Source organism: Macaca mulatta, chromosome 9 (assembly GCF_049350105.2).
Source record: "Macaca mulatta isolate MMU2019108-1 chromosome 9, T2T-MMU8v2.0, whole genome shotgun sequence".
Taxonomy (NCBI): Eukaryota; Metazoa; Chordata; class Mammalia; order Primates; family Cercopithecidae; genus Macaca; species Macaca mulatta.
The window spans coordinates 131049399-131120791 of record NC_133414.1 but is presented as its reverse complement, the minus strand read 5'-3'; the positions used below and the strand labels follow the sequence as shown (position 1 = coordinate 131120791).

The 71393-nt window shown below is 47.0% G+C and overlaps 1 long non-coding RNA gene across 1 annotated transcript; it reads left to right on the top strand.

The window, feature by feature from the left end:
* Nucleotides 1-21253: 21253 nt before the first annotated feature.
* Nucleotides 21254-52085, top strand: LOC144331356 (uncharacterized). The gene is made up of 3 exons (XR_013398427.1): nt 21254-24202; nt 29211-29323; nt 51987-52085. It is a non-coding gene; the product is annotated as an uncharacterized LOC144331356 (long non-coding RNA).
* The last annotated feature ends 19308 nt before the right edge of the window (nt 52086-71393 follow it).

The window sequence follows — 71393 nt, the reverse complement described above, 5'->3', positions numbered from 1 at the left end:
GACCTCAGCCGATGGGTGGCCGATACCCGGTGACTTAGGTCGGGGTTGGGACTGGGCCGGAAAACCTCATGGCTGGAGAGCCTAGGACAGTGACTGGGATGTGTGTGTGTGTGTACCTCCTCGACCCAGAGGCCTGAGTCAAAATGTGGGTTATATGTGCAGTTTGAAAAACAACGTGTGTTCAATGTTATATTTTGTCTTCCTTCCTCCCTTCCTCCCTCCCTCCCTTTCTTCCTTCTTTCCTTCCTTCCTTCCCTCTTTCCCTCCTTCCTTTTCTTTTTTTTTTCTTTCCTCATCCCGGGTTCAAGCAATTCTTTTGCCTCAGCCTCCCGAGTAGCTGGGAATACAGATGCCCGCCACCACGCCCGGCTAATTTTTTTATTTTAGTAGAGACGGGGTTTCACTAGTTGGCCAGGCTTGTCTTGAACTCCTGACCTCGTGATCCGCCCACCTTGGCCTCCCAAAGTGCTGGGATTACAGGCGTGAGCCACCGCATCCGGCCTCTTTCTTTATTTCTCTCTCTTTTATCTTCTTGCTTTTTTTTCTTTTAATTTTTTATTTTCTTGAGACAGGGTCTCACTATGTTGCCTAGACTGGTCTTGAACACCTGGCCTCAAGCGATCTTCCTGCCTTGGCCTCCCAAAGTGCTGGGGTTACAGACATGAGCCACCACACCTGCCTCGACGTTATAATTAAATACTTTGAAATGAATAAAACATGTTGTGGAAAAGCCACGGAGAATAAGAGCCAGAAGATGAGTTTTGATTAGGAAGATGGCAGGTGGTCTTACCCTTTCCAACTTTTTAAAAAATTGAAAGTAGGAAAAGCTTTAGATACTGAGGGCTCTTCTAGGACGAAACCTAGAACTGGGATCAGGAAAATGCCTCCCCTGGCAGGTGGGCCCTGGCAGCGTGGGCTTCATGGGGCAGGTGGGGCTTTCCTTCCCCACTCTGGACCATGCAGTGGCTGTGGAAACAATGAGCCCTCACTAGGCCTGAAGACACACTCACAGGTCTTGGCTGTGCCCAGCAGGTTTAGAATGGCTCAGCAGGAGATGCCCAGAACCTAGTGCTGGCATTGGTTAATATTAGAATGAATGAGTGAGGGAATCAGAATGTCAGCATGGGGAGGGATCTTTGGGATCATTCTATTTGATCTTTTCTTGCTTTTTTTTTTTTTTTTTTCTTTTTTAATAGACGGGGTCTCGCTATGTTGCCCAGGCTGGTCTTGAACTCCTGGCCTCAAGTGATCCTCCTGTCTTGGCCTCACAAAGTGCTGGGATTACAAATGTGAGCCACCACACCCAGTTCTATCCAGTCCTTACAGATGAAGAAAATGAGACCTAGAGAAGAGTAGGATTTCTTTTTTTTTTTGAGACAGAGTCTCACTCTGTCACTCAGACTGGAGTGCAATGGCACGATTGGGTTCAAGCTATTCTCCTGCCTCAGCCTCCTGAGTAGCTGGGATTACAGGCATGTGCCACCATGCCCAGCTAATTTTTGTATTTTTAGTAGAGATGGGGTTTCACCATATTGGCTGGTCCCAAACTCCTGACCTCAGGTGATTTGCCCACCTTGGCCTTCCAAAGTGCTGGGATTACAGGCGTGAGCCACTGCACCCAGTCAAGTAGGACTTCTTTAAGGCCACAGTGACTATGTGACAAAACTAAGACTCTGGTCCTGTTACTCCTGGCTGGGTGGCCTTCTCACTACACCCTGGACCCGCAAGGGACTCAGACAATGAGTCTGTGCATGCATCAGCAGAACTCTAAGGCAGAACACAGGGGAAGCTGGAAAGAAGTGAAGTGAGGTGGGGTGATATGGCCTTGGCTGGGGCCCCTGCCCTCAAAGAGCAATCCAGGGCTCTGGCTGGCAGGCACGGAAAAGGACTTGAAGCAGTGAAGTGAGGCCTGTTGTTCTGGCTGCCTCTCTGGGTTAGGGGTTAAAGATCCATGTTTCGGCCTCTTCCTCCTAGCCCCTGATGGTTGATGTAAGTCATGAAACCAGGCAGTAATATTCAGCGCTTGCCAACCCAGCTCCTTTTCCAAGTTTGTGTTGGCATGCAAGGTAGAAAGTCATTCCTTTATTTCCTCCCCCTCTCCACCAAAAATAAATAAAAGAACCTCCATGCCGCAGGGCTCCTGCAGAAGCCTGGCAGGTTTGCTGACCCTGAACTCGGAGCTTTTACCACGAGAACGCCAGCCCCCCAGAGTGGTATGAAGATGATTATTCTATGAATGGAAAATTCCACTTGGTTCACACAGCCCTGCAGCCTGCATCCTTTCAAGATATGCAGACTTTTCAAGCTCTGAAGATGGGGAGCCACAGTTCTGAGAATAACTTTGGCAGGAAAAGTTTAAAACTGCCAGCTGCTGTGTCTGATCCCCCTTGGTCAGGCCAGCGAGGCGACGGCACAGAAGCAGAGGCCTTCTTTCCTCCCCACATGGTTTTCAGCCCTTGTGGTTGTATGGGGAGAATAAAAACTTTTCAGAGATAACAATAGGAACAAACACCTTGGCTGGGACCTGCAGCCTGGGTGTGTGGGAAGTGGAGCTGGGATGGAGATGCCCCAGAAGGAGGTGGAGGAGTGAGTGTGTCTTGGGGTCCACCACATGCTGTTTCCCCAGGCTGCTCCCCTTGACTGCTATACGAGGTAAGTAGACATTTGACCCAGAAGGGAAGTCGGGAAGTGGAGGCCAAGTGCATGAAGGCTTTTGTCCTGGAGCACACGCTGGCCCTCGGTACCCTGGGAGCCTTTGCTTTCAGTGACCATAGAAAGGCTAGTGTGGGCACCTGGCCCAGCTCTGGGTTAAATAAACAGTGACTTTAGTCACCCAGCACAGGCCTCAGCCTGGCTGTGACTAGCTCTTTGAGGTGCTGGTACCGACTCCAGAGATGTTCTTAGCACCTCTGAAGAAGTCTCATTGCCTTTTGCTCACTTTCCAGGAGTCTGGAATGAAACAGATGGAAATAGCCAGTCTGTGAATGTTTCTTCAGGTCTCTGGCAGAGGCGAGAAGACAGGTGGACATGGGCCACACCTCAGAAGTTAGAGGGTGCTGCTTGGTTTCTTCTGGAGTGGGGTCTGCCTGGCACAGGCTGAGGGCTCTGGCAGGGCCGGGGTGGGTGGTGGGGAGGGTGCCTGGGTTCTGTACTCCCACCTCTCCTCATGGCCTCCAGCCTGGGCCATTTCCTTTGCTGGCAGCAGCACTGAACCCTGTGAGGCAGCTCACAGACCTCAGGCTCCTGAGGCTCTTCAGAAACATGAGGTCAGCCTTGGGGAATGAGGCAGCTTGGCCAGGGTCCAGGCGGCTACAGAGATGCTGTTTGTCAGGCTCTGGGTTCCCGCTGACCCCCTGCCAGGCCTTTGCCAGGGACAGGAGGTGCTTTGGCTCCTTCAGCTGTGGGCCTGGAGGTGGGTGAGGCGCATTTGGGCACAAGGGGCCCTCTCCTGGCAGACTTTGTCCACATCATGGCTCTGACAAGCTCAGAGAGTCCTCGGATGGGCGTCCTGCCCTTGGGGGGCTTGGGCTTAGGGTCTGCTGTTGTGGAGAAGCCATATGGTGAAGTGGGGAGAACTTACTGGGCCTTGGGGCTGGGTTTGCACCCTGGCCCTGGTACAAAGTCACGTGTAGTGGACCTCTCTGGGCCCGGGCTGCTGCTTTGGGTCAGTGAAGGGCTCTTGTCAAGTAAAATGGCAGCCACTCCCCTTCCTTGCTGACTTAACTTTGTTCTGATTCCCTCTCTCAGCCTCAGGCCATAACTGTGACAGGTTTAAGCCATGCAGAAATATCCCATTTCCCCTAGTCACCACTGGGTAAGGGGAGGGCTGGTCACCCATTCCGGCCCTGGAGATCTCAGCGGACGTCTGCTGTCTGCTGGGAGGATAGTGGGAAGGGTCTTGCTCCCTTACATAAAAAGGGGGAAGAAATCAAGAACCAGGGCCCTCACCTTCTTCAGCTCAGGCTGTAGAGCTGAGGTGATAAGGCTTAAGGACACAAAGCTGGCACAAGGTGATGGCTTACCGGAAAAGTTAAAACAACAAACCTTAGTGATACTTTTGTTGATGACTTGGTGACTTGTTACATGAGATAATTAAACATATTTATTGTTTCAGCCACTTCCAGTCAGGTATCCTTTTATTTATTTATTTATTTATTTGAAACAGTGTCTCGCTCTGTCACCCAGGCTGGAGTGCAGTGATCTTGGCTCACTGCAGCCTCCACCTCCCAAGTTCAAGCGATTCTGGTGCCTCAGCCTCCCGAGTGGCTGGGATTGCAGGCATGCACCACCACGCCCAGCTAATTTTTGTATTTTTAGTAGAGACAGAGTTTCATCATGTTAGCCAGGCTGGTCTTGAACTCCTAACCTCAGGTGATCCACCTGCCTTGGCCTCCCAAAGTGCTGGGATTATAGACGTGAGCCATCACACCCCGTCCAGGTATCCTTTTATACTTGCAGTTGACTTCATTCTTAAGCTTGTCCAACCTGTGGCCTGCTGGCCATATGTGGCCCAGGATAGCTTTAAATGCGGCCCAACACAAATTTGTAAACTTTCTTAAAACATTATGAGATTATGCACAGACCTTGTTTTATTAAGCCCTTCGGCTGTCATTAGTGTATTTTACGTGTGGTCCAAGACAGTTCTTCCAGTGTGGCCCACGGAAGTCAAAAGATTGGACACCCCTGTTCTAAATGAAACATGTAATACTGTGTCTGGAATTGGTGGGTTCTTGATTTCGCTGACTTCAAGAATGAAGCCGCAGACCCTCATGGTGAGTGTTACAGTTCTTAAAGATGGTGTGTCCAGCGTTTGTTCCTTCAGATGTTCAGATGTGTCCGCAGTTTCTTCCTTCTGGTGGGTTTGTGGTCTCACTGACTTCAGGAGTGAAGCTGCAGACCTTCAGGGTGAGTGTTACAGTTCTTAAAGGCTGCGCGTCTGGAGTTGTTGGTTCTTCCTGGTGGGTTGGTGGTCTCACTGGCTTCAGGAGTGAATCTGCAGACCTTCACAGTGAGTGTTACAGCTCATAAAGGTGGTGTGGACCCAAAGAGTGAGCAGCAGCAAAATTTATTATAAAGAGCAAAAGAGCAAAGCTTCCACAGTGTGGAAGGGGACCCAAGCGGGTTGCCACTGCTGCCTAGGGGAGCCTGCTTTTATTCCCGTATCTGACCCCACACACATCCTGCTGATTGGTCCATTTTACAGAGAGCTGATTGGTCCATTTTGACAGAGTGCTGATTGGTGCATTTACAATCCTTTAGCTAGACACAAAAGTTCTCCAAGTCCCCGCTCAACTAGGGAGCCCACCTAGTGGATCTCACCCCCAGGCCGCTAGCTGCCTGCTAGTCCTCCTGCTGCAGGCCAGCACTCCTCAGCCCTCGGGCGGTTGATGGGGCCTGGCCTTGCAGAGCAGGGGGCCCCGCCTGGGAGGCTCCAGCCCCGCAGGAGCCCACGGTGGTGATGGGGCTCAGGCATGGCTGCAGGTCCTAAGCCCTGCCCCGCGGGGAGGCAGCTGAGGTCCCGTGAGAATTCAAGCGCAGTACGGTGGGGCCCGCAGTGCTTGGGGACCCGGCCCATCCTCCTTAACTGCTGGCCTGGGTGATAAGCTCCTCACTGCCAGGGGCGGCCGCGGCGCCAGGCCAGCCACTCCGAGTTTGGGGCAGGTGGAGCTGGCGCCCACCCAGAACTCCCCGCTGGCCTGCGAGGGTTGCCCAGCAGCCCCAGTTCCCGCCAGCGCTTCTCCCTCCCCACCTCCCCCCAAGCAGAGGGAGCCGGCTCCCGCCTCCGCCAGCCCAGAGAGGGGCTCCCACAGTGCAGTGGCGGGCTGAAGGGCTCCTCAAGTGTGACTAGAGTGGACGCGAAGGGTGAGGAGGCGCAGAGAGCGAGCAAGGGCTACTAGCACGTTGTCACCTCTCAATACTATGAAAAAAATACATTTGGTTATTCCGTCGAAAAGGTAGGCTACCATATTCTGGCCAGGTGGAGGTGACGACCATGTCATAATTCTGTGTGTGGACAGGGCTGGAAGGGGATGCGGAGAATGGGATATGGGTGCTGTGGTGTGGTCTCACACCCCCTACCTTGGGCTAAACTCTCCCAGCTGGTAATAATACCACCACCATCAGCACCAGGTGCTTGACATGCACCATCCCACGTGCCCCCCACCCCACACCCTGCCCTGCGAGGCAGGTGCTCTGGTGACCTTCTGTTGGAGATGGGGGCCAGGCTCAGCGTGGAGTCCAAGGCTGAGAAGCTCAGAAACAGCGGGGCTGAGGTTTGTACCCGTGTTTCTGTCACTCCCTGAAGTCGGGTTTGTGTCTCCTTGGATGCACCGGGTCATTCCTGGGGCTTCTGGGGTCCAGATGTGGGGGAGGCTGGCCAGCAACACACAGCGGCAGGGGCAGGAGAGGACACATTCCAGTCCATGTCAGCAATGTCCCCTGAACAAAACCAACCCCATTTAAAAGCAGTCTGGGTGTTTCTATTTATCCCGTAGTGGGTACTTTGGTAAAGTGAGTAATCCTTTCTCCCTCCAGCACTTGCCCTCCTCCCTGCCATGTGGATTTCTTTTAGAAATCTGGAGTGTCCCAATTTTGTTTAAAGCAGGAGCTGCCTGGAGGCTGACAGGCGGAAGGGCAGATGTCCCTGGGCTGATGATGCTGATAATAGCAGTAACAGTAGCTCACAGGTGCTGAGCCCTTACCGTGCACTAAGCATTCACTCATATCATTTCTGAAATCCTCCCAGCAGGCCTACAATGATAAGCATTTCACAAAAGGGAAAATGAGGTTTTGGGAGGCTAAAAGCATGCCCAGCAGCTCATAGCTAGCTGGTGGGTGGCATTTCTTCAAGGCCCACACTGTTAACCCTCACACCTCCTTGATCATCCCCCAGCCCGTAGATACTCATGCATTTGGAATTCACTACGTCCGGCCTCCCCACCTCCTCCTGTGCTTCCCTAAATGGGGCCATCAGCCTTCTCTCACCTGTTGTTAATCCCTGCTGTCTGCAGGGGGAGGGGAGTAGAAAGCTGACAGGAAGGAGTTATACATAAAATGGTAAACGAGATTGTTCTCCAACAGGTCAGAGGGCTCTAGGCAGAGGGAGGGGAAGCGGGGATATGAGGGCCATGGAAGGGATGGGACCAGACTGCCAAGCAGGGAATGCTACCTATGGTTCTGCAGGTTGTGTACTGCACAACCGCTTCCCATCTAAGGGGGCACCTTTACTTCATAGGCATAGTAACTCTGATCGTTTTCTGGCCAACCTCGAGTAAAGTATCTGCTAACGAAATCAGCATATTATGACACTTTAATGACAGATGGAAAACGATATCTTGTAGAAGAAGTGTCTTTTCCTAATTTGCTCAAAACCCATAGCTTTGGCTCTGGCCAAGGTGTGAAATGCTAAGCTTCTTGAAGGCGGGCCTCAAGTTTGACATTAGTGCCTGTTTTCCTTGTTTCCCCATTCTGGAGCTTCAGGTGGAGAGTCTCCTGAATTGAACTGATCAGGTGCTGGGCACAGTTCTGCCCTGGTTGTTACTGGTGGATCAGCTGCCCTGTGGGACTAACATTTAACTTTATTTTTGAGTTCTGTCTTACTGTGTCGCCCAGGCTGGAGTGCAGTGGCGCGAGCTTGGCTCACTGCAACCTCTGCCTCCTGGGTTCAAGCGATTCTTCTGTCTCAGCTTCCTGAGTAGCTGGGACTACAGGCATGCAACAGCACACCTGGCTAATTTTCATATTTTTAGTAGAGATGGGGTTTTGCTATGTGGCTCAGGTTGGTCTCGAACTCCTGGGCTCAAGCAGCCCGCCAGCCTCACCCTCCCAAAGTACTGGGATTACAGGCGTGAGCCACCTCGCCCAGCCGGGACTAACATTTTAAAGATTGCTCAAGTCGGCCGGGTGCGGTGGCTCACACCTGTAATCCCAGCACTTTAGGAGGCCGAGGCGGGCAGATTACGAGGTCAGGAGATCGAGACCATCCTGGCTAACACGGCTAACACAGTGAAACCCCGTCTCTACTAAAGAATACAAAAAATTAGCCAGGCGTGGTGGCGAGCGCCTGTAGTCCCAGGTACTCAGGAGGCTGAGGCAGGAGAATAGCGTGAACCCAGGAGGCGGAGGTTGCAGTGAGCCAAGATTGCGCCACTGCACTCTAGCCTGGGTGACAGAGCAAGACTCCATCTCAAACAACAAACAAAAAGATTGCTCAAGTCATTTTAGCCATCTTCTGGTCTTACCTGATTTGCACTGACCCTCTCCCAGCTCTCCTGAGTTCTTCAGGGATTTTGTGTGCTGGGAGCTGCTTCTCCACAGTTGTGTCTGTCTTTAGGCTTCTACGGCTTAGTGACCAGAAGGCAGGTGGGCCCCAGGGAGCGGATGGAGGATCCAAGCTCTGTGTAAATCGAGTAGCCTCGAGCAAAATCAGTTCCCTTCTCTGGATCTTAGTTTTAAATTTCAGTTTAAAATAATCGGGTTGGCCTAAGTGATTTCTTGGCCCTTTCCATCTCTAAAGTTCATTTCTTTACCATCAAGTTCTGGGGATAAGTGGCAGATAAGACTGACATACTTCTGACCTCATGGAGCTTACACTTGAATTGGGCAGACAGACAAGTTAACAGGCGATGACACTTGGTGGGGGCAGGTTCGCTTCCTGTTGTGGTTGTAACGAATTACCACCCATGTAGTGGCTGAAAACACACTGATTTTCTCAGCGCTCTGGATGTGGGAAGTCTGCAGTGGGTCTCACTGGGCTGAATTCCCTCTGGAGGCTCTGGTGGGAGGAACCTGTTTCCTTACCTTTCCCAGTGTCCGGAGGCTGCCTGCCATTCCTGTGGCTCGTGGCCCCTCCCTTCTCAAAAGCCAGGGATAGCAGGTAGCTGAGTCTTTTCCACGTGGCACCTCTCTGTTCTTTCTCCCGCCTCCCTCCTCCACCTTCCAGGACCCTGGTGGTCCCATTGGGTTCACTGGGATAATGCTGAATGTGCAGAATGATCTCCTAATTCTAACTTTTTTTTTTTTTTTTTGAGACAGAGTCTCGCTCCATCACCCAGGCTGGAGTGCAGTGGCTCGTTCTCGGCTCATGCAACCTCTGCCTCCCAGATTCAAGCGATTCTCCTGCCTCAGCCTTCCGAGTAGCTGGAATTACAGGTGCATGCCACCGTGCCCAGCTAATTTTTGTATTTTTAGTAGAGACAGGGTTTTGCCATGTTGGCCAGGCTGGTCTCAAACTCCTAGCCTCAAGTGATCCACCTGCCTTGGCCTCCCAAAGTGGTGGGATTACATGTGTGAACCACTGTGCCAGCCCCCTATTCTAGCATCATTTAATTAGCAACCTTAATTCCACCTGGAACCTCAGTTCTCCTTGGCCATGTTGGGTAACAGATCCACAGGTTGTGGAATTAAGATGCCTTTTGGGGTCATTATTCAGCTTACCACGGGGAAAGTACAGAGGGCTGTGAACTCCCTGGCAAGAGCACCCCACCCACACATGGGTGTGTCATGGCTCCCAAGACCTTGGCATAGCCAGAGTGCAGCTGGGCTGGGGAGGTCAGGTTTCCTCTGTCAGTCAGGACCTGACACAGTACAGGGGAAGCTGTGAGGTGAGGGAGTGCTACACAAGGTGTGTGTGTGTGTGTGTGCATGTGTGTGGCCCTCAGGCAGATGGAAAGTGATTGCAGAGGAAGGGTCTGAGTTGCAAAGAGGATTAGTGAGCAAAGAAAGGCGTACTTGTGTGGGAGACTCAACATACTTAAAATATTAGGTTGGTGCAAAAATAATTGCAGTTTTAACTTTTTTAATGGCAAAACCCGCAATTACTTTTGCACTAACCTAATAATGATGTTATTTAATTTGTCATTAAAACAACAACAAAAAAGAGGCAAGTACAACAAAAATACCCAGCAATAATAGAACAAGCACCAGGAATGAGAGACTAGAGTGAAGTGCTCTAAAATCCTTATATTGTTCAAGGAGAGGGGAAAGATACTAACTTTAATATTTTATAACCTATGGGAAATTTTAAGAATTACAAAAGTAAAGATCATAGCATAATGAATCTTAACCCAGTTTGCCCTTAATAACCGGCTACTCTTATTTTTATCTCCGCACCTATTTTTTTTTTTTTTTTTTGAGACGGAGTCTCGCTCTGTCTCCCAGGCTGGAGTGCAGTGGCGCGATCTCGGCTCACTGCAAGCTCCGCCTCCCGGGTTCACGCCATTCTCCTGCCTCAGCCTCCCGAGTAGCTGGGACTACAGGCGCCCACAACCGCACCCGGCTAATTTTTTGTATTTTTAGTAGAGACGGGGTTTCACCGTGGTCTCGATCTCCTGACCTTGTGATCCGCCCGCCTCGGCCTCCCAAAGTGCTGGGATTACAGGCGTGAGCCACCGCGCCCGGCCTATTTTTTTTTTTTAACCCTATCTCCCATACCATGGATTATTTTGGAGAAAATCTTGACTATCAATATTAATTAAATTTAGATTTTGAGAGGTTGAGCATGTATGTTAACATTTTTAGGGAACCAATTTGGAAAAAAAGAGAAAGGAAATAGAGGGTGTAACTTTCTTTTCTTTTTTTTTAGACAAGGTCTTGCTCTGTCACCCCAGCTGGAGTGCAGTGGTATGATCACAACTCACTGCAGCCTCAACCTCCGCAGCTCAGGTGACTCTCCCACCTCAGCTTCTCGAGTAGCTGGGACTAGAGGTACACAACACCATGCCCGGCGAACTTTTGTATGTTCTGTAGAGACAGGGTTTCCCCATGTTACCCAGGCTGGTCTTGAACTCCTGGGCTCAAGTGATCCATCCTCCTTGGCTTCCCAAAATGCTGGGATTATAACTTTCAAAATAATAGATGTAAAGAAATGAAATGAAGAAAGAATAATAATTATAAAAGAAAGCATGACAGAGGGAAAAATAATCATAGAAATGGTAGAACAAATTGGAAATACACAATAAGGTGGTTGAAGTACATCCAAACATATAGTTACTGTAATAAATACAAATGGACTAAATGTTTTTATTAAAACACAAAGATTTCAGACTGGATTTAAAAGTCTGCTATATGCCCTCCTTAAGAAACTATAATAAAACATAAGGATACAGAAGGGTGAAAGGTAGAAGGATGCAAGAAGTCATGGGAGGAGACACCACCAACGAACAGCTGATGTTGCTGTGCCAACAGCCAACAAAATGGAACCTATGGCCAACACCCTTATTGGCTATGTAATGTGAAAGGTTCAATTTACCAGGAGGATATAACGGTTCCAAGGTAATATATACTTAATAATTTAACTTCAAAGTATATATATAAAAAACTGATAGAATTACAAGGAGAAATAGACAAATCTACATTAGTGGGAGATGTGACAACTCTTTCATAGGTAGACAATATTATTAAGGATATAGAAGATATTTAGTAATATTGAATAATGATATGTATACAATTACATATACATATAAATATACAAACACTGCCTTAAATAACTGCAGAATTTACATTCTTTTCAAGCACTCAGAGCATTTATAAAAGTTGACTGGGGCTGGTGGTGCATGCCTGAAATACTAGCTATGTGGGAGGATCGCTAGATCCCAGGAGTCTGAGACCAGCTTGTGCAACCTAGTGAGACCCCTCTTTTTTTTTTTTTTTTTTTTGAGACAGAGTTTCACTCTTGGTTGCCCAGACGAGTACAGTGGCGTGACGCAATCTCGGCTCACTGCAACCTCTGCCTCCCAGGTTCAAACGATTCTCCTGCCTCAGCCTCCCAAGAAGCTGGGATTACAGGCATTCGCCACCATGCCCAGCTAATTTTGTATTTTTAGTAGAGACGGGGTTTCGCCATGTTGGCCATGGCTGGTTGACCCTTGACCACAGGTGATCCGCCTGCCTCGGCCTCCCAAAGTGCTGGGATTACAGGCGCGAGCCACCGCATCCGGCAACCCCCATCTCTTAAAAAAAAAAAGTTGATGGGATTCTGTGCCATCAATCAGGTATTAACAAATTTCATAGGATTGGTGTCACATAAGATTCTCTGGTCACAAGTACATTTCATTAGGAATGAACAATGGAAGAAACCAGGAAAGGATACAATACAGAGAAGTGAAGGAATTAGTGAAATAGAAAAGAAAAGATATGATCAATGATTGACAAAGCCCAAAAGTTGATTTTTTAATCTTTTTTTTGTAGAGGCAAGGTCTCACCATGTTGCCCAGGCTGGTCTCAAGCAATCCATCTGCCTCGGCCTCCCAAAGTGCGGGGATTATGGGCATGAACCACGGTGCCCAGCCTAAAAAAGTTGATTCTTATAAAAGGCTAATAACATTAACAAATATTTAGCAAGATTTATCAAGAATAAAGGCATGACAAACAATTCCGTGACTATAGATACTTCATCAGTTTTAAGATGTGGCCGGGCGTGGTGGCTCATGCCTGTAATCCCAGCACTTTGGGAGGCCGAGTCAGGTGAATCAGTTGAGGCCAGGAGTTCGAGACCAGCCTGGCCAACATGGCGAAGTGCCATCTCTACTAAAAATACAAAAATTAACTGGGTGTGGTGGCAGGCGCCTGTAATCCCAGCTACTCGGGAGGCTGAGATAGGAGAATTGTTTGAACCCAGGAGGTGGAGGTTGCAGTGAGCTGAGATCCCACCACTGCACTCCAGCCTGGGTGACAGAGTGAGACTCTGTCTCAAAAAAAAAAAAAAAAAAAAAAAAAAAAAAAAAAAAAAAATTAAAAATGTATATGAAATGGGCAAACTGCTGGAAAAGTAAAACAATAGTTTAAAAACCTCAGTAATCCTATAACCAGTTAATAAATTCAATCGGAGTTAAAAATTTCCCCACAAAAGGCCGGGCGCGGTGGCTCAAGCCTGTAATCCCAGCACTTTGGGAGGCCGAGACGGGCGGATCACCAGGTCAGGAGATCGAGACCATCCTGGCTAACACGGTGAAACCCCGTCTCTAATAAAAAATACAAAAAAAAAAAACTAGCCGGGCGAGGTGGCGGGTGCCTGTAGTCCCAGCTACTTGGGAGGCTGAGGCAGGAGAATGGCGTGAAACCGGGAGGCGGAGCTTGCAGTGAGCCGAGATCTGGCCATTGCACTCCAGCCTGGGTGACACAGCAAGACTCCGTCTCAAAAAAAAAAAAAAAAATTTCCCCACAAAGAAAGCACTAGATCTAGATGACTTTGAAGATAAATTCTGCTTTTAAAAAAACAAATAATTCTAATTCTACACCAAACTTTTATAGGAAAAAGAGCATTTTCTAATTCATTTTATGAGGCTAGTATAACCTGTTATAAAGCACAAGAAGCATAAAAAAAGAAAATTACAAACCAAGCTCACTCATGAACCATATGTGTAAAAATCTGAAACACAATATTAAACCAAATTAGTAATTACAAAATTTGTAATTAATCAGGTCTAAGATGAATTTGCATCTGGAATGGAATGTTGGTTTAACATTAGAAGTCAATTAATGTAAGGCCCAGCTCAGTAGCTCACGCCTGCAATCCTAGTATTTTGGGAGGCTGAGGTGGGTGGATCACTTGAAGTCAGGAGGTCAAGACCACCCTGTGCAACATAATGAAGCGCCGTCTCTACTAAAAATACAAAAATTAGCCAGATGTGGTGGTGCAGGCCTGCAGTCCCATAGTCTCAGCTGCCTGGTACAAAAATCACTTGAACCTGGGAGAGGGAGGTTGCAGTGACCTGAGATCATGCCATTGTACTCTAGCCTGGGTGACACAGCGAGACTCTGTCTTGAAAAAAACAAAAGTCAATATAATTCACCACATTCATATATTAAAGAAAAATATGATTACCTTGACAGATACAGAAAACGCATTTGATATAATTCGATGTACAGTTATGATTAAGACTCTTGGAAAATTAGAAAAAGAAGGGGATTTCTTTTTTTTTTTTTTTTTTTTTTTTGAGACGGAGTCTCGCTCTGCTGCCCAGGTTGGAGTACAGTGGCCGGATCTCAGCTCACTGCAAGCTCCGCCTCCCAGGTTTACGCCATTCTCCTGCCTCAGTCTCCCGAGTAGCTGGGACTACAGGCGCCCGCCACCTCGCCCGGCTAGTTTTTTCTATTTTTTTAGTAGAGACGAGGTTTCACCGTGTTAACCAGGATGGTCTCGATCTCCTGACCTCGTGATTCGCCCGTCTCGGCCTCCCAAAGTGCTGGGATTACAGGCTTGAGCCACCGCGCCCGGCCAAAGAAGGGGATTTCTTTAATTGATACAGCGTGTCTACAAACCTTGTAGCAAGTATATTTAACACCTCTAATCATTGTGTTCCTGGAGGTCTCACGGGTCCTAGCTACTGTAGTATGGCAAGAAGAAATAATTAACGTTAAGCGAATCGGGAAGGAATAAACGAAACTGTGTAAGATCATACGTGTTTTCTATGTAAAAAACTAAGAACTACAATCAAGTGCTAAAATGAATAAGAGAGTGTAGTGAGTTTGCTGGATACAAAATCAATACATAAAAATTAATTGCATTTCAATATACCAAAACAAACAGAAAATGTGATTAAAATGTTATTTATAATGGCATTAAGAAAGCTCCCTAGAGTGTTTTATCCAATTCTGCCCAGTCCTTCTCCTGCTCTCCTGTGGTAGGTTTAATTTTATCTTTTCCCCAGGTCCAGCTTTCTTTTTTCTCTTGAGAGAGGGTCTCACTCTATTACCCAGGCTGGAGTGCAGTGGTGCTTCCCAAGTAGCTGGGACTACAGGTTTGAGCCACCAATGCCAAGCTAAGTTTTGTATTTTTTGTAGAGACAGGGTTTTGCCATGTTTCCCAGGCTAGTTTGAACTCCTGAGGTCAAAGTGGTCCTCTTGCCTTGGCCTCCCAAAACGCTGGGATTACATGCGTGAGCCACCGTGCCTGGCCCCTGGGCCTAGCTTTCTACTTTCTGGGTATTCGCCCTCCCTACCACTCCCAAAGTTTGCTTGTGGTATTATAGTGATAACTATAGTCCTGGACTGGTTTTTCTCTTCTTTTATCCTGCTCTGGAATGTAGATCATGTATGTTTAATAATTCACATTCTCTATCCTTCCTCAAAATGTGGGATAACACAATGACTGTGGCCCTCGTTGGAAATTAAACTTGTTTATGCAAAAAACAAAAACCCAAAAAACCAAAAAAAACCCAACAAAAAACCCCAAAACCAAAAACCAAAAAACAAAAAATAAAAAACCAAACAACTCCCTGTAAAGAAAACACCTGACCCATCTGACTTTTCAGACAAGTTCTAGTCAAGGAATAAATATATGTATATATTTTTTTGAGATGGAGTTTTGCTCTTATTGCCCAGGCTGGAGTGCAGTGGCACGATCTCGGCTTACTGCAACCTCCACCTCCCGGGTTCAAGAGCTTCTCCTGCCTCAGCCTCCTGAGTAACTGGGATTACAGGCATGACCCACCATGCCCCAGCTAATTTTTTTGTATTTTTAGTAGAGATGGGGTTTCTCCATGTTGGTCAGGCTGGTCTCCAACTCCTGACCTCAGGTGATCTGCCCGCCTTGGCCTCCCAAAGTGCTGGAATTATAGGCATAAGCCACTGCACCCAGCCCTTTGGTTTGTTTTTTTTTTTTGAGATGGAGTATCGCTCTGTAGTCCAGGCTGGAGTGCAGTGGCTTGATCTCAGCTCACTGCAACCTCTGCCTCCTGGGTTCAAGCGATTCTCCTGCCTCAGCCTCCCACATAGCTGGGATTACAGGTGCACACCACCACACCTGGCTGATTTTTGTATTTTTAGTGGAGATGGGGTTTCACCCTGTTGGCCAGGCTGGTCTGCAACTCCTGACCTCAGGTGATCCACCCATCTTGGCATTCTGAAGGGCTGGGATTACAGGTGTGAGCTACTGTGCCCAGCCAGGAATAAATAATTCTAATCTAATAAACTATGTACAAGACCTTTATGGAGGCAATTATAAACCTCCATTTAAAGAGATTAAAGAAAACTAAACTGGGGATATGCCATGTTTGTGTATTAGAAAACTCACTATTATAAGGTTGTCATTTCTCCCAAATTCACCTATTTAGATTGAATGTAATTCAAATCAAAATCCTTACTTTTTGTGTGTTTATGTGTGTGTGTCAAACTTGACAAGCCAATTCTAAAGTTTACATGGAAAAACAAAGACCAAGAAAGTCAACACACTCTTGAAGAAAAAGAACTAGATGGGCAGGGAGGGGGTGGGGCTTGCCATGCCAAAGATAAAAATTATTCTAAAGCTTTAATAATTCAGATGCTATTGACCACCCATAGATTGGCTGACTATGGACCAGCATTAAAAGTGCAAAATCAGACCACGCATATAAAAAAACTTGTTCTGTGGTGGGAACTTGATCTATGCTAGACTTTACAATAGACAGTGTTTGGATAATTGAGAATCCTTATGGAAAAAACAAATCAGACTTCTACATCACATTTTAGATAAGAATCAATTTCAGGTAGATTAAAGACTTAGCTGTGAAAGTTAAAACTCTAGCTTTTAGAAGACAATATGGGACAATTTCTATGATTTCAAGGCAAAGAAGTATTTCTTAAACAAGACGAACACACAGAATAACCCACTGACTATAAAGAGAAGAATTAATAAATGTTACTTAATTAAAATGAACTTCTGTTTCTTAGAAGACACCACACAGTAAGTAAAAAGATAAGTCAGGGCCAGGCATGGTGGCCCACTCCTGTAATCCCAGCACTTTGGGAGGCCAAGGTGGGCAGATCACTTGAGGCCAGGAGTTTGTGACCAGCCTGGCCAGCATGGCGAAACCCTGTCTCTACTACGAATACAAAAATTAGCTGGGTGTGGTGGTGCATACCTGTAGTCCCAGCTACTTGGGAGGCTGAAGCACAAAAATCGCTTGAACCTGGGAGATGGCGGTTGCAGTGAGCCGAGATCAGGCCACTGCACTCCAGCCTGGGTGACAGAGTGAGACTCCATCTCAAAAAAAAAAAAAAGTCAAAGTGAGAGGAGCTGTTTGTAATACATGTAATTGACTAAGGTCTTAGTGCCCAGAAGATATAAAATAACTAAAAATTGATATGAGATGTACACGCAAATAGAAAAATGGGTGAAATGTGTGAAAAGGCACTTATAGCAGAAGAAATGTAAATGGATAATAAAAGAATAAACTAGATTATAATCAGGGGAATTCAAATTATAACTAAATGAGATACTACTTTATACCATCAGATTGGCAAAATCAAATATTCTGTCAACATCAGACATTGACAAGAATGTGCTATAACTGGAACTCATACATTACTAGAGAGAATTAAATTGGTATAATCAATGTGGAAAACAACTTGGAAATATTTAGAAAAGTTGAAGGCAAAAATAATTTATGGCCTAGCAGCCAGCCAGACAGATGCTCCTGAGCACCAGGAAACACGATTAAGAATGTTTACATACTACCTACCAAACTAAAGTGGTTGTAGTAAAAGAAACTGGAAAAACCAAGTGCGGACATGAAGAAACTGGGACTTTTTTTTTTTTTTGGAGAAGGAACTTTGCTTTTGTTGCCTAGGCTGGAGTGCAACGGCATGATCTTGGCTTACTGCAACCTCTGCCTTATGGGTTCAAGTGATTCTCCTGCCTCAGCCTCCTGAGTAGCTAGGATTACAGGCATGTGCCACCATGCCCAGCTAATTTTGTATTTTTAGTAGAGATGGGGTTTCTCTATGTTGGTCAGGTTGGTCTCGAACTCCTGACCTCAGATGATCCACCTGCTTCAGCCTCTCAAAGTGCTGGGATTACAGGCATGAGCCACTATGCCTTTTTTTTTTTTTTTTTCAAGATAAAAGTCTCGCTCTGTCGCCCAGGCTGGAGTGCGGTGGTGTGATCTCTGCTCACTGCAACCTCTGCCTCCCAGGCAGAGCAAATCTCCTTCCTCAATCTCCTGAGTAGCTGGGGATTACAGGCGCCTGCCATCACGCCCAGCTAAATTTTGTATTTTTTGTAGAGATGAGGTTTCATGATGTTGGACAGGCTGGTCTCCAACTCCTGACCTTGTGGTCTGCCTGCCTCGGCCTCCCAAAGTGTTGGGATTACAGGCGTGAGCCACCACACCCGCTGGAAAGGCACGTCTTATTATGGTTGGGCAGGCAAAGCAAGAATAAGAGCCAAGCAAAAAGGGAAAGCCCTTACAAAACCATCAGATCTTGTGAGACTTATTCACTACCACGAGAACCGTATGGGGGAAACTGCCCCTGTGATTCAATTATCTCCCACCAGGTCCCTCTCACAATACCTAGGAATTATGGGAACTACAAGCTGAGATTTGGGTGGGGACACAGTCAAACCATATCAACTACTCAGAATTAAAAGGAACAGACTATAGATACTGAAGGTTAAAAACATTATGCTCCGTGCAAGAAATCAAACACAGAATACTACATATTATCTGATTACACTTGTAGAAAACGCAGCACTGTAGAGACCGAGAGCGTATCGTTGGCTGCCTGGGCTATGGATGGGTGGATAGGGAGGATTGCCTGCAAATAGGCATGAGGAAACTTCTGGGGGTGATGGAATGTTCTGTAACTAGGTGGTGGTAATGGCTACCCAACTATATAATTTTTTTTGTTGTTTTTTTTCAGACAGGGTCTGGCTCTGTCACCCAGGCTAGAGTGCAGTGGCATGATCTTGGCTCACTGCAACCTCTGCCTCCCTGGCTCAAGTCATCCTTCCACCTCAGACTCCCAAGTAGCTGGGACTACAGGTGCACTACCATGCGTGACTAATTTTTGTATTTTTTGTAGAGATGGGGTTTCACCACGTTGTCCAGGCTGGTCTTGAACTTCTGAGCTCAAGCAGTCCACCGGCCTCAGCCTCCCAAAGTGCTGGTATTACGGGTGTGAGCCACTGTGCCCAGCCACAACTGTATATCGTCCATTTATAATGGGTACATTTTATAGTCATATAAATTATACTTCAGTAAAGTTGTTAAAAATGTTCACAGTAACATTATTCCTAATTGCCCCAAACTGGAAACAGCTCAAATGTTCATCAGCAGTAGAATGCATAAAAACACTGTGGTATGTCTATTCAATAGAACCCATGAGCAGTATTAATAAGCAAGTAATAAACAGTCCTCCCACCTCAGCCTCCTGAGTAGCTGGGACCACAGGTGCATACCACCACGCCTGGCTAATTTTTTTTGTATTTTTGTGGAGATGGCGTTTTACCACACTGCCCAGGCTGGGCTCAAACTCCTGGGCTCAACCAGTCCACCAGCCTCCACCGCCCAAAGTGCTGGGACTACAGGCATGAGCCATCATGCCCGGCCAAATCCCTTAATTATTATCACAGATATTGCTGATGACACTTCAGAGCTGACTGGGCTCTGCAGTTGAGAATTACTGAGAATCGCTGCTCCAGGCTCGAATCCATCACCCTCGGTGATGACTGGGCTTCTCCATCCAGGCAGACACTAGTCACCACTTAGGATGGGTTTGAGGAGTTTCATCCTTCCTTTTGGTGTTGGTGGGAGATTAGTAGGGAAGTGGAGCTCAGGGACCCCCAGCGAGGACCCTTGCATCTTTGTGAGGCTGAGCATGGTGTGGTGGGAGGAGGGAGTCCAGGAAAACCCTCAGGATGTGCTGATGATAAGCACTGGGGAATCTCACTGTGAAAGCAGAAACACTGAACGTGGCTTGGCCTGTGGAAAGGAGATGCTGTTTGGCGTCCTTCCGAGATCTGCTCACCCTTTATGCCTGACGGCCTTGCTGGACCACAGCATGGATGCTTGTGAGTTACTGTGTGTCCCATTTAGGCTCACTTTTGCCTGAACTTGTATATTTCCTGGGGTGGTAATTTAACCTTTTCATCTGTTGACAACCTTAAAAAGTTGCAGGAACTTTGCCCTCATGATGGGCATCTCATGATCATAATGAAGTTATAAATTAAAGTCAAAATTAAGAAGTTAAACTCCACACATACACACAACCTAGTAGGAAATACATGTAAATGTTTACCTCATCTCTCTGAATTAGGAGGGGCTTTCAAAGCATTTGGATGATGGCTGATATCCCAAAGGGAACAGGATCTGACAATATGAAAAAAGGAAAAAAGGTGGGTGGGTATGGTGGCTTACACCTGTAATCCCAGCACTTTGAGAGGCTGAAGCGAGGGGATTGCTTGAGTCGTGAGTTTGAGACCAGCCTGGGCAACATAGTAAAACCCTGTGTCTACTAAAAATACAAAAGACAAAAACCCCAAAACCACCACCAACAAAAAAACCCAACAAAACCTAAAAAAAAAGGTATAAAACATTAACAACAAAATGCTAAAAAGCAACAATAACTATTTATGGCAAACATTTTCCCCTAACAAATACGCATGGCAAATATTTTCCAAAATATATTTGTCTTATATACAAGAACACAGGGTTACTAGCTTCAATGTTGATATTGCTATATACATAAAACACAAACTGATTAGGAAATTATTAACACAAAAGTAGAAAAGTGGGCAAAAAATGTGAACAAATGATCATAGATAAAAATGATTTGTAAACGTATAAGAACAAGGTTAACTACCGTAACAACCAAAGAAAGGCAAATTAAAACAAGATACTCTTTTTACCTATCAAATGATTTTTTAAAATCGATCAGATTTTGAAGAATTCGATGAAGTGGATACTTTCCTGTACTTACGTTTTTGGAGAGCTATTTAGCATTATCTATTAAGAACCTCAAATGTTCATTTCCTATTGGATCAACGATTTGACTTCTAGGAATCTGTTCTAAGGAGATAACCCAGAATGCAGTCAGAAATTCCAGTAAAAATAGTTATTGCAGGGGGTTTCAGTACAGAATTGAAAACAACTTCATGCCCACATAAGAAGTTAAATGATGCTACAAACACACGATAAACTATCACATGGTTAATGAAAGTTAGGCTTTCTATTAATTTTTTTTTTTTTTTTGAGATGGAGTCTCACTCTGTTGCCCAGCCTGGAGTGCAGTGGCATGATGTTGGCTCACTGCAATCTTCGCCTCCCAGGTTCAAGCAGTTCTTTGGCTCAGCCTCCTGAGTAGCTGGGATTACAGGTGTCTGCCACCACGCTTGGCTAATTTTTGTATTTTTAGTAGAGACGGGGTTTCACCATCTTTGCCAGGCTGGTCTTGAACTCCTGACCTCATGATCCACCCGCCTTGGCCTCCCAAAGTGCTGGGATTACAGGCATGAGCCACTGTGCTCGGCCTCTATTAATTTTTAATGACAGGCCGGGCGCGGTGGCTCACGCCTGTAATCCCAGCACTTTGGGAGGCCGAGGCGGGCGGATCACAAGGTCAGGAGATCGAGACCACGGTGAAACCCCGTCTCTACTAAAAATACAAAAAATTAGCCGGGTGCGGTTGTGGGCACCTGTAGTCCCAGCTACTCGGGAGGCTGAGGCAGGAGAATGGCGTGAACCCGGGAGGCGGAGCTTGCAGTGAGCCGAGATCGCGCCACTGCACTCCAGCCTGGGAGACAGAGCGAGACTCCGTCTCAAAAAAAAAAAAATTTAATGATAGAGGTGAATGCTCGTGATATACATCTGTAACTATGGTATAATTCCAAAACATTATTGTTATTATTTTAGAGACAGGGTCTTGCTCTTGTTGCCCAGACTGGAGCACAGTGGTGTGATCATAGCTCACTGCAGCCTTAAACTCCTGGGCTCAAGTGATCCTTCTGCTTTGGCCTCCCAAAGGGCTTTGGGAGGCCAAAGCACGAGGATCACATTGAGCTACTGTGCCTGGCCTAATTCCAAAATACTAACAATGGTTCTCCCTGGGCGGTGGGGTTATAGAAGATCCCTGTTCTTCCTCCCCAACCCTTCTAGTATAGTGGTCAAGAGCTAGGCCTTGGGCTCAAACCCAACTCCATCTTCAAAGCCAGTGGAGGCTGATTGAGGTCTTTTTCACTCTTCATCTCTAACACAGACCCTCCTGCCTCCTCACTTGCTTATAAGGACCCTTGTGATTACACTGGGCTTTCCTGGATAATCCAGGATCATCTCCCTATTTTAAGATCAGCTGGCTAGCAACCTTAATCCAGCTTTAATTCCCCTTTACCATGTAAGGTAACGTACTCACAGGTTTAGGTGGCCGTTATTCTGCTTATCACACTAGCTGTGTGACCTGGGGGAAGTCATTTCCCCGAACCTGTTTCTTCGTCTGTGACATGGTCTCTCAACCCCAGCACCACTGGCGTTTTGGGCTGGATAATTCTTGGTTGTGGGACTAGGGTGTGCCCTGTAGGATGTTTAGCAGAATCCCCAGCCTTTCTCCATTAGATACCAGTAGTAACTGCCCTGTCTCCCACAATGTGGCAACCAAACACATCTTCAGATTTACCACATGTCCCTTGGAGGCAAAGTCACCCCTGTTTAAGAAGGGATCTACAAAGTGGCTATAGTTCTCCACTCCTGGTGTAGTTGTACAGATGATCAGACAAGATGGTATTTGGAAAAGGTCTAACATAGAGACAGTGCGTGGTAAGGTGCCCCTAAATGATGTCTACCTATATTTCACTTTTCTGAATGCACATTACTGTTATAGTCATTAAAACTAAAGTTATGGCCGGGCACGGTGGCTCATGCCTGTAATCCCAGCACGTTGGGAGGCAGAGGCAGGTGGATCACTTGAGGTCAGGAGTTTAAGACCAGCCTGGCCAACGTGGTGAAACCCCGTCTCTACTAAAAATACAAAAATTAGCCAGGCATGGTGGCACACGCCTGTAGTCCCATCTACTCGGGAGGCTGAGGCAGGAGAATTGCTTGAACCTGGTGGGTGGAGGTTGCAGTAAGCTGAGATCACACCACTGCACTTCAGCCTGGGTGACAGAGTGAGACTCTATTTTGAAAAAGAAAACACCCCAAAAATTAAAGTTATTGAAAATCAACTCTTAGTAGTTGGGTGGTAGACTTGAAGAGCGAATACCATCAAAGGCAGCCTGGTATGGTGGTACTTGCCTGTAGTCCTAGCTACTTGGAGGCTGAGGCAGGAGGATCACTTAAGCCTTGGAGTTTGAGGTCACCCTGAGCAACATAATGAGACCTTGTGTCTCTAAAAAAGAAAAAAGAAAAGAAAAAAAATGTCCTCAAAAGGCAAAGGGTGCCTTTTCATTGAGAACACTAAAAATAAATTTTAGTTATTCAAATAGTGGATTAATTCCTATTATAAAAAATTCAAACATTATAGACAAGGATAATATTTTCCTTTATCTCCTTCAATCCCACTCTCTGTCATTACCTCCCGGAGGTGACCCTGGAGTGTTAGTGTCACTAAGGCAGAGACTTCACTTGTACTTTTTCATCACTTTATCTCCAGAGGCGAGAGTAGTGCCAGGCACACAGTAAAATGAATGAGTTTAGTGAGTATACTTCAGTTCTTAAAAAAAAAATTGCTATATAAATCTCAGCGATTGTTATTATAAACCAGTTCCATATGGTCTGGTTATAATAGCCATATTTACTATGCCATATGGTCAAGTTACTTAACCTCACAAAAGCTTAAATGGGTAACAATACTACTGCATGGCGTGGTTGTGAGGAATTCCAGGCTCTTTGCCATGCATTTATACATGAACACACACGCATGCATACACACACACACACACACACACACACTTTTTAATTTAGTATATCTGTGATTCCTTATATTCTGCAGTATGGTTAGTTTGGTTTTATCATTTACTATGTCCTAGAATATTTCCAAGTCAGTATATTTACTGCCACCTCATTCTTTTTTCTGCTATGAGGATGAATCATGGTTTATTTAAGAGATGATGTCAAACTCCCCGGCCTCTCCTCCTAGGATCTGGCAGGAGCCCAGTGAACGAATCTCTCTTGCTAAATCTCTGTCTGGTTGAGTAAGGTGCTTTGCAGGCTGGAGGAGCCTGTTGGTATTTTAGTTTTTATCAACTGTGCAAATCTGTGAGTCTTTTTGGTTTGAGTGTGTCAGTCTTGTCTGGAAATCTACACTGGGACTATTTTTAGCCTGTTAGGCCAGGGGATCTGCCGCTCTGTGGTCCAGTTGGCCATCTGCAGGCGCGGTCTCCAGCAGACAATCACGAGCTCTTTAAGATGTGCCTGGGCTTGGGGGGACCTGTCTCGCAGGCTTTTGTGGAACCTTCAATTCCTGGATTGTAAAGCAGGGCTGCAGGTCTCCTGGGATGAGCTCCAGCCAAGAGGTAAGGGACTGGAGGGGGATTCTCGGGTCCTTTTCCAATTCTGCTCTGACTGTCTCTATGGTGATGCATGGACATTTGCAGTCTGGCCTCAGCCCCTGCCTCAGTTCCACAGAAACTGCAAACATTCACACCTCTGTGCTTTGCACAAGCCACTTCCTCTGCCAGGAATACCCTTCACTTATTTTTTTGAGGCGGAGTCTCACTCTGTCGCCCAAGCTGGAGTGCAGTGGTGCAATCTCAGCTCACTGCAACCTCGCTTCCCAGGTTCAAACGATTCTCGTGCCTCAGCCTCCCGAGTAGCTGAGATTATAGGCGCCCTTCCTCCTTTTTGGCCTTCGAGGCTCAGCTCAAATATCCCCTCTTCAGGAACGCTTCCTCCTTTCCCATGCAGCAGAGCTGGTCACTTTGTCCTTCAAGACCCCAGGTACTTTGTACTTGCTACCTCCTGGCCACAAGGCAGGACAGACCGCTGCCAACTGTCTGTTCCCTTCACTGGTGGGGCTTCCGGAAAGAGGGACCCTCAGTGCCCTCCTGGTGCCTGGTACGTCGTGGGACTTTGCGAATATCTGTTGGGTGAGAGAAGCTTAGTGACTGCAGAATAATGCGATGAGTGCCACTGGAGAAGCAGCTGAGATCATGTGATCAGGAAACAAGGGCTGTTTTCAAGGGGCCACGCCTAGCTGGCTCTGCTCAGGGTGCGTCTCGTCATCCTCAAAGTGGTCTTTACAGGCTGGAAAGAGAAACCCAGTGTCAGAGACGTGAATTCAACTCAGCTGAAGTGTCTCTCAAATTTCTAGAAAAAGATTAATGGAAGATGCTAATTATTAGGCTGGCGCAGAAGTAATTGCAGTTTTTGCCGTTACTTTTCTTGGCAAAAATGGCAATGACTTGTGCACCAGCCTAATATTTCAGTGATAGTAATTATGTGTGTATCTAAAAGACAAAGCATCTTGAAGCACTCTCCGTGTTGAAAGTCATGTTGGATGAACAGAATAATGGTCCCCTTTCTAGGAATCTGACCCTCAGAAGCCCAGCCATCTAGGAAGAGGCTGAGAAGTTGGGAGTGACTAAAAGGCTTTGGGTAACTCTCTCGTGTTCTACTGAGTATTTTTGCTATACAGAAGAGTCAGTTCCTTTCCAGGAACCCATTAAATCTTTACATACATTTGTAACATTTTCTTTTTTTTTTTTTTTTTTGAGACGGAGTCTCGCTCTGTCGCCCAGGCTGGAGTGCAGTGGCCGGATCTCAGCTCACTGCAAGCTCTGCCTCCCAGGTTTACGCCATTCTCCTGCCTCAGCCTCCCGAGTAGCTGGGACTACAGGCGCCCGCCACCTCGCCCGGCTAGTTTTTTGTATTTTTAGTAGAGACAGGGTTTCACCATGTTAGCCAGGATGGTCTCGATCTCCTGACCTTGTGATCCGCCCATCTCGGCCTCCCAAAGTGCTGGGATTACAGGCTTGAGCCACCGCGCCCGGCCTACATTTGTAACATTTTCTTTGATGACTCATGGTCAGCTCAGGCCATTGAGTTGGTGGTGATAGAAGAGGTGGTGATAGACATAAACTCAGCTACTTCTATGGATAGTACTGGGATAGCAGAATGTAGTAATTTGGTAATGTTAATTCTGAGTTATTGGGAACATGTTAAACTTCATTCACTTTGTTTAAAAAGGCAGGAAATGCCTAATACATTTAGTTTAGAAAATGATTAGCGCACCTGACTGGGCGTGGTGGCTCATGCCTATAATCCCAGCACTTTGGGAGGCCAAGGTGGGCGGATCACCTGAGGCCGGGAGTTTGAGACCAGCCTGGCCAACATGGCAAAACCCTGTCTCTACTAAAAATACAAAAATTAGCCAGGCATGGTGGCATACGCCTGTAGTCCCAGCTACTTGGGAGGCTGAGACAAGAGAATAGCTTGAGCCTGGGAGGTAGAGATTGCAGTGAGCCAAGATTGTGCCACTGCAATCCAGCCTGGGTGACAGAGTAAGACTCTGTTTCAAAAAAGAAAAGAAAAGAAAAGAAAAGAAAATGTTGAGCACACTGCTTGGTGTTTTGAGTGTCTATCATACGGTTACATTCACTTAGGTGGTATCTCTCCTTTCTCAGCACCACCAGGTAAATAATAAAAACAGTGGTTAGCCAGGCATGGTGGTGCATGCCTGTAGTCCCAGCTTCTTGGGAGGCTTACATGGGAGGATCACTTGAGCCCAGGAGTTGGAGACCAGCATAACATAGCAAGACCCCGTTTCTTTTCCTTTGTTCGCGGCGGGGGTGGGGGGCAGAGTCTTGCTCTGTCGCCCAGACTAGAGTGTAATGGCGCAATCTTGGCTCACTGCAACCTCTGCCTCCTGGGTTCATGCAATTCTCCTGCCTCAGCCTCCCAAGTAGCTGGGATTACAGATGTGCGCCACCACACCCAGCTAATTTTTGTATTTTCAATAGAGACGGGGTTTCACCATGTTGGCCAGGCTGGTCTCAAACTCCTGACCTCAAGTGATCCACCTGCCTCAGCCTCCCAAAGTGCTGGGATTACAGGCGTGAGCCACCACACCTGGCCTAGCAAGACCCTATTTCAAAAACAGCAAACAAAAAACCCTAGAAGTGTGCTAAGAGCTCTCCCCTGGCTCCTTATTTAAATTCCAATAACCCAGGGAGGAAGGTATCATGAGTGATCCCATTTTATAAATGTGGAGGCTGAAGCTAAGAGAGGGAATGCAACACAGCCAAGGTCACACAGCCAGCAAGAGCTGGATGGGAATTCGAACCCAGGCTAGCAGATTCCAAAGCTGGTGCCCTTCACCCATCAGCTGTCTTGACTGCTAAGGTTTTCCCCTCTTGTTTCCGCAAACTGTAGCCTAGTGGGTGTGTCTGCAGCTTGGTGGGTGTCTCCAGCTGTCCTTTAACTTCTCCATTTCCCTCAGTTCCCTGGGAAGGTTCAGGGTGGTGGGCTTGCCTTTCAGGATGCCTTTCATCATCAGGGCCCCTGTGTCCACTGCTGTGACATTTGGTGATGAACAGCTCCCCTCCTGGAGCCAAAGAGCATTCATTGTCTGGCCACAAGAAAAGCCTGCCCCATGTCCCCTGACGACCTGAAGATGAATCCTGACTGCCTGGACGTGCCTAGGCGGATGTACCCATGGCCTGTGGTTGAACCAGCCACACCTTGTCTCTTGGCCAGAGGCAATGTCCAGGTTTATCTCTCTGTGTAGTGACTGGACCTAGCTGGAGGGCGGGAGGTGATAGCTCCTGGGAAGTGGGGTCCAGGGTCCTGGCCAGGCAGTCACAGTGGCTGCTCTGCAGGCTGCCCTGAGGCTGAGGGCTGTGAGTCCTGGGATCTGCTGGGGAAGTCCAAGGCATGTTGCACCAGCTGCCCCTAGCTGCTGCCTGCAGCTGGAGGCCACAGGCCCCCCATGTTGATAAAGTGTCACTTTCAAAGGGAGGTCACCATGCAGCGGCATCGTGGCTGGAAAGTACCAGAGTGAGTGAGAGCCGGGGTCCTTGTTTCTGATCCACTGGTGACCTGCTACACAGAAATGGCAAGTTATTTCTCTCCTCTGGATGTCAGATTCCTCACCCGTAAATAAGAGGGCACACAGTGGCATGGAACCACACTGACACCAGGACACAGTCTGATCCCCACCTCCACTTTTTGTTGTTTTTGTTAAATGAAACAGTTGTTATGTATCTTTGCTTCTATATATTTTGTGTAAAAAATATGGAGATACATAAGAAAACGTATGTAAAAGTGTAGAAGGATATACATGAAATTGCCAACAGTGATCTTCTCCAGGTGGTAGAATTATGGGTAGCTTTTTTGCATAGTTATATGTTTACTTTTTTTTTTTTTTTTTTGAGGTGCAGTCTCACTCTGTCACCCAGGCTGGAGTGCCGTAGTACAGTCTCAGCTCACTGCAAGCTCCACCTCCCAGGTTCAAGTGATTCTCCTGCCCGAGCCTCCAAAGTAGCTAGGATTACAGGCGCCCGCCACCACACCCAGCTAATTTTTGTATTTTTAGTAGACATGGGGTTTCACCATGTTGCCCAGGCTGGTCTCGAACTCCTGACCTCAGGTGATCCTCCTGCCTTGACCTCCCAAAGTGCTGGGATTAGAGGCATGAGCCACCACGCCGGCCTGTTTATTTATTTTATTTTTTTAAAATACAAAAAATTTGAAAGCAGGATGTTGGGTTCTAAATCCTGGGCTCTGTCTTATCCTTGCTGCTGCCTTCACCCTGAAAGCCTGACAATGATTGCCTCCCTTGCCTCTAGAGACTGCAGCCAGCTCATCTCAGGCACTGGGCTCTCCTGCCAGAATGGTCTCAGTAGCTGCACCTGCCAGTTTGGCCTCTGTCTTCCTAATGATTGTAGCATTGGACACCTGAGCGTGCTTTCAGCTAGGATTTGGTCGTGCCAATCTCCATTTTTAAATAGCCTAACTAGAAGTCAGTATGCTATCTGCTTCCTCATCTGTCATCGCTGCACCCTGCCCCACCCCCAGAATCAAGTGTCAGACAGCCAAGGAGGGGTGAGAGGTGGAGCAGACGAGACCCGGGGGAGTGGGGCTCTGTGGCTTGCTCTGCTTGCTTCTCCCTCTCCAGCCATTCTCTGGGATCACTCCTGCCCCATGCCTGTTTGCTCTGCCTCCTCACTAGTAGATTGCATTCAGTCATCAAGGCCAGGTCACGTGCCATTTCAGGCCTTCAGTGATTGAAGCAGCCTTCGTGCGCTCCTCTGGCTTTCTCTGCACAATACCTCCCTCATGCCCCAGGCTCCTGGTAGGGTTGTTAGTCACAGCTCTGCTCCTACCACAGGTGAGCAGATGACACAGACTGATCAGTTTGAAGATCCTGTCTCCGGGGTCACAAAGATTGGTTCAGGCATGGGCATGTGACAAGTCAGACCCTTCCCTGGGAATGATGTTATGACAGAGACACATGATCATTTTGCTGTCCTCAACATGGGATATGATGAGTCTGTGACTGCAGTGGTCATCTTTCCCCCACAGGAAGAGCATCTCCCTGCAGAAGTAAACCATGTACAGAGCCCTAATGACATCATTGCTTCAGCCCCTGGATCCAGCCAGGCCTGAAGCAGGATAACCCTGGACTTCCCAATGAGGTGAGCCAGTAAGTCTCCTGTTTGAGCTGATTTGATTTGGGATTCTGTTCCTTGAGTCTGAAGGAGACTTGAGTGGGAGAACCTCCGTGACTCCCCACAGTCCTCTTCTGCTCGAGTTAGTAACTCATGCATCTACTTCTGTGTGACACTGTTGCTCCTTGCTGCTGCCTTCCTCAGCAGGACTGCCTGCCCCTCTTCGAGCCCACAGCTCTGACGCCATAGGTGGTAGTTAGTGAAGGGTGACTGAGTGAACCAGAGGAGATGTGTGTGGATATAGCCACCTTGAGACCCTTTCTGCAGCTGCTGACACTTCTGCTCAAGGACAGGCTGGGTCTTAACTTACCTGCAAGGAGGCTTTTTTTAAAAACAAAACAAAACAAAACAGGCTGGGTGTGGTGGCTCACACCTGTAATCCCAGTCCTTTGGGAGGCCAAGGCAGGCGGATCACCTGAGGTCAGGAGACCAGCCTGGCCAACATGGTGAAAGCATATCTCTACTAAAAATACAGAAAAAGGCCGGGCGCGGTGGCTCAAGCCTGTAATCCCAGCACTTTGGGAGGCCAAGACGGGCGGATCACGAGGTCAGGAGATCGAGACCATCCTGGCTAACACGGTGAAACCCCGTCTCTACTGAAAAATACGAAAAACTAGCCGGGCGAGGTGGCGGGTGCCTGTAGTCCCAGCTACTCGGGAGGCTGAGGCAGGAGAATGGCGTGAACCCGGGAGGCAGAGCTTGCAGTGAGCTGAGATCCAGTCACTGCACTCCAGCCTGGGCGGCAGAGCGAGACTCCGTCTCAAAAAAAAAAAAAAAAAATAAAATAAAAATAAAAAAAATAAAAATAAAAATACAGAAAAAAGCTGGGCATTGAGGTGCACCCCTGTAATCCCAGCTACTTGTGAGGCTGAGGCAGGAGAATTGCTTGAATCCAGGAGGTGGAGATTGCACCACTGCACTCCAGCCTGAGCGACAGAGCGAGACTCTGTCTCAAAAACAAACAAACAACGCTACCCCCCCCAAACCAAACACACACACACACACACACACACACACACACACACACACACACACACACACACACACACACACACACACACACACACACACACACACACACACACACACACACACACACACACACACACACACACAGAGATCTAGTACTACTGGCCGGCATTCCTACTTTAGGAATGAGGCTGGCCTTGAGCAGTGCCTTGGAGATTGGCTTCTGACCTGCCACGGCTTAGAGCACAGACAAAGCTGATTCTGGGTGAATGAGAAAGCCCCAAGCCATAGCATTGACACCTGTTGGCATTCAGGGCATGTCTTGGCCTCCTGGAGGGCAGCCAGGAGCTGGCCAGGAGGTCTGAAGCAGGTCCGCTGGTGGAAATGGGGCAGTGTCATGGACAGGTTTGTTTGGAAAGGAATCTTGACCACGCACAACTTCAGCTCCCGAGGAAAAGTTCAGATCTATTTAGTGTGATGCAATCCTGGGACATAGGCACTGTTTTCAGTGTAGCTGCCAGATAAAAGTTATGATTTTTTTTTGTTTTTTTTTTTAGACGAGTCTCACTCTGTCGCCAGGCTGGAGTGCAGTGGTGTAATCTCGGCTCACTGCAACCTCTGCCTCCTGGATTCAAGCGATTTTCCTGCCTCAGCCTCCCAAGTAGTTGGGATTACATGTGCTCACCACCATGCCCAACTAATATTTGTATTTTTAGTAGAGATGGGGTTTCACCATATTGGCCAGGCTGGTCTTGAACTCCTGACCTTGTGATCCACCCGCCTTGGCCTCCCAAAGTGCTGGGATTACAGGTGTGAGCCGCCATGCCCGGCCATGATGGGTTTTTTAAAGAAAATGGAATCAAATGATCAATATATTTCGAGGTCTGCAACTTGTAGAAAGCTTGGCGGACAGTCGAAGAAATGTTTCTATAATAAATTAGAAAGTGTTTGCTTTTTTCCTCTAGCTAATCTTTCATGATAAATTTGATCACAGTAGGGTGGGATTAAAAAAAATAATTCTTCCCTGAAACATTACATCTGCTGGTCTCAAATTGCCAGAAAAGTACCTTAATAAATATGAAATTGATGAAGGTAAAATGTTAATGCTACAATTTGCTTATATTTTATTTGGATTTGTGGAAATCATCCTCTCTTCCTTACATTGGCCTCCAAGTAAATACCATGATTGTGAATTAGGTGTTCAGTAAGCCGACATATGCTGGTTTTTAGCAGAAGTGTGGCCAGTAGGGAAAGCAAATCCATATCTAAAGATTCTATTCCAATTAGAAAAGTTTTGCCCCTCCCATGATTGAAATGATACAATGTCATCAACTTGCCACTGGATCAATGAGAAAGCCCCAAGCCATAGCATTGACACCTGTTGGCAAGCTGGTTCCCCTGGGGAAGGGTGACATATCTGTAGCCAGGTGGCCTTAAGGAGTGGAAGAACATGTTCTACATGAGCCCATGTAGAGCCTCTATCCATGATGCCATGGCCACTTTGCTTGGTGTTGGTTCAGAGCCAGTGTTTAGTAATCCCTCAAAAGTCTAGTTATTTCCTCTTCTCCAGTGCATAGTAACCTGGCCGATGGTTGCAGGTCTCGCTGGGAAGGCTGTATTGGAATGTAGCTGAGCTCTTTCTCAAGGGGACAGGGTAGATAGTATTATCCAAACATGGCTGCATTAAATGTAGCCCATCTCACATGCTCTAGTTGTGTGTGATGTTGAGACTCCTCCATTGAGATGTGGGGTCTACATCTCTTTATTGAAATATGAGCTGTCACTTCTAAAAAACAGAACTTAGAAGAAGTGATGCTGCTTGGAATTTGAAACTAGGCACTAAAAGGTGATTTAGATTTAGTTTTCATCTGTTCTCTCTCTCTCTCTCTCTCTCTCTCTCTCTCTCTCTCTCTCTCTCTCTCCCTCTCTCTCTCTCTCTCTCTCTCCCTCCCCCCCTCCCTCTCCCTCCCTCTCCCTCTCCCTCTCCTTCTCCCTCTCCCTCTCCCTCTCCCTCTCTCCCTTCACCATTGTGCCTTGGAATCCTGAGCCAACATATAAGAAGTCTGGCTATGCTGACGCTGCCATCCTGGACAGACCACAAGTGAGGGCCACATAAACACAGAGAGAGGTGGTAGAAGGGTCCCAGCTGTTCTAGTCCCCAGCTCTTTCAGTCCTTTAAGCTTCAAACCCCAGACATCTGGATAAGCCTTCAGAGGATTCCAGCCCCCAGCCTGAGTTGTTCCAGCTGAGGCCAAGTAGCACAGAGATGACTTGTTCCCATGAAGCCCTGCCCCAAATGCGGATTTATAAGCAGAAAAAATGGTGGTGTTTTAAGCCACTAAATTCTGATGTAGTTTGTTACATTGCATTATTTATAGAGGCTTTGGGCCCGTGGACTAGCTCAAGTCTGGGAATGGTTGATGTCGGTTCAGAGCCAGTGTTCGATAATTTCTAAAAAGTCTAGTTATTTCCTCTTGTCCAATGCACAGTAACCTGGCCAATGGCTGCAGGTCATGTTGGGAAAGGTATATTGGAATGTAGCTGAGTTCTTTCTCAAGGGGCAGGGTAGGCTGTATTATCCAAACATGGCTGCATTAAATCCAATCCATTTCACATGCTCTAGTTATGATGTGATATTGAGACTCCTTCCTCAAGACTCTTTGACTTTGACTACTGGGCTAATTCAAGTCAAACTTCTGATCTACAACTTGTCTGTTTATATGAACCTAGTGAGTAGTGGGTTGCCCATTTCTTTCAGTTCTAAGGGAAAACATGATCTTTCAGCCTATAACATAGATGTAGTCTTGTCAAACCATTAACACTTTGGTTCTGTTGCTCATTACGGAAATCATGCCAGCCTGGCTTCTGGTGGTTCTGTGCCATCCCTGGGCTTCTGCTTCTCTGGGATTTCATTTTTCCTGTTGAATTCAGGGAACCCAGTTTCACACCATTGTCATTCCTGGTCTACTGAAAATGACCACGTGGAGATCTTCAAGGGTGTGGTGTAACCCCACCAAAGTATTTCTCAAAGCCTGGGTGAAGGGAGTGGCCTCTGGATGCTTCCAGGGGACATAGTTGGAGGGCAGGTGAGAAGTCTCACACAGTAAACACACTCCAGTATTCCAATACCCTGAGCCTTTGGATATAGTTCTCTAGGGTACAACAAGGAAGTTTTATCACCTCAAACTCATTCGATATAGACACATTTGGGTCTATGATTTAAGATCCAAGAATCAAGCCAATAAGAACTGGAAGCCTTCTGTCTATGACACCTTTCAGTATAGAGTCTGAGTTAAGGTGTGTGATAGAGAACTTCCTACGCTGAGATATTAATGTAAAATATAGGCCCTCTGGGGCCCTTTGTAGAAGCAAATATAAGACTGTCAACAGTAATTCTTTCACAGTTCAGGGCCCATGGGACTGCTGAAGATGAGCTCAGAGTCCAGAATCACAAGGGACATGAAGAATCACCAGGAGGAAGAGATCAGACGTAGGACAAGGATTCTAAGAACCTGGGGCCATTTGAATTTACTAAAGAGAGAGAGAAGAAAAATGGAAAAGAAACAATGAGGGAAAAAAGGGTACCATAATAAAAGAAAAAACAGATTTGTAAAATAACCAAATTTAATTTAATTTCTAGAAAAACAGTCATTGAAATGAAGCCGTTCATCCTTCTGTAAGAGATAGCTTAAAACAAGGAAATGAAGACACTCAGTAGATAGGTTAAATAGCAGGTTAGTGATGAGATTCTCCCAAATGCAATCCATAATGATAAAAAAAGAGTATAAAAGAGAGGTTAAGAGATATGGAAGATATGATGAGAAAGTCCAACATGCATCTAATAGGTATTCCAGGAAGCATAGCATGGGAGAAGTAATATTTTAATTATTTTTTGAGACAGAGTCTTCATCTGTTGCCTAGGCTGGAGTGCAGTGGTGTGATCTCAGCTCACTGCAACCTCTGCCTCCTGGGTTCAAGCGATTCTCCTGCCTCAGCCTCCCAAGTAGCTGGGATTAACAGGCATGCGCCATCACACCCGGCTAATTTTTGTGTTTTTAGTAGAGACGGGGTTTCACCGTGTTGGCCAGGCTGGTCTTGAACTCCTGAGGTCAAATGATCTGCTCACCTCAGCCTCTCAAAGTGCTGGGATTACAGGCGTGAGCCACTGTGCCAGGCAGAGAAGTAATATTTAAAGAGATCATGGCTGAGAGTTTTCTAGAATTGATGAAAGATATGAATCTTCATACTGAAAGTGGAGAAAAGAGAGTGTTTTACCTCTGAAAGTAAAAACAAGTAAATCTACACTTATATACAAGGAGTAAAATTACAGAAAACCAAAAACAACGATGAATCTTAAAAGCAACCAGACATAAATGAATTACCTACAAAATAACAATGATCTGGCTCACAGCACGCTTAGTAACAATAGAGGCCAGAAGACAATGGAACTATATAATAAACGTGCCGCTGCAAATAATTGTTAATCAAAAGTTCTGTAGCTAGCTACGAGTGAGGGTGAAAAAAAAGACATGTTCTGACAAAGTCCAAGAGACTGTAGCACTCACAGATCCTTGCTGAAAGTATCACTAAAGGATGCATTCCATTAAGATATAATTTAAGCCTAGAAGGAAAAAAATAGGACGTAAGAAGTAACTGTGAGACAATAATTTGGTAATTAAATCTAAATAAGCATGGAGTATATAAAAAACAGTGGTTAAATAGCAGCCCGTTTTGGGAATTCAAAAGTACTAGACCACAACAACTTGGAAAACGGTGGTGGAAATTTGAGGAAAGATCCTAAAGTCTTTGTGTCATTGATGTGACACTGTGTAACTTGGAATCTTGTTACATATTTATTAAAATGATAGAAACTAGCTAAAGTCATTTAAGTATTTGAAGTCAGTAGAAAAAGAATCTTTTAAATAACCCCGAATTCAGGACAAACAACTATTGTTGGAAAAAAACCCAAAATACCCAATAACAAACCATAATAAACCGAATAGAAATCAGAAAGGAGAAGGCCGGGCGCGGTGGCTCAAGCCTGTAATCCCAGCACTTTGGGAGGCCGAGATGGGCGGATCACGAGGTCAGGAGATCGAGACCATCCTGGCTGACACTGTGAAACCCCGTCTCTACTAAAAACTACAAAAAAACTAGCCGGGCGAGGTGGCGGGCGCCTGTAGTCCCAGCTACTCAGGAGGCTGAGGCAGGAGAATGGCGTGAACCCGGGAGGCGGAGCTTGCAGTGAGCTGAGATCCGGCCACTGCACTCCAGCCTGGGTGGCAGAGCGAGACTCCGTCTCAAAAAAAAAAAAAAAAAAAGAAATCAGAAAGGAGAAAAAAGAAGCAAAGAAAAAGCAAAGTAAAAAGAAAAAAAAATAGGATGCTGGAAGGAAATCTGAAGTCTTCAGTTATCACAATACATGTAAGTGGATAGTGCTTACCGTTTAAAGAACAGAAATTCTCAGACTGGATTAAAAACCCTATCAGTGCATACCTGTGGTCCCAGTTACTTGGGAGGCTGAGGCAGGAGAATCCCTTGAGCTCAGGAAATCAAGGCTGCGGTGAGATGTGATCATGCTACTCCCCTCCAGTCTTGGCGACAGTGAGACCCTGTCTCAAAAAACAAAACCAACAAACACCCCCAAACACCAAACCAGCCCTACCAACACTAACAACACCACCCCCACCACCAAGTCGAATCTGGCTTTGTGCTATTAACAGTGGCACACCTGTAAGACAAGGGCACTGAAAGTTTGAAAGAAACGGAAAGCGTATATCCAACAACTTCTGACCAAAAGAGAGCTAGTGTTGGCCGGGCGCAGTGGCTCACACTTGTAATCCCAGCACTTTGGGAGGCCGAGGCAGGTGGATCACAAGGCCAGGAGTTCAAGACCAGCCTGGCCAAGATGGTGAAAACCTTGTCTCTACTAAAAATACAAAAAAATTAGCTGGGCATGGTGACAGGTGCCTGTAATCCCAGTTACTTGGGAGGCTGAGGCAGAAAATTGCTTGAACCCAGGAGGTGGAGGTTGCAGTGAGCTGAGATCGCACCACTGTGCTCCAGCCTGGGCAATAGAGCGAGACTCTGTCTCAAAAAAAAAAAAAAAAAGAAAGGAAAGCCAGTGTAGCAATATTATCATCAGACACAATGCATGAGAAAGAGACCTTACATCATGTAAAAGGAACAATTCACCAGGAAGATTCACCTGGATTTGGATCTCTCCCTGCATTTGTTTCAAATATTTATAGCAAATAGAAGAAGAAATGGGAAGATTTGCATTCTTAGTGGGAGATTTTGACATGGTCTTCTTGAAAATGAGACCTGTAATAAGGAAACAAATTAGCATAGATATAGAAGTTTTAAAAACCATCTTTATCAATCTCAGTCAGATACATACATAGAGAACCCTAGCCCTGTATTTGTCACTTAAATTATATATATATATATATATAATATATATATATTATATATATATATATATATATATAGTGGAGTATATGTGGAAATTAAAAAAAATTGATTATTTACTAGCTCAAAGCAAGTCTCAATAAATACCAAAGAACTACTATATACAGAACACAGTCTTAAACCACAATCCAATAAAACTACAAATCAATCAATAGCAAAAAGCCAAAAAGAAGGATGATTATGCTCAGTATTTCTCAACCACACTCACATCGTGGGCAAGGGCATGGGACCCAGACTGACAGTCACCACTGTGGGCAGATACCCTCTGTTATTCCTGGGATAAACCACCCCTTCCTGGGCAGGTGACAGGGTCCAAGGATGGAAAGTGTGTCGTAAGCATGACCCAGCTGGTGTCCTTGAGGCTGGTTCTGGTGGCAGCAGCACCTGGAGTGCTGGACAAAGTGGAGATGTCACTTCTGGGCTCTCCTCTTTGGCTTTTCCCTGAACTCCCTGCATACTCCAGATTCCCTTCTGGATGGAAACCCATCTTCAGGCTAGAAGCAGCCTCCGCTCTGAGGGCTATGGGGACAGCCTGTTTTGACCTTTGCTTGTCTGTGGCCTGCACCCCATTGGGCCTTTTAGGGTCAGTGCTGAGGGAGCATCTCACTCTGTGGTGGCTTTAGGGCAGCTTTGGGTTTGGCCATTTGGTTTGGTCCAATGCTGGACCCCCAGGCAGAGGAAGAGAGGCAGTGGGTCATATGGAGAATGGTCTGAGATTCAAGCAACCTGAGTTCTGGTCTCAGCCCTTCCCTAAGATGCTCCATGGCCTCAAACAAGTCACCACTGCCCCATGCCCCAGTGCATACCCTTTACCAAGCTACTCATTACCTCAGAGGCAAGTTAGGACTCTGGGGGCCTTATCCAGGACTCTGGGTTACCAGGGACAGAAACCCATCTCAGACTGGCTCACACAAAAAGGGAATTGATTGGCTGATGAAACTGGGAAGCTCAAGAGTGGCACTGGCTTCAGTCTGGCAGGATCCAGAGCCTCAAACAAGCCCATTATTAGGACTTTGTCCCTGTCTCCATCTGCCAGCACTGCCGTGTTCTGCGCTAGCTTCTGCTGAGGCTCATACTCTCCACTCTCAGCAGGAATGGCATCTGCAGATCCAGGCTTTCATCCAATCAGCTTTGAGGCACCAGTACAGATCCAGGCTTCCATCCAATCAGGTTTGAGGCCCCAGTGCAGATCCAGGCTTCCATCCCATCAGCTTTGGGGCCCCAGTGCAGATCCAGGCTTCTATCCAATCAGCTTTGAGGCCCCAGTGCAGATCCAGGCTTCCATCCAATCAGGTTTGAGGCCCCAGTGCAGATCCAGGCTTCCATCCCATCAGCTTTGGGGCCCCAGTACAGATCCAGGCTTCCATCCAATCAGCTTCGAGGCCCCAGTTCAGATCCAGGCTTCAATCCAATCGGCTTTGGAGCCCCAGTGGAAAGATAATGCCTCTTTTCTGACAGTTTCAGTAAACATCCCAGGGTTGAATTTCACTGGCCTGTCAGGTCATGTACCCATCCCTGAACCAATCACTGTGGCAGAGGATTGGAACCCTCTGACTGTCCAGAGCATGGTCGTGAGCTCATCCCAGGAGTGGAGGGAAGCAGTTTCCCAAGAAGTACAGGATATTAGAGAAGCAGCAGGCAGCAGCCTGGGGCAGGGCAGGTGGTTCCTGGGCATCTGACCTGAATGCGGAATAAATTTGGATCCTAACTTGCTTACACTTGGAGGAGGCACATGAGTACACAATGAACTATAATACCAGGCAAATCATTTCAAAGCCTGTGATGGCAGCTCACATAATACTGTTGAAATGCAAAGGAAGCAATGATTAACTGCTACTGGGGGTTAGGGAGGGCTCCTCAGAGGAGGTGACATGTCTTCTGGCTTGCATCTCTCTCTTTACTTTCTGCCTGCACTCATGGGTGGCCAAGCCCTGTGGGTGACTCAGGGCTGAGCCTGGGAGCAGGACCTCAGCCTCCACTCCACCTGAGGAAAAATGTCAAGCATCGGCTGCAGCAGCTGTGAATCTGATTATTGGGAACTGAATGGCTTCTAAGGACTCCTGGAGGAGCCTGGCTTTGCACATCTAAATATGGAAATTTAATAACCATACTTGATATAACTCTTTATCTGCACCACTCCAGAGAGAAAATTAGTCTTGGTATTTGCAGTTTTACAGACATTAGGGGGCTGGTGCCAAAACATTGGTTCATGAGTTTGAGGGTCTGAGGTGACAGAAGATGCTTCATTGTTTGGTTGATTGTTGATAGAATCACAGAACGTGTGAGTTGGGAGCCTTAGGTGGGATTTAGGTCAGGGATCTTCACATGGGGTCTATAGGCTCCTAAATTACAGGTAAAATTGTGCTTCCGTGTGTGTGTGTTCATGTTCCCTAGAAAGAGTGTTGATTGCTTTCATCAGATTCATAAAGGGATTTGTGACCACCAAAACACTAAGAACCCAGAGCTGGGGCCAAGACCCTCAATTGGGGGTGGAGATAAATGGATCCCGAGGAGAAGGTATGCCCGAGAGCACCTCAGGTCATTGTCCAAAGTGGTGCCCAACCTCAGGTGTCCACATTCTGGGCTGGGGAGGTCTTCCTTTGAGCCAGGGTTCCCTGGCCTGACCGAGCATCAGAACCCCCTGGGGGACTAGCCAGCCACCACCTGATTTCCTGGGCTGGCTCCAGACCTGCTGAATCAGGAAATGGGTGAGCCCCAGGATCCTGTATGGCTAACAAGCTCCCTGAGTGGTTCTAATGCTGGTCACCAGAACTGGTGCTGGGACAAAGATCTGGGTCCATCATTCAAGAACATGTTCCAAATGAGTGCAGGATAAAGGAGCCCTCTTCGATAGGGATGGGTAAGTAGGTATTGTGAAAGGAAAATAAATCTCAGGACCCCAAATCACTAAGCCAAGGGAAAAATCAAGCTGAGAACAATGTTAGGCAAACCTGCCTCCCATGTATTCTTAAATAAGATGGCTATACAGATAAAAAGCTACATACCTCCCACATAATTTGCCTACAGAGAAATTCCTTGTGGCCTTAAGATCTTTACCCTAAACCAGTTCTGTTGAATTTCACCCTGGCAATGTAAACTGACAGCTTATCTTCACAGAAAGCCATCTCTCTTCTCACCTGAGACAAATGCATATCTGATTGCTTCCTCTGCTTATGTAAAATGCAGATTCCCTGAGCCGGACTAAACTGTATCCAATGAAAGGCTGATCAAGAAGGCAACCTTTTGTCTCTTATGTACCTGTGACCTGGAAGCTCTCCCGCTTCGAGTTGTCCTGCCTTTCTGGACCAAACCAATGTACATCTTACACATATTAATTGATGTCTCATGTCTCCCTACAATGTATAAAAGCCAGCTATATCCTGAACACCTTGGGCATGTGTCTTCAGAACCTCCTGAGGCTGTATTGTGGGCACGTCCTTAACCTTGGCAAAATTAGCTTTTCAATATTGATTGAGATCTGTCTCAGATATTTTGGATTCACAGTATGTCCTTACAGGCGTTTCCGAGATTACTCTCAGGTTTGGTGAATTGCTAGAAGGACTCATAGGGCTCAACATACAGTCATACCCATGGCTAGGATTTATCACAGCAAACCGATACAAAGAGAAATAGTAAATGGAAAAAATGCTTTGGACAAAACCTGGAGGAAGCGAGGTGCAAGCTTCTAAGCCTCCTCTCCCAGCAGAGTCCATAGGATATGCTTAATTTCTCCAGCATCAGACTGAGGGAGCAGGTGTGAATGTTGTAAACTGGGGAAGCTTGTCTGTGCCTAGGAGTCCAGGGTTTTTATTAAGGGTCAATTTCATAGGCACTTTTTGCCTAGCATGTATCAAATTACCAGACCCTCAGAAGGAAAGCAGATGTCTAGCATAAACCACATTGTACAAACATTTTAACATTCCCTAATTGACAGACTGATTAGCCCGTCTTAACAGTTAGCAAATAGGGAAAATGCTCCCCACATCCGAGTCCCCAGATGCCAGCCCAGGACAGTCTTTCAAGCAGCCCTTTCTAAGGACAGAAGTCTCAGGTCTGCTATGTGGACCTTTTCTGTACAGTGAGGATGCCAGCTCACTTGACCACAATCAGGCAGTATGCCATGAGCACTCTGGAGGGACCACCAAAGGATGGCCAGGTGTATGGACATACCAGTGTCTGCTGCAGACAGGGGACCACAGCAACTATATGTTGTGCAGCTCCTGGAAATCTAGTGTTCCTGTGACATCCACCAAACTGGATTCTCTGCTTTTCGATGTCACCAGCCTCCCACTTAAAAGTTCAAGGAGATGTATTTGTGTGACCAATCCCAGATCATTTTTTTGCTTCTACAGTGGGGGTTGGGCTCTGTCTCCCAGCAAGGCTCATAGATGAGTGTATTAGTTTTCTAGGGATCTCCTAGCAAGGTACCCCAGACTGGGTGACTTAAACAACCGAAATCACTTTCCCCACAATTCCAAAATCACGGTGTGGGCAGGGTTGGTTTCTTTTGAGGCCTCTCTTCTTAGCTTGTAGGTTGCCGTCTTCCCTCCCTGTGTGTCTGTCTTAATCCTTCATCTCCTTCTTCTTTTTTTCCATTTAAAAAATTGTAGTGGAATACAAATAACAAATTTTAACATTTCAACCATTTTTAAGGATACAATTGTATCAATGTATTAATTTGGCATTATGGCAAAAACTGCAATTACTTTTGCATCTACTATTACATACCTTCATAATGATGTGCAAATATCATTATCATCTACCACCAGAACTCTTCATGCTGTAAAACTGAAACTCTATACCCATTAAACACTAACTCTCTATTCTCCTTTCTCCAGCACTCTCTGAGCCCTATGTTTTCTTCTAAGTATCTATAGTTTTAGGTCTTACATTTAGGTGTTTGATTTATTTTTGAGTTAATTTTTAGGTAAGGGTCCAATTTCATTCTTCTGCTTGTGGATATTCAGATTTCCCAGCACCATTTGTTGAATAAACTGTCATTTTGCCATGGAATAGTTTTGGCATCTTTGTCAAAAATCAATAAATCCAGCTGGTCAGGGTGGCCCATGCCTGTAATCCCGGAACTTTGGGAGGCTGAGGTGGGTGGATCACCTAAGGTCAGGAGTTTGAGACCAGCCTGGATAACATGAGAAAATCCTGTTTCTACTAAAAATACAAAAATTAGCCAGGCATGGTGGTGGGCTCCTGTAACCCCAGCTACTCAGGAGGCTGAGGCACGAGAATCGCTTGAACCCAGGAGACGGAGGTTGCAGTGAGCCGAGATCTCGCCACTGTACTCCAACCTAGGCGACAAGAGTGAAGCTCTGTTTCCAAAAAGAAAAAAAAATTAATAAACCCCATGTGAGGGTTTATTATTTCTGGGCTCTGTTTCATTGGTCTTTATGTTATCTTTATGCCAGTTCCACGCTGGTTTGATTACCATAGGTTTGTAGTAAGTTTTGAAATCAGGAAGTATGAGTTTTCCAGCTTTGCTGTTCTTTTTCAAGATGGTTTTGGCTATTCATGGTCCCTTGAGATTCCATGTGAATTTTAGGATGGGGTTTTCTGTTTCTTTGAAAAACATCGTCGGGATTTTGTTAGGGATTGCATTGAATCTGTAGATTGCTTTGGATAGTACTGACATCTTAGTAGTAGTAAGTTTCCCAATCCATGAATGTGGGATGTGTTTCCATTTATTTATGTCTTCTTTATTTTATTTATTCACTTATTTTTTTGCTTTTTTGAGACACGGTCTCACTCTGTTGCCCAGCCTGGAGTGCAGTGGTGCAATCAGGACTCACTGCAGCCTTAACCTCCAGGGCTCAAGGAATCCTCCCACCTTAGCCTCCTGAGTAGCTGAGACTACAGGTGTGTGCCACCACATCTGTCGCATTTTTGTATATATATATTTTTTGTAAAGATGGGGTTTTGTGGGGGAAAGGAAGAGAGATCAGACTGTTACTGTGTCTATATAGAAAGAAGTAGACATAAGAGACTCCATTTTGTTCTATATTTGAGATGCTGTTAATCTGTGACCCTATCCCCAACCTTGTCCTTGCAAGAGACATGTGCTGTGGTGACTCCAGGTTTAACGGATTTTGGGCTGTGCAGGGTGTGCTTTGTTAAACAAGTGCCTGAAGGCAGTATGCTTGTGAAAAGTTATCACCATTCTCTTAATCTCAAGTACCCAGGGACACATACACTGCCAAAGGTCGCAGGGACCTCTGCCTAGGAAAGCTAGGTATTGTCCGAGGTTTCTCCCCATGTGATAGTCTGAAATATGGCCTCGTGGGAAGGAAAGACCTGATTGTCCCCCAGCCTGACACCTGTGAAGGGTCTGTGCTGAGGAGGACTAGTATAAGAGGAAAGAAGGCCTCTTGGCAGCTGCGATAGAGAAAAGCATCTGTCTCCTGCCCGTCCCTGGGCAATGGAACATCTCGGTGTAAAACCTGATTGTATGTTCTGTTTACTGAGAAAGGAGAAAACCGCCTTAGGGCTGAAGGTGGGACGTGCTAGCAGCAATACTGCTCTTTATGCACTAAAAAGGTTTATGGAGATGTTTGCATATGCATATCAAGGCACAGCACTTTTCCTTAAACTGATTCATGTCACAGAGATCTTTATTCATATGTCTTACTGCTGACCTTCTCCCTACGATGATCCTATTATCCTGCCACTTTCCTTTTTCTAAGATGGTAAAGATAATGATCAATAAATACTGAGGGAACTCAGAGACCGGTGCCCGGCGTGGGTCCTCTGTATGCAGAGCGCCGGTCCCCTGGGCCCACTTTTTCTTTCTCTATACTTTGTCTCTGTGTCTCATTTCTTTTCTCAAGTCTCTCGTTCCACCTAATGAGAAACGCCCACAGGTGTGGAGGGGCAGGCCACCCCTTCAGAGTTTCACTATGTTTCCCAGACTGGTCTTGAACATCTGGGCTCAAGTGATCCTCTCACCTCAGCCTCCCAAAGTGTTGGGATTATAGACATGAGCCCCCATGCCCAGCCTATGTCTTCTTTATTTCAACAATGTTTTGTAGTTTTCTTTCTACAAATCTTTCAACCCCCTTGGTTAATTCCTAAGTTTTCTATCCATTTTGTTACTGCTGTAAATGGAATTGTTTTTGTAATTTCCATTTCAGATTGTGCATTGTTAGTGTATAGAAATGCAACTAGTTTTTGTGTGTTGATTTTGTATCTTGCTACTTTGCTGAATTCATTTATTAGTTCCAACTATTTTTTTTTGGGGGTGAAATACTTAGGGTTTTCTACATATCAAAATCATATCACCGGTTAACAGAGATAATTTTACTTCTTTTTTTTCCAATTGGATGTTTTTATTTCTTTTTCTTGACAAATTTCTCTCACTAGAACTTCTACTGCTATGTTGAAATGGCAAAAATGGGCATCCTTGCCTTCTTTCTGATCTTATATAAAAAGCTTTTAGTTTTTTACCATTGAGTATGACATTTGTTGTGGGTTTTTCATAATGAGTTTTATTATATTGAGTTTTGTTTTTTTTTTTTAGATGGAGTCTCACTCTGTTGCCCCGGCTGGAGTGCAGTAGTGTACTCTTGGCTCACTGCAGCTTCTGCCTCCCAGGCTCAAACGATTCTCTGGCCTCAGCCTCCTAAGTAGCAAGGATTACAGGCATGTGCCACCATGCCTGGCTAATTTTGTATTTTTGGTAGATATGGGGTTTCACCATGTTGGCCAGGCTGGTCTCGAACCCCTGACCTCAGGTGATCTGCCCACCTCGGCCTCCCAAAGTGCTGGGATTATAGGCGTGAGCCACTGCGCCTGGCCAACTGAAGTATTTTTTTTTTTTTGTATTCCTATTTTGTTGAGTGTGTGTGTGTGTGTTTTTGTTTGTTTGTTCGTTTGTTTGTTTTAAGTCATGAAAGGCTGTTGAATTTTGTTACATGTTTTTTTTTCTGCATCAATTGGGATGATCATGTGATTTTTCCCCCTTCATTCTGTTAATGTTGTATATCACATTGGTCAGTTTTTGTATGTTGAACCATCCTTGTTTGAGGACTAAATCCCACTTGGTTATGGTGTATAAGGCTTTTAATAAGCTGCTGAATTTGGTTTGCTAGTATTTTTTGAGAATGTTTGCATCCATGTTCATAAAGGACATTGGTTTGTAGTTTTCTTTTCTTGTAGTGTCTTTATCTAGCTTTGGTATCGGGGTAATGCTGGCCTCATAGAATGAGTAAAGAAGTGTTCCCTCCTCTTCAATTTCTTGGAAAAGTTTGAGAAGGATTGTTGCCCTTTTTAAATGTTTGATTGAATTTACCAGTGAAGCCATCAGGTCTACCAGGGCTTTTCTTTGTTAGGAGATGTTTTGATTACTGGTTCCCTCCCTCCCTCCCTTCCTCCCTTCCTCCCTCCCTCCTTTCCTCCCTCCCTCCCTCCCTCTCTTCCTCCCTCCCTCCTTCCCTCCCTCCCTCCCTCCCTTCCTCCCTTCCTTCCACAGTCTCACTGTGTAGCCTAGGCTGGAGTGCAGTGGTACGATTTCGGCTCATTGCAACCTCCTCTGCTTCCTGGGTTCAAAGCAATTCTCCCACTTCAGCCTCCCAAGTAGCTGGGACTATAGGCATGCAACACTATGCCTGGCTAATTTTTGTATTTTTTGGTAGAGATGAGGTTTTGCTATGTGGGCTGGGCTGGTCCTGAACTCCTGGTCTCCTGTAATCCATCTGCCTGGGCCTCCCAGAGTGTTGGATTAAAGGCATGAACTACCGTGCTCAGCCTAGATTTTCTATTTCTGAAAATAGAAATTTAGTATTGGTTTTTGTGTTTCTAGGAATTTGTCCATTTTCTCTAAATTATCTAATTTTGGGGTATACAATTGTTTATAGTACCCGCTTATAACCTTTTCATTTCTGTAAAATTTGTGGTAATGTTTTCACTTTCATTTCCGATTTTAGTAATTTGAGTCTTCTGTTTTTTCTTAGTCCATCTATCTAAAGGCTTGTCAATTTTGTTGATCTTTCCAAAGAGCCAAATTTTGTTCTATTGATTTTTGTTACTTAAGGATGGACTTCTGTCATTTTTCTATTACTTTTTGATATGACATAGCTTTTTTAATCTCTCATTTCCTGTATGATAGTTTTATTTTGTGTTTAATTTTTTTGTAGTGAAATGTTTAAATTCCTTTCTCATTTCTTTTTGTGCATTTATTTATTTATTTATTTTGAGACAGGGTCTCACTCTGTTGCCCAGGCTGGAGGGTAGTGGCATAATGGCTAACTGCAGCCTTGACCTCCTGGGGTCAAGCAATCCTCCCACCTCAGCCTCCCAAGTGACTGGGACCACAGGTGCATGCCACCATGCCCAGCTAATTTTTGTACTCTTTTTTTTTTTTTTTTTTTTTAAATAGAGACAGGGTTTTGCTATGTTGCCCAGGCTGTCTCAAATTCCTGGGCTCCAGCAATCCTCCTGCCTCAGCCTCCCAAAGTGCTGGGATTACAGCTGTGAGCCACCACACCTGGCCTTGTGCATACTCTATAGCTATTTTCTTAGTAGTTACCATGGGATTTGATTACATTTAACATCCTAAAATTATAACACTCTAATTTGAATTTATACCTTATTAACTTCAGTAACACACAAACTCTGTTCCTTTACAGTTCTAGCCCCACTCCTTTCAGTTGCTGATGTTACAAATCTACATCTTTATACATTGTGTATCTAAAAATATAAGCCAATGGCTGTTTTAAATCAATTAGATTCTTTTTTTTTTTTTTTTTTTTTTTTGAGACGGAGTCTCGCTCTGTCACCCAGGCTGGAGTGCAGTGGCCGGATCTCAGCTCACTGAAAGCTCCGCCTCCCGAGTCCACGCCATTCTCCTGCCTCAGCCTCCCGAGTAGCTGGGACTACAGGCGCCCGCCACCTCGCCCGGCTAGTTTTTTTGTATTTTTTAGTAGAGACGGGGTTTCACCGGGTTAGCCAGGATGGTCTCGATCTCCTGACCTCGTGATCCGCCCGTCTCGGCCTCCCAAAGTGCAAGGATTACAGGCTTGAGCCACCGCGCCCGGCCCATTAGATTCTTAAATTATGTAGATAATAAAATGTAGGGCTACCAACCAAAGTTATAATAATACTAGCTTTTAGACTAATTTTTAAAAATGCAGTATTTACACAAAAATCACGTAAAGAACAGATGAAATTACATATGATTGTTACAATAATATATCTTTTATAATTGCACATATATTTACCTTTATTGAGATCTTTATTTCTTCACATGGCTTCAAGTTACTGTCTAGTGTCCTTTCATTTCACCCTGCAGGATTCCCTTGAGCATTTCTTGCAGGGTAGGCCTAGTGATAACAAAACCACTAGTGGATGCTTTCTTAATTTTTATCTGAGAATGTCTTAATTTCTCTTCACTTAACATTTTTTTCACTTTAAATTACATTTATTTCTTTTGAGTTAACACATAATCATACATATTTACAGAATAGAGAGTAATATTTTGATATATGCGTATGATGTGGAATGATCAAATAAGGGTAATTAGCACATCCATTACCTCAAACATTTATGATTTCTTTGTGTTGTGAACATTCAAAATCCTCTCTTGTATACAACAAATTATAGTTAACCATTTTCACCCTACAGTGCTGTAGAACATCAGAACTCATTCCTTCTATCTAGCTGTAATTTTGTATCCATTGACTAAAGTCTCCATATCCTTCCCTCCTCCTCCTCTTCCTAGCCTCTAATAACCACAATTTTTCTCTATTCACCCTTTCTCCTTAACTTTTGAAGGACAATTTTGCTGAATATAGAATTCTTGATTGACAGTTTGGTTTTTTTTTTCTTTTAGCACCTTGAATATATTGGCCCACTGCCTTCTGGCCTCCAAAGTTTCCTATGAGAAACATGCTGATAATCATATTGAGAAGCTCCCCTATGTGACCAGCCACTTATCTCTTCCAAAATTCTTTCTTCTTCTTCTTCCTCTTTTTTTTTTTTTTTTTTTTTTTGAGACAGGGTCTTACTTGGTTGCCCAGGCTGGAGTGCAGTGGCATGATCTCAGCTCACTGCAGCCTTGACCTCCCGAGCTCAAGCGATCCTCCCACTTCAGCCTTCCAAGTAGCTGGGACTACAGGTGCACACCACCACAGCCAGCTAATTTTTGTATTTTTTGTAGTGACGAGGTATTGCTGTTTTGCCCAGGCTGCTCAAGCGATCTGCCTACCTTGACCTCCCAAAGTGCTGGGATTACAGGCATGTTCCACAATGCCCAGCTGAAAGTTTGATTGTAATGTGTCTCAGTGTGGGTCTCTTTGAGTTCATCTTACTTGGAGTTTATTGAGCTTCTTGGATGTTTATATTCATGTGTTCATAAAATTTGGGAAGTTTTCAGCCACTATTTCTTCAATTATTCTTTCTTCCTCTTTCTCTATCTCTTCTTCTGATACTCCTACAATGTATATGTTGGTCCATTGTGTCCCAAAAGTCCCTTGGGCTCTGTTCACTTTTCTTTAATGTTTTTCTTTCTGTTCCTTAGACTCAATAATTTCCTTTGTCTTGTCTTCATGTTCATTGATTCTTTTTTCTATCTGCCCAAATAAGGCTTTGAGTATTTCTAGTAAATTGTACATTTCAGTTATGGTACTTTTCAGCTTTGAAATTTCTTTTTGGTTTCTTGTTTTCTATTTCTTTATTGATTTTTCCATTTTGTTTATAGACCATTTCTTATAACTTTTCTACATCTCCTCTAGTTTTTGAGCACCTGTAAGACAGTCATGTTAAAGTCTTTGTCTAGTAGATCTGCTACCAGGTCTTTTTCAGGGCAGTTTCTGTTGAGTCACATTTTTCCTTTGAATGGGTCACACTTTCCTATTTCGTTCTATGCTTTGTGATTTTCTTTTTGTTGTTGAAAACTGGACATTTGAATCTAATAATATAGTAACTCGAAATCAGATTCTCCCCTTCCCCTAGGGTTTGCTGTTTTTTATTTTGTCATTGTTGCTAGGTATTTATTGATTTATTTTCAAAATTACTGTAGGCTGTCTCTGTGCCAAGGATCAGCCTGAGGTGTAAACTTAAGATCTTCTCAGGTTTTTTTTTTTTCTTTTTTTTTTTTTTGAGACAGAGTCTCACTCTGTCGCCCAGGCTGGAATACAGTGGCACGATCTCGGCTTACTGCAAGCTCTGCCTCCCAGGTTCATGCCATTCTCCTGCCTCAGCCTCCCGAGTAGCTGGGACTACAGGCGGCCGCCACCACTCCTGGCTAATTTTTTGTATTTTTAGTAGAGATGGGGTTTCACCTTGTTAGCCAGGATGGTCTCGATCTCCTGACCTCATGATCTGCCTGCTTTAGCCTCCCAAAGTGCTGGGATTACAGGTGTGAGTCAGGTTTTTTTTTTCTGAACCTGTTTCTTTCCTTGGGCATACATGGTCAATTTCTAATTTTCCCTGTATATCCAGTTGCTTTTGAATGTCGTAGTCTTTAATGTATGGCTGCCAAAAGGAAAACAGAAGAAAATTGAAGGGAAGGGGTGAAGGACACTGGCCCTTTAAGTCTCCTGGAAGTCAATTCAGCGTGAGGGAGAGGGGCAACAATGGGGGGAGGTGCAACAATGGCTCCCTGCCCCTTTGCACCGCTGTCATCAGAAGTGGCAATCAGCAATCAGAGCACAGATCCTGGGATTTGGAGGCCAGGGTCAATTTTTGCTTAACCTGGTTCCCACAAGCTATCTGCAGGTTGCTCCCGGAACAAATGTACAGCTGTCTGCCACAGAGCTGGGGTTGGCGGATGGTAGCTGCTGCTGTACTAAAAGCTGAGGTTGGTTGTAATTAACCACAATGCACAGACCAAGCTTTGCCCTGGAAGTTGCAAGCTTCTGGTCACCTTGTATTTAAAATAGGCTCCTCCAGTAGGCTCCTTTCAAGTCCCAAGATAGTTATACAGGACAGATTCTGCCAGTGCAGTTATTGTCTAGGTGGGGGCAGCTTCCTTGTGCTCCCGGCACTGACATCTTCCTGGAAGCCTCCCTCGTTGTCTCTTTTTTTTGTTTTTTTTGATATAGTCTTGCTCTGTCGCCCAGGCTAGAGTGCAGCAACCTCAACCTCCTGGGTTCAAGTGATTCTCGTGTCTCAGCCTCCTGAGTAACTGAAGCTACAGGTGCATGCCACCATGGCTAGCTAATTTTTGTGTTTTTTGTAGAGATGTGGTTTCACCTTGTTGGCCAGGCTGGTCTTGAACTCCTGACTTCAAGTGATCCACCCTCCTTGGCCTCCCAAAGTGCAGGGATTACAGGCGTGAGCCACTGCGCCCAGTCTCATCTTCTATTCTTGTAAGAGCAGCAGTTATATTGGATTGGGGCCTACTGCAATTACCTCATTTAACTTTAATTACCTCTTTACGGCCCCTATCTCCAGATAAAGCCATATCCTGCAGTGTTTTCGGGTAAGGCTTCAACATATGAAATTTGGGCAGATAGAGCGCTCTAGCCAGGGCATCTGGAGACCCAGGGACTACAGAGTCATATGACCTTCCAGGGCCTTCATTTCCTCATCTGCAAAATGGGAGAGGCATTCCCTGGTCTGCCTCCTTCACGGCGTTGGGTACGGATGGGGTAAGGGAAGCAGAGTGGCATTGCTAGGGCCTGACAGGTGTGAGAAGGTTCACACTTCTTCTGGGGAATCTTCTGCAAGAAGGCCAAGATTTTGGGCTGGGACTGCCCCAGGCAGGCTAATCCCATGGGGACCTATACACTGACAACCCTTAGGTTCCTACGCAACATGTATTCAGAGGAGAGTCCCGATGCTGTGCACAGAATGAGTTGGTGGTGGTCCCACTCACACCCCCATCTCACCCACCCTAGACACAAACTGCCCTCTGTGCTTACCGGAGTTTATCCCTTCAAATGGCAAAAACGCACCTTTTGATTTTGAAGGGCAGAGGTTGCCGCCTTCCAGCTGCGGTTTTCATGGTCTGGGGAGCAACCATTCCCATTGTTCACACTGAAGGATGATGATTTGCTTAGAGTGGGAGTCGGGGAGGCGGCCCTGTCCATGCTGCAGCTCCCCGGCCCAGGAGGGAGCCAGAACTCGGGGTACGTTAGGTAAATGAATGAATTTTGATGAGACTGGCCCCATTTTGTCGGGGAGAGAGCCGGGAGCAGAAGGAAAGCAGTGAAAGCCCTTAGCCCCTGGGAGACCTGCCACGGGAGACGTGGGGTACGGGGCTTTCCCAGGGTGTGCTGGCAGTAGCTGCTTCGGTCTGCCTGTGCAGTTTGTTGGGGTTTGTAGTGTTTTCTGTTGTGCTGTGCTTTGTCCATAGCTGTTGGTTGCCTCTGGTTGTCATTGTCAAACCTGATAGCCCTTAGGAACTCACTTCTCCTGATTCCATTGTGTTTTCTGGTCCTTCCTGTGGCTCTGCTGAGTTCTAAAAGATCCAGGTCTCTTCTCAAGGGCTGGGGAGGAGGGTCCTCCAAGCTCAACAGTAGGGGCAGGTGGAAGGTTCAGTGAGTTGTCTGAGAATTTGGATCAGGACAAGGCCTTGGTCATCTTTTTTTCTTTTCTTTTCTTTTCTTTTTTTTTTTTTGAGATAGAGTCTCGCACTGTCGCCCGGGCTGGAGTTCAATGGCGCGATCTTGGCTCGCCGCAACCTCCACCTCCCAGGTTCACGCGATTCTCCTGCCTCAGTCTCCCGAGCCGAGTAGCTGGGATTACAGGCACACATCACCACCTTTGGCTAATTTTTTGAATTTTTAGTAGAGATGGGGTTTCACTATGTTGTCCAGACTAGTCTCAAAGTCCTGACCTCATGATCCGCCCACCTCGGCCTCCCAAAGTGCTGGGATTACAGGCATGAGCCACCGCATCCGGCTGCCTTGGTTATCTTAAAGGCACCCCTCTGGATACAGGGCACCTGGCCACCCCAGGCACCCGTGGTCCAGATGGGAGAACAGACCTGCCCTTAGGTTTGCGAGATTAGGAGCTGCCCTTAGGAGAAAATCCTCCTCCAGGAGAAGGAGGCAAAACACATTTTAATTGAAACAGATTTAACTCAATTGCTACATCGCTCCTTGTTTGGCTTCTAATGCTTAAGGATGTCTGTGATTTAATGAGGCCATTTTCCCATGGGACCCAGCTCCCTGGGCCTATCAGGTAGTGAAGTGGAGTAATTGTGGATTTTTGTTGTTTGTCTTTTTGTTGATGTTTCAAGTGCATGTAAGGAAAACGACTCCAAAGCACTGACTTCAGTCCCTGGGACTCCCTCACTGCAGGATGAAGCTGGAGGAGGCTGCAGGGGAGGCAGCCTGACGTCAAGGTAACAGCAGCAACGGCAATAGTGGCTGCTAGGATTTTTGACGTGCCAGGAATTATGCTAAGTACTTCAGAATGCGAATGTCATTGAATTCTCCTAGTAGTCCCATGAAGCAGTGACTATTATTATCATCCCTGTTTTATCCACGGGGAAACCGAGGGACAGAGCAGTAGCTTGCTAGGGAGAGGAGCTGTGCCTTTGGCCAGGGTGAGGGGCTTCAGAAAAGACACAGACCCTTCAAGTCCACGTCACAGGCCCAGGTGGTCTAATGGTTCTAACTGTGCGACCCTGGACCCTTGGAGGAGTCACTTCCTCCTCTGCCAAATGAGGACCCTGATTCCTCTCTGATCCAAGGCTGTGAGAGGATCACGTGAGATCCTGGTTATGACGGTCTCACTCCGCACAGGCACCGTATCGCGACAGCTGCTGTGGTTGAGGATGAGTGGCAGCACCTGGGTGTGGCCCCCCGCCTGTTCCTCCTGGTGGAACCCGTCTCCCACGGGGCAGGGGGGCCCACCTGTTCCTCCTGGTGGAGCTGCCTCCCATGAGGTAGCCCTCTGACCTGTTCCTCCCAAGTGCCTGGGGCTGTATCATCTGTGCCAGCCACTATCAACCTGCAGCTGGGGCCCAGTGTCCTCACAGAGCTCTAGAGTCTCTGGGCTACTCAGGGAATGTGGGGAGAGCCTGGAGTGATCGGAGCAGAAGAGCTGGCTGGGTGGGAGTCAGGAGACTTGCACCGAGGCATAGAGGAGGAGCAGGAGCTGCCAGGTAGCCTAGGGATGTGGTTCTCAACTGGGGACAATTTTGCCTCCCAGAGGCAATGTTGGGGGACATCTTTGGTTGTCACATTGGCATGGGGGGATGTGTTGTTACTGGCATGGAGTGGGTGAGGCCAGGAATACTGCTAAACATCCCACACTGGACAGGACAGTGCTCCATGGCAAATAATTATCTGGCCTCAAATGTCATTAGCGACAAGGTGGGAGGCCCTGGCCAGGGTGAGCACTGATCACTCGAAGGGCCCTGGCCTGTGTGGAGGGGAGAACGTAGCAGGGACGTATGGGACCCAATGACCCAGACAGCATGAGGGTCTCTCAGAAGATGTCAGCTGGACAGAGAACACCGGGGCTTATCACTGCCCCTTCCTTCTCCGGCCTTAGTACCACATCGAATTTAGAAGCAAACCCAGGGAGAATTGAGAGGATTGGGACCCCTCTGGAAGTTTCTACTAGCCAGTGAAAAGGAGGCTTATAACAGAAATTAAGTTAAACAAAAGTTCAGTTCAGTTGTGGATCTGAGAAACAGATCTGTCATTGCAGTTAGCCCTGGTGAACCGTGTGTTCCCCCTGCGTACTCTCATGGATTAAGTTGGATTATTTTCCTCTTTTCGTTTATGGGGTAACTGAGGCTCAGAGAAGGGAAATAATGTGCCCAAGGTCTCAGCTGTTTAGCGGTGAAGCCGGGATTTGAACCCAGCTTTGTCTGAGTGCAGGGGCAGTATCCCCTTGCAAGTGTTTCCAGGCACAGAAGAACTTGTGAAAGGACTTTGATGGAAGTGCTGGCCTCAACCTCTGAACCTGAGTGAATCCAGGCCTGTCCCTGGGCCAGGCAGCCGGGCCCATTCACAGCTCACCGTCTTAGCCTGAACACTCTCCAGGCAGGAGTCCAGGGTGGCAGCGGTTTCCTCAACTCATCCTTTGCCTTGTTTCTGAGCCTGGCCCTTATCTCCACCAAGGAGACACAAAAGCACAGCCTCCCACCAGGTATTGGTACCTTCCCTTGCCTGAGACTTGGGCGTTTCTGGGGATGAGGCTGTGGCTGGGGGCAGTAGCCTGAGATCCACTCTCTGGCCCGGGCTTCTCCCACAAGGCCCTGAGATATCCTCATACCCCTCCCTGCAGCCAAATGGGCTCTGTGACATGGCCCTGCAAAGAGGCAGCAGCCCCTGCTGCAGTGGGAGATAAGAGGCTCCTGAGGCCCGGCTGGCCACACACATGTCCTTCAAGTTCCTGGTAACGATGGTCCACACTTCTATCCCCTCTCTTGCCCTGGCTAGCTAGTGTCCCCCCTACCCTTTAGCCAGGGTCCCCATCAGCTGCACCATGCCCTGTAGACACCTCTCTTCCACTGTCCACCCTCCACCCTCACCAGGTCCATCTATTTGCCCACACTTAATTCTGTAAGCCACGTGGTGATGCTTCCAAAGAGCCTCCTGGCAGCTGGGATCACAGTGCCCCAGGGCGGGCAGCATCGTAGCAAGGCACAGAACAGCCTCCCGGGCGGCATGCGCAGGAGCTTGGCACTTGCTGGGAGCCTCAGCAGGTCATTTCAGTACCACGGGGTGTTGGAGAGGGGCACTAACTCTCCACCAGGCTGGTGTGAGGGTAAAATGAGTGTGTAGGCAAAGGCATTTGCAGACCATAGAGCAATGTGGGGGGTGCAGCAGTGCCCTGGCCTTTCCTCCTATTTGCTGATCTCTCCAGGAAATCCTGATTCTTTGTCAGCCCTGCTGCCAAGAGACAAGCAGGACCAGAGACTGCAGGGAAATGACTGACTTGATTGACTCCAGCCAGGGCTGGGGCAACAGAGACTGCAGGGTCTGAAGGGCCTCCCTGGTGCCCATTGCCCCAGATCATCAGCCTTGTTTGTGTCTGCCATGGTGATGGGCTCCACACTCCGTGAACTTATAACCTTCTCTTCTCCCAGTTCAGGCCCAGATTGAAATGCAAGGTGGGACTGCATATGCTGAGAAAGTGCTGGTGTAGCGCCCTCCTGCTTTTCTCTGTACCAAAGTAGAACATGTGCAGGGGCAAATAGGTAAGTATCACTGGGCCGGGCGTGGTGGCTCACGCCTGTAATCCCAGCACTTTGGGAGGCCAAGGCAAATGGATCACTTGAGGTCAGGAGTTTGAGACCAGCCTGGCCAACATAGCGACACCCCATCCCTACAAAAAAGAAGTTAGCCGGGTGTGATGGTGCATGCCTGTATTCACAGCTACTCGGGAGGCTGAGACATGAGAATTGTCTGAACGTGGGAGGCGGAGGTTGCAGTGAGCTGAGATCACGCCACTTCATTCCAGCCTGGGCAACAGAGCGAGACCGTGTCTCATAAATAAAATAAATACCGCTGCTTGTTCTTGAGTCTGGGAAGCTTACACTTTCTGTGTCTTCTTTATGAAATCTTTGCCTAACCCAAAGTCATGAAGATATTCTCTTACATTAATTTCTAGAAGCTTTTGTTTTACTTTTCATGGTTCGTAACTAAACAAAGAAAAAAAAATCAAACACTAAAATGTGTTTAGAAATTGGCTGCTGTGCAGTGAAACTTAATTTAGGACAAAAAAAAAAAAAAAGATAATATCTAAGCTTTGATTTCCTTAGCTGGGAAATGGGGGGTAATCATTGCCTCTCTGTTACAGACCAAACTGGGGTCTGTCTTCCTGGCACAGTATGACCAGATAACCACTCCGAGGTTCTCCTTTGATAGAAAGGAGGGTGTTTATTTGGTTTCTCCTTGTACCCAGCAAGGGGAACCAGGCAGCAAATGCCCAAATCCTGACCTCCCAGACGGCTTGCAGGTAGGGTTTTTTTTTTTTTTTTTTTTAAGACGGAGTCTTGCTCTGGCGCCCAGGCTGGAGTGCAGTGGCGTGATCTCGGCTCACTGTAATCTCCACCTCCCAGGTTCACGCCATTCTCCTGCCTCAGCCTCCCGAGTAGCTGGGACTACAGGCGTCCGCCACCACGCCCGGCTAATTTTTTGTATTTTTTAGTAGAGATGGGGTTTCACCGTGTTAGCCAGGATGGTCTCAATCTCCTGACCTTATGATCTGCCCGCCTTGGCCTCCCAAAGTGCTGGGATTACCAGCACTTTGGCGTGAGCCACCGCGCCCAGCCGCAGGTAGGGGTTTTTAAAGGCAGGGATAAATTTCAGGAAAGCAGAAGTTATGGACAAAACATACATCAATGCCTGGAGGTTACAGGCTGGTTTTGGTCTAAAAGCGCAGGATATCTTGAAGCAGAGCCCACAAATCATAGGTGGATTCAAAGATTTTTCTGACTTGCGATTGGTTAAGGATGCAAAACTTTGTCTAAAACGTTGGGATCATCAGAAAAGAATGTTAGCTCTGGCTTATGGGAGTGACCTCCTCCAGATCCTGCAAGAAGAAATTTAGAACAAATAATGGCAATCAGAGTTCAGTCCTTGGTTTTCCCTTATCTAAGGTCCCAGTTTCTGAAAAACAACTATACATGTTAAGATGTTATATTTAGTTGGCATGGTGGCTCACTCCTGTAATCTCAGCACTTTGGGAGGCTGAGGCAGGCAGATCACCTGAGGTCAGGAGTTTGGGACCAGCCAGGCCAACATCGCAAAACCCTGTCTCTACTAAAAATACAAAAATAAGCCAGGTGTGCCTGCGATCCCAGCTACTCGGGAGGCTGAGGCAGGAGAATCGCTTGAACTTGGGAGGCGGAGGTTGCAGTGAACTGAGGTCACGCCGCTGCACTCCAGCCTGTCTCTTAAAGAAAAAATAAAACATAAAAAAGATGTTACCCTTAGTTTCTCTCTTTCTTTTCCTTCCTTCTTTTTTGTTTTTTTGAGACAGGGTCTTGCTCTGTTGCCCACGTTGAAGTGCAGTGGCAGGATCACAACTCACCACAGCCTCGACCTCCTGGGCTCAAGTGATCCTCCTGTCTCAACTTCCAGAGTAGCTGGGACCACAGGTGTGTGCCACCCTGCCCAGCTAATTCAACTTTTTTTTTTTTTTAAAAGAGATGGGGTCTTGCTCTGTTGCCCAGGCTGGATTATTCTTAGTTTTTACAGGGGAACCAAACGTCTCCTGAGTTTAGCTTCCTTGGCTATTGTTTTAGGCTACTATTACCTTCTTGCTTATCAAGTTGCTTATTTACTTCCCAGGGCTAGCTAGGTGCCTGAACTTTCCCTTAAAATAACTCAACATTTTCCTTTATTTCCATGCTGGGGGCTCACAGATCCCTAAGAGGGGTTCTTGCTTGTCTCACCTCCGTTGCGTTCAACGTTGTGACATTAAATGACTTAGTACATCTAAACCGCCCAGACAAGGGGCGGCAGAGAGAAAGTCAGACTCAGTGTAGGATCTTAGTATTGATCTGGACCCACTGTTTGTTTTCGCCGCCGTCTAGGTATTCTGTTTGACAGAGCTGATGCTTTAGGTCATTTACGTTTTTCCATTCTTACGACACACACATGCTTATAAACTTAGGCACCTGTTTTTCCTGCAGGGCTGATGGATTCCCCATGATTCCTTGTGCCTTGTCAAATGTCCCCTGAGAAATACAATGCAGTGGAGGAAAGGACTATGAAGACCCCGCAGGGGCCCAGCGCATCCTGATGGGAGGGGATGGGTGAGGAGCCTGCGCTGGAGGAAGAAGGCAAGTCAGTGGGGTCTGCCCTCAGAAGGTGGGGCAGCAGCCAGGCTGCAAGTGGAAGGCCTTTGCTACAGGGTGAGAAAAAGGCTTGTTGGAGCCTTTGTTCCTTCACAGGAGTATTTGCCTTTGATGGGCTGTCAATAGGAATCATTATGTGATTATTAAGAAGGGAACCTGATGAGTCCAGCTCCAACTTGCTAAGTTCAGAGGTCTCCTGGCTTAGTTGTTTTTGCCTCTGCAAATAAGGAGCCAGGCCCCTTCCCTGGAAGGTTCTTGAATCAGGGGTTTTGGCCTTTTAGCCCAACAGGATGGGGCAATACCTGTGGGTGCCCATTAACTCTTGGGGTAGCTCTTGGGAGGGCTGGGGTGGGAAAAGGAAGAGGTGGGGGGGGGCAGAGGTGACAGGGAGAGATGGCGTGATGGAGAGAGATGGGAAGAGGGAATGAGAGAGGAAGGGAGAGACAGCAACAGACAGTGAGCAAAAGGAGAGAGGAAGCCGGGAGAGAGGGAGTGGGGAGAGAGAGAAAGAAAATGGAAAGAACACTGACCCTCAGGCTAAATTCTAGAGCCTGAATCCTGGCCAGCATCCGCAGCACCACCTGGGAGCTGATACCGATTCTCAGGCTGTCCCGTCCTACTGAGTTAATTTCTGCATTTAACAAGATCCCTAGGTGATCCTCTGCACGTTCAAGTTTGAGAAGCCCCGGTTTGGTGGTCACCAGGGTAACCCACCCAAAATGGCCCAACAGGTCTGGAGCTTGAGGCAGGGTCTTCAGGACCCACGAAAACTTCACGGAGAGGTGAGCAGGGTTTGACCTTGCTGAGAAGATAAACTAAAAAGTGGGACAGATAGAGAAAGTGCTTGGGAGAAAAAGCAGAAGAGGCGGTGGCGGTTTTGGAGTAGGTGTCCGTGGTGTCACTGGGGGGCCTGTGCGGACAGCCCTAACAGAGGTGGGTACGTGAGTCCACGGGTACCTGGGGACGAAGCCCACGCAGCTCTTCCAGGCAGGCTCTGCTCTGAGATCTCCGCGTGCTCATTGTCCTCTGAGAGGCTTCTGCTGCTACCCGCTTGCATGCTCAGCCTCAGCCTTATTATTTTTCAATCTTTTGAGACAAGGTCTCACTCTTCGCCCAGGCTGGAGCGCAGTGGTGTGAGCGGCCCACACCGAATTCAAAGCCGGGAGGAATGTGAGCGGTCTTGCCCTGAGTCACCTGCTGCAGCTGGAAGGAGCCATCACTGCCCCTTCTGGCTCTGTCTTCTGAGACTTTGCAGTCATCACCCAGCACGCCAGGGCATCTGCCTGACACCCAGTTCCAGAAAGTCTGGTTTTCTTCCCAAAGCCAGAGACCGTGTGCTTCATCTAGGAGGTGGCTAGAATGCCTTGGGATAGGGATGGGTGGGTCAAGAGGCTCACAGAAGAATGGAAGTGAGGGCAGGGTTGCCCCTGTTCACAACTTCCTGCACAACCCCGCTTTCCATGGGCAACAGCCAGGTGAGTGACCTGCCCTAGGTCCCTGGGAGGGCTGGCCAGGGTGGGGCGAGGTAACTGGCCCCTGGTCTTGCAGCCAGAGCCTAAGGCATCTGGGGATGCTAACCACTTGCAGCCCGGAGAGAGCACAGCTGTCCTCTGCTTGGGGGTTTGTGACACAAGGCAACGGGAGTGGCTGAACACGTAACAACAAAGGAGACCGCAGCCATGGAGTCAGGGTCAGGGCACCGCGGTCCTGGTTCCAACCCATGCCACTGACAACCAGCGTGACCTTCGGCAAGTCACTGCACCTCTCTGGGCCTCAGTTTCCTTTCCTGCAAAATGTCGATAATAAAAATATAGTACCTACCTGGAAGGTTGTTTCTGTGCATAAATGTTATCAGCTGTCAGAAATAATAAAATTTATAGTGAGACCTCATCTCTGCAAAAATAAAGTAAAAAATTTAGCCAGGTGTGGCGGCATGTGCCTGTAGTCTCAGCAACTCTTGAGGCTGAGGTGGGAGGATTGCTTGAGCCCAGGAGGTCGAGGCTGCAGTGTGCTGTGATTGCACCACTGCACTCCAGCCTGGATGACAGAGCAAGACTCTATCTTGAAAAATTAAAAAATAATGAAATGAACAGTAATGCATTGCTATCTGCATTGGTTTGCTCTTATGACCTCTCTGACTTCCTCCCTGCTTGGCTCAGCAATTCCAATCCAGCAGTGTTTCCTGCATGAGGGGCACCTGCTGTGAGAGCCACAGTCACCCTCAAGCCTGGGTGAGCCTGGGTCAGGGCTGAGTGAGCACAGCCTCCGCCTCGGGCTGGGAATTGAGCTCTTCCAGACAGGAGAACAAGGCCTCTGAGCACGGAGAGCCACCAGCATCACCTCACCTGGGTTTGGGGACCTTGCAGACCCCTTTTTGGGGGGCAGTCCTTGGACTCCTTTGCAGGTTACAAACCTCCCACACACTCACCTGGCCAGACTTTTCCATTGGCTGGCCCTTTGGTGTTTGATTCTTCTTTTAGGACACAGATGGTGTTGGGCGTTCATGAAGCACCGTGTCAAGCCCAAAGGGAACCTCTCCTTTCTTCACGCCTTCCAATCTGGCACTGTCTGCAGACCGTGGTCAGTGGGGACTTTCCCTTCTCTTCTCTCCATCCTTCCAGGCTGCTCCATCACAGATCAAGTGAATCAGAATCTCTGGGAGATGGGACCAGGTTGGTGGTGTTTTTTTTTTTTTTTTTTAGGTATCCCGGGTAATTTTTTTTTTTTTTCCAGTTGTAAATATGAAGACTTTTTTTTTCTTTGAGACAGAGTCTCGCTCTGTGGCCCAGGCTGGAGTGCAGTGGCCGGATCTCAGCTCACTGCAAGCTCCGCCTCCCGGGTTTACGCCATTCTCCTGCCTCAGCCTCCCGAGTAGCTGGGACTACAGGCGCCCGCCACCTCGCCCGGCTAGTTTTTTGTATTTTTTAGTAGAGACGGGGTTTCACCGTGTTAGCCAGGATGGTCTCGATCTCCTGACCTCGTGATCCACCCGTTTCGGCCTCCCAAAGTGCTGGGATTACAGGCTTGAGCCACTGCGCCCGGCAATATGAAGACTTTTTAAAAGTTTTATTTTACTTTAGGTTCTGGGACACATGTGCAGAATGTACAGGTTTGTTACATAGGTAAACACGTGCCATGGTGGTTTGCTGCACCTATCAACCCGTCACCTAGGTATTAAGCCCCGCATGCATTAGCTAATTGTCCTGATGCTTTCCCTCCCCTCACCCCACCCCCAACAGGCCCAGGTATGTGATGTCCCCTCCTTGTGTCCATGTGTTCTCATTGTTCAGCTCCTACTTATGGGTGAGAACATGTGGTGTTCGGTTTTCTGTTCCTGTGTTAGTTTGCTGAGGATGATGGCTTCCATCTTCATCCATGTCCCTGCAAAGGAAATGATCTCATTCCTTTTTATGGCTGTATAGTATTCCATGGTGTATATGTACCACATTTTCTTTATCCAGTCTATCATTGATATATCCCTGGTAATTATTATGGGCAGCCAGTGCTGAAAACCACTGCTTTGGGGAAATTGTCATTAGGACCAGAAATCTCACAGAGGCCACAGACAATGAAGGGGAACAGTAGTTAGCAACAGTGATATCACTAGGACATGGCACGGCTCTCCTTTTTCCTACTCTCTTCTACATTGGCTCCTACCTCAAGCCCTAACTTCAGCGTCACAGAATAGCTGCAGCAGCTCTATCCCTCATATCCCCTCAGCTTTGAGTCCTGGAAAGAGGGGGAGGTTCTCTCCTTAGATGTCCAGCGGATGATCCACTGCATCTCATTGGTGCTTTTGCCTTCGCTATCTCTGGTTGTCTTGCCAGTGCTTGTTTCCATTTGACACATAAGCTTTCTCCAGCAGGTGGACTGGTATGAATTCAATTTAATGGGGAGTGGTAATGGGGGATGTGTGAGGTGCTGTGAGAGTACTGAGTGGGGTTACTAGCTGGAGGAAGGGTCAGTGACAGCTAAAGGGAAGCCCAGTGGAGGAGCTAGGATGTATAACAGCTGAGGGTGAGAACTGGAAAGACTCAGGAGCCACACAGGTCCCGGGGCCATCAGCAGAGCCTGGGGAGGGAATACATGTACAAGTTAAAAATTATGTAGAGTCCTGCAAGGGTTATAATGTAAAAACTGCAAGGCCGTGTCCCCCAACCCCCAATCCTGCTGCTCAGTGTTCAACACTTTTCTGGAAATGTCTTCTGGTTTCTACTTACATATACCAATGTTGATGCTGCTCTTCCTTGAGTTTTCTATTGTAGGTGTTGTCTGATGACTTCCTATTCTGAAAGATGGGGAGCTCACATTCTTGTACCTCTCCACCCCGGTAGGTAGAATAATGGCTCCCCAAATAAATCCATGTCCAAACCCCCAAGACCTGTGAATATGTTACCTTATGTGGCAAAAGAGACTTTGCAGATGTGATTAAAATTAAGGACCTTGAAAGGAGAGAGTAGCCTGGATTATCCAGGTGGACCCAATCTAATCACATGAGTCCTTAAAAGCAAAAGGCAGAAGGAGGAGCCAGAGATGCCAGAAAGAAGAGGAAGGAAGGAAAGAGTCGAAGTGTGAGAGGGACTCCACTCACTGTTGATGACTCTGAGGATGGAAGAAGGGGCTGTGAGTCAAGGACTGCAGGTGGCTTCTAGGAGTTGGAAACGGCCCTCAGCCGAGAGCCCACAAGGAAACGTGACTGCAGTCAGTCCTACCCCTCCCTGCAAGGAACCGAATTCTGCCAATTCTGTGAATGAGCAAGCATGTGGATCCATCTGCCCCAGGGCCTCCAGAAAGGAACCCAGCCCTGCCGGCACCTCAACTTTACCCCAGGGAGACCCTTGTCTGACTTCTGATCTGTAAGTGTAAGATTATAAATTTGTGTTAAGTCACAAAGTTTGAGCTAATTTGTTATAGCAGACATAAGAAGCTGGGGTATGCCTCCCACTGTGACATACATACTTTCCCTGTGCCCTCTCCTTTTGATATATTTATAACTTTAAATCAAATTTCAATGTTTACATTAATAAGGTTAAACACATATTGTTCCCAACTGATGCATGTAGTATATGTACTATGTTACATTCCTTTTTTATACTTTTTTTTTTTTCCCCCTTGGAGATGATAATTGCCTTTTTGTTTGCTTCATCTTCTGGGTACTTATGAATTCAGCCCTAAGTGTTTGGTCACATTCTATCCATCAGGTGCTTAGTTGCAAAAAAAAAAAAAAAAAAAAAAAAAAGCATTCATTACAGAGTGTTCACTAGCTTCAGAATCCCCAGGAAGAAGGAGAGGCAGCCTTGGAGACTGCATGACCAAGGACAGTCCTCAGATTGAACTACTGGCTGTCAGAGAGATGAATACTGCCACCCATGCTGTCCCTGAAGGTTAGATGCCTCTCCCTCTACCTTTTCTTGAAAATGGCTTCCCATTGATACTTGCTTCTTTACATTGTTTTATCCACAAATGAAATCTCACATGGATGCAACTGATTGCTGGAGCTAAGGTCACATGTTCACACCTAGCTGCAAGGGAGGCTGGGACAGTTTCATCTGGATTAGTTGTTCTCTAGGTCTGCTGCACAGAAGTCATCTGGGATCTCCCTGCATCTCTCTGGATATTTTCTTTGCTTCTCTCCTGGGCTGGACCCTTTTCCTGGGTTCCAAGTCTTCCTTTTCTTCATTTTGGTGGAACATCTCCTCCAATAACATTCTGAGATGGGAATAAGAGATAACATTTTGGATTTTTCAAGTCTGAAAATGTCCATACTATTCTTACAAGTAATTGATAATGCAATTTAGCTAGACACAAAGTTCTAGATGGGAAATACTTATTCTTCAGAATTTTGTATTGTTCTATTGTCTTTTGGCTTCTAATGGGGAGAGACTCAATGCCATTATAATCTTGGCCCTTTGCATGTAGGTATTTCCCCTCTTTCCCTGTGGGAAGCTTGTAGAATCTTGTCTTGGTCTGAAATTTAATCATCACATGCCTTCATGTAGGTGTGCTTTCATCCATTATGCTGGTAACTGGTAAGCCTTTTCAATCAGAAGCTCGAGGCCTTCGTCTTGAAATATTTCTTTGATGTTTTCCCCCTCTGTTTTTTCTGTTCTCCTCTTTCTGGGGTGCCTATTATTTTCATGCTGGACTTCTTGAAGTTGTCCTCTCATTTTCTCTATTTTTCTTTACCTTTTGCTCTGCTTTCTGTACCTTTTGCTCTGCTTATCTTTAACTTCTAAGACTTCTATTGAGTTTATTTCTGCTATCTTAAGGTTATTTTTGGTTTGCTAAATGTTTCTTTTTTTAAAAACAGTGTTGGCCGGGCACGGTGGCTCAAGCCTGTAATCCCAGCACTTTGGGAGGCCGAGAGGGGTGGATCACGAGGTCAGGAGATCGAGACCATCCTGGCTAACACGGTGAAAACCCGTCTCTACTAAAAAAAAAAAAAAAAAACAAAAAACTAGCCGGGGGAGGTGGCGGGCACCTGTAGTCCCAGGTACTTGGGAGGCTGAGGCAGGAGAATGGCGTAAACCCGGGAAGCAGAGCTTACAGTGAGCTGAGATCCGGCCACTGCACTCCGGCCTGGGTGACAGAGTGAGACTCTGTCTCAAAAAAAAATAAAAAAAATAAAAACAGTGTCTTGTTCAGATTTCCTGGAGTTAATATTTTTGCTATTCTCTTTGAAAATCTAAGATCTAACTGAAAAATTAGTCGTCCCTCCTCCTCCAAAGATTTTCCCTCCTTGCAGTTTGTTTTCTTCAAGTTTTTATATAGTTGATTTTTTTGTCTGTCTTTCAGGTACAAAGTTTTACTTTGCTATCCTGGCAACCCTTGCCTATCCAGTCATATTTAAAATTATGTACTAAGATGCTGATTGGGCACTCTGATTGCATGAGTGGGCTTATCAAGAGCAGGCTTCACTGGATGGCAGTGATGTTCAAATTTGCTGCACGTTGGAATCACCTGGGGAGCTTTTTCTTTTTTAAGAGAGGGAGCTTTTCAAACGAGGGTGTCTGGGTCCTCCTCAGATTACTTAAATCAGAATCTCTGGAGGGTGGGGCTCTGGAATTGGTAGTTTTTAAAGCTCCCCGGGTGGTTCTGATTGTAGTCAGTTGAGAACGTTGCTCCAACGTGATTGAGTTCAGCTGTTTCGAGAAACAACCATAACAGCAGAAACATAAGCAGATTCTGGAAACTTGTAGTCATACCTGTCAAGTATGGTATAGTGATTCCCACCCTCTAACATAGAAAATGTGGGAAATAATACAGAGTGGGTGTAAGAAATTGTGTTTTTTCTGACAGGAGTTAATTCCAAGTTAAAAGCAGAGAAAACTTTTTTGTCTTCACCTCTATCATTCATCCTTAGAAGACAAAAAACCAATGTCAGCACCCATAGCTCTTTTCTCTTGAGTTGGCCATATTCCCCTGTGAAGAATTTTCCAGTCTCCTGCTTCCTTGGCCAGCGTTCTGAGATCTGAGTGGGGGAAGGAGACTGTGGGTCTTGATATCCAATATGTAAGCTTTAATTTCCTGTTTTCAGTGCAGTTCCTCCCTCCCCAGGGTCCCTGGTGTCCCCCCATTGCAGAGACAGCCGTGTTACTTTCTCCAGAGAATCAGTGTCCAGTCTCCTGCTGGGGCAGGAGGTGCGTTTGGCCAACCATGAGGAGTGGGAGAAGTAATTAGGGTCTGCCTGCTTCTTGCACAGACTTTCAGCTGCTCTTCCTGCTTTCAACCTCACTTTCACCCCGCCACCGGGGGCAGCCAGCACTGCCCACCTCTCCATAGTGGAATTTCTTGGTGTAAATCAAGCTGAGTCTTAGCTTCCCCACTCAGTTTTCTTGGTTCATCAGTTACCAGATTCCAAAAAGTTGTTCCTGCTGTTTCTTATCCTTTTTGTTCTCGTGTGTTTATTCATTTAAAGAATCCCTTTATTGTTTTAGTGGGACTCGGGGAGGAATTGCAGGTGGATGTGTTTTGGCTGTTACCTTTCATCACATGTGTTCACCATTACCATATAAAGAATTTGTCCTATCGCTTTGTGTGGACATGGGAGTTATTTTAATTTTGGGAAAAGGCTTTTTAACAATTGCAAAGTTAACTGTTCAGATGTAATTTATTTTCTGTGAGGCACAGGTTTCACTGTGAACCTTGCAGGTCATGGCTGATGTCTGAAGACTGTATTGAACATTGATGGGACACACTTTTTAAGTTCTGGGATACATGTGCTGAACGCGCAAGTTTGTTACATAGGTATACATATGCCATGGTGGTTTGCTGTGCCCATCAACCTGTCATCTAGGTTTTAAGCTGCACATGCATTAGGTATTCGGATGGGACACACTTTTTAAGAACCAACCTGATTCTTGTTTAGCTCAGACGTGTAATGGAATGTATCAGAGAAGATGCTGAGTATCAGAGAAGTATCAGAGAAGCTGCTTGGGGATTTGTCACACTTCTTCTGTGTTGGTTTCAAGTCACAATGTCACAATGGCTGCTGGTATGTGCTTTACAGACTTTTTTTTTTTTTTTTTCCCTCCCGGGAGAGCTAGAGTTATGTATTTGGTTTTGTTTGGATGTAAACGTTTCTTCCTCTGTTGACCAGTGCCAGGATTTATAAAGTTGAACTCTGAGCCATGGACTCAGAAATGTATTTAACTGAAATAAAAGAAGATAGAGTCTCCAGGCAGTGGATTTCCAGGGCGGTGTCTTGAAATAGGGATCCATGTGGTTCTATTTTTGACCAAGTGGTTCAGGCAGGAGGAGGGGTAACCGGAGGGACCGGGGGTCCTTGGGGAAGCTGCTGCCTGTGTGGTTCCTGGTCTGCCAGTCAAGGAGGGAGTAGGCACAGCTGTGGCCAGGTTGAAGACCAGGTTTCTTGAGTAAGACCCCAGACAGCAGGTGGGGAATGAGACGCCCAGAAATCCGGACTCTTGGCAGCTGGCCAAGCACAGTGAACTTTTGATGAACCATTTCAGTGTCTCATCCTCCCTAAGGTAGAAGCAACTCTGAGGAAGGGGAAGGAGTCCATGTCATAAGAAAGAACCCAGACTTTGCTATTAAGAGGGCCCTCGTCTTACTATCTGGGCACGCTTTTCCTGTAAAGTACGACCTGTAAAGTACTACATGGCAAACAGTTTTAGGTTTTGTGGTCCTTAAGGTCTGTGTTGCATTTTCCTTTCTTTCCTTTCTCTTCTCTCTCTCTCGTCTTCCTTTTCCCCCCTTTCCCCCACATTTCTCCCCTCCCCCTCTCTCTCTTCATTAGAGACAGGGTCTTGCTATGTTGCCCAGGCTAGTTTCAAACTCCTGGGCTCAAACAATCCTCCTGCCTCGGCCTCCCAAAGTGCTGGGATTACAGATGTGAGCCACCGTGCCCAGCCTTTTTGTTTTATACAACCCTTTAAAACCATTCTTGGCTTGCTGGTCATATAAAGAGGCTGCAGGCTGGATTTGGCCTGAGGGCTACAGTTAGCCAGTCCCTGTGCCACACCGCCCATTTCCCTCCTAGAGCCTCTCACAGTCTGAAGTCTTACTCTGTTTATTTTCTGTTTCCTCTGCCATAATGTGAACTCCCTAAGGGCTGAGGACTGGGCTGCTTTATTCTCTGCTGTGTTCTTAGGCCTATGGCAGTGCCGGGCAGAGTACAACCACTCGAATACTGGCTGAATGAGTGGATGTGTTATTAGTTCTAGTTTCATCTCTGGTAGCTCATCTGTGAAACAGAAGACCTTGAAGAAGTCATGTTCTGAGAATTTTTTTTTTTTTTTTTGAGACAGAGTCTTGCTCTGTCACCAGGTTGGAGTGCAGTGGTGCCATCTCAGTTCACTGCAACCTCCACCTCCTGGGTTCAAGTAATTCCCTTGCCTCAGCCTCCCAAGTAGGTGGGATTACAGGCACCTGCCACCACGCCTGACTAACTTTTGTATTTGTAGTAGAGACAGGGTTTCGCCATGTTGGCCAAGGTGGTCTTGAACTCCTGACCTCAAGCAATCTGCCTGCCTCAACCTCCCAAAGTGCTGGGATTACAGGCATGAGCCACCACACCCAGCCTCGTGTGCTGCAATTCTAATTCCCAGAGCAATGTGGGGATTTGCTTCTTCTATAGTTGTGTGTGGATTTCTTGGACCTCCTGGAGGGCTCCTGTGAGCAGGGGAGAGGAAAAGCTAACAGCCCAGGAGCTGTGGGCTGCCCCTCACCCCTCGCCCCTTCTTTCCACAGCCTCAGGCCCATTCTGCCTATGCGCAAAGAGGGATTTTTCTGTAAAAATGGGTCTTACCCTGTCAATGTTCTGTTGATAATTTGCGCCCCAGCTGCTGTACAAACACACGTGATAGCCCAATTATTTAAAATCAGGTACAAGCACAGGCACTGGCCAATCAGGGCAGGTGGCGGCTACAAGGCCCCTCGGCCGACTTCTCCAGCCTTGGCCCAGGCTCTCCCCTGCACCTGGGCTTTTGCCACGACAAATGTTTCCACCTTCTTTGAATATCCCACGTTTCTTTTCTTTGTTGATGCCCTTTCTTCTACCTGGAATGGACTTCCCCAAGCTTTTTTTTTTTTTTTTTTCTTTTCCCTGGCAAACTTCTATGCATCCTTTGAAGCCCAGCTCAACTGTCAGCTCCTCTGTCCGCCAGACACTTAGCTGCTCCCTTATCTGCACTCCCATAGCACTTCAACCCTTCTTGGCCATATATATACTTCTGTGAGATTATTGTCACTGATTTGGGTTTGTCTGTCTGGATTTGGTCCTCAATGTCTGGCTCCTAAACATGCTCTGTGAATGTTTACAGAATGAAAGGGATGTAGATCAAAAGAATAACAATCACATGGTAGGTTTCAGGGAGCAAGCCTCTGGGCTCAGTCGGACACCTCCCTCCTGGGTTTTTGCCTTTGGTTTCATTGCAGTTGTAAGTGGGCAGTTTTGTGAGATTCTCACGAGTTGAGAGAATTGGATGGCAGAACCAGGCAGCTGGTCCTTTAAGAGCTGGAACCCGTTCTGCCAGTGCCCCAGGCTCACTGCAGCCATCTGGAGGAGGTGGAGCTGCGAGGCTGAGGGCAGGAGGAGGGCTGAATCCAAATCTGGAGACCCCACTCAGAGGCAGGGGACTCACTGGGGAGCCACCTCACCGCTGTGGGACTGGCCCGTCCTGTTCCCGCTTAAGTGCCCCACTCTGAGGTTCCCTCTGAGGTCCCTTCCAGAGCAATAGCGTCAGGGACTCTGCAAAGGACATGTTTGGTTATCAAATGAGATCCTTTCTGGGCTGATTAAAACCCACCACCCATTCCTTAAATGCCTCCTCCCCTGAAATCCCCTCCAGCTCCCAGTCAGATTCCCTCTCTGGGACCTCCAAGCTCCGAGCCACGTTGTGTACAGGGTATGGCTGTGACTCAGAATAACAGCAGCTGTGCCCAGAGTGCGGCTGAGCGCGGGCACAGTGCTGAGGGTGCACCTGGCAACGCGTAGAGCTCAGTGCTCACAGCAGCCTCCTCACCCCAGTGTACAGTGCGGCTCAGAGAGGGGAGGTGGCCAGCTGTCTGTGAGCTCCCTGGGCCACCCCTGAGGTCGCCCGCAAACAGTCCCTGCACACACTGGTAGCTTCCTGTCTCTCTTCCGAGGGTGTCCTCTGGCTGAAGGAGTGTGCTCGTCTCAGCACTGGCCTGGCCTGAAGTGCCAAGTGCCAGGGAGTTGACATCCTGGTGCATCCCCTAAATCCCCAACCACTGAGGGCAGGAGGTGCTAGATCAACGCCACAGTCCCACCTCAGTGGGACAGCTCAGGGGCGCTCCAGCCTTTCTCCAAAGGGTTCCCTGTGGGGTGAGGCAGCCACGGTGGAGGACGCTCATGGCTCCCCCAGCTGTGCTTCCTGGGATCATGTCCCAGAGAAGCCACCTGCACCCACATCCTTGCGCCAGGCTTGACTTTTGGGGAACTCAAACTGAGAACCTTGTCTGAGAACCCACAAGTGCGGGGGGCGATTCGATTTGAGCCAGGTCAGGCTGATGCTTAGCCTCTCACATCTTGGTGGTGGCTGGATCAGGAGAAGCTTGTCAGGTCTAGGTCAGAAGCCCCTGGTCAGCAGGGCCACCCCAGGAATGGACTTCAGGGTGGCCTGGGTGGCCTTTCAGTAGGTGTTTGCTGACTGAAGGTGTTTGCTTTCCAGGAAGCCAGAGGAGGCCTGAGGATACCTGCTGCCTCTGGCTTCAGGTCAGGCTATTGGCAGAAGGGGGAAAAATGGGGGTGGGTGGTGGGGAGAGGAGATGCTATCCCTCCACCTTGCCTCTGGGCACTCAGGCCGGTTCCTCTTTCCCAGGTCCACCTACGGCTCCACCTGGCATTTAGCCACTGCCCTCAGGTTCCATGAACTTGGCCGGGAAAAGGGGGACTTCCATGGAAGGTGTGACCAGCTCAACACGCTTGGGAGGCACTGTGCAGATGGGAAGGGGATGTACATCCTGGTCCCTACCCTGAAGGGCAGAAACTGGCTTGACAAACCAGATAGGCATCCTTGGAACAACTGCAAACCACTCGAGGCTGAGGACATTTCTGTTCTAAATTGAGGGACAGAGACTCTAAGTGTTGGTGGCAGCTCAGGAAGGAGGCTGGATAGTCCAGGGAGAATTTCTCGAAGAAGCAAAGATTAGGCTCTGGCAGGAAACAGGGGACACACAAGTAGGGTCTCTGAGGAGAGACTGGGAACTGTTTGCAAAGGGGAGGTGGGGACATAAGAAAACCCACCTAGGATGGGGCAGTTCCTCATCGCTAGCACAGGGAGTGAAGCTCTTATCACCCTGGCCGGAAGATGCAGGGACAGCAGAGCTGGTATGGCAGCCTGGAGCTGCAGCAGAGCGTCTCCTATTTGAGCTGCTGGCCAGAAGGCGAGGAACCAGCCCCAGCCAATCTGCAGCCCACCTAGGAGGGAGCACATTCCCCAGACACCCTCTCCTCCTACCCTCCCGCCTCTGGCTGGCGCCTTCCACTGGGTGAGCCCAACCAGGAAGTGAGGCCGGAGATACGTCAGCCCTGGGGCACAGAGCCGGGTAGGGACGTGGGGGAGTCCGCAGAGAACATCCCGGCAGTGGGGATCCTGGGGGTCTGGCCTGCATTTTCCCATGGCCATGTCTGGTACAGAGGGCAGCAGCCTGATATTGCAACCATATGACCTCCTGTTTAATCAGAAAATGTGCCAGGCCCAGAACTCGGTGTGTGGCTTTATTTTCAACTGGCTGCCTTCCTTTCTCTAATTCTAAGGCAACCAAACAGCCTTGCATTTGGAATAATTGCTCTGTTCGTGCCGTTGCTCATGTTTCCCTGACCTTGAAAGAGCCATTTTCCAGGACCGTTGCTAATGGACCTTCACGCAATTGCAATAAAATATCCTGGTGCTTGGAGGAGGAAGGAGAAGCTGCCTCGAGTGATGCTTCGCTTGCCCGGATGTCTTCCTATGAAATCACTAATGTGACTCATTCCCAGGCTCCCTCCCCTGGCGCCTTGGCTCTTTTTGTTTTGGCCCCATCCAGTGCTGCATTTATAAGTCCTCTGACATTTGTGCAAAACCCACCTTCCCCCATTGAGTAACACAATGGCCCACATCTGACCCTTGTTTTAATGTCTTTTCCAACTGAACACAAAATGCCAAGAACTGAGGGTGAATTGGCCCAGTCAGTCTACGGAATGGGAAGGATGCTGCCGGTAGATGCATCTGGGGAATGTTCAGTACATTTTCGGAGACCTGAAAGATGCCGTTAGGAGGCTGGATCGCCGGGCTCTGAGATGTGTGCATTCCCTCCCTCTGCAGCACACAGCCCACCTCAGAGCTCTGCCTGTCCAGATGGCCTGATCCTCACGTCCCCACCTGGCCTGCTGACTCCCTCCTGGCTGAAGGGTGG